Source organism: Buteo buteo, chromosome 3 (assembly GCF_964188355.1).
Source record: "Buteo buteo chromosome 3, bButBut1.hap1.1, whole genome shotgun sequence".
Lineage (NCBI taxonomy): Eukaryota > Metazoa > Chordata > Aves > Accipitriformes > Accipitridae > Buteo > Buteo buteo.
Genome location: NC_134173.1, coordinates 33186751 through 33258839, shown reverse-complemented (window position 1 = coordinate 33258839; position 72089 = coordinate 33186751). Strand labels below are relative to the sequence as shown.

General features: G+C 39.2%; 1 protein-coding gene and 2 long non-coding RNA genes across 4 annotated transcripts; 1 reads left to right on the top strand and 2 right to left on the bottom strand.

The window, feature by feature from the left end:
* Positions 1-31271: 31271 nt before the first annotated feature.
* On the bottom strand, positions 31272-41077 carry LOC142029464 (uncharacterized). The gene is made up of 3 exons (XR_012649931.1): positions 40954-41077; positions 40104-40176; positions 31272-34241 (listed from the first exon to the last, which is right to left on the bottom strand). It is a non-coding gene; the product is annotated as an uncharacterized LOC142029464 (long non-coding RNA).
* An 8240-nt stretch (positions 41078-49317) lies between these two features.
* On the bottom strand, positions 49318-53282 carry PPDPFL (pancreatic progenitor cell differentiation and proliferation factor like). 2 transcript variants are annotated; one of them, XM_075023271.1, is made up of 5 exons: positions 53146-53282; positions 52960-53056; positions 51965-52054; positions 51774-51873; positions 49318-49389 (listed from the first exon to the last, which is right to left on the bottom strand). In XM_075023271.1, exons 2-5 carry the CDS (start codon positions 53012-53014, stop codon positions 49329-49331), a joined length of 306 nt encoding a protein of 101 aa, XP_074879372.1. In that variant the 5' UTR covers positions 53015-53056; positions 53146-53282; the 3' UTR covers positions 49318-49328. The 2 variants fall into 2 exon arrangements, with proteins under 2 accessions (XP_074879372.1, XP_074879374.1); XM_075023273.1 differs by lacking the exon at positions 49318-49389 and adding an exon at positions 49899-51369.
* A 135-nt stretch (positions 53283-53417) lies between these two features.
* On the top strand, positions 53418-60609 carry LOC142029042 (uncharacterized). Its single transcript, XR_012649789.1, has 3 exons — positions 53418-53667; positions 53771-53869; positions 59923-60609. It is a non-coding gene; the product is annotated as an uncharacterized LOC142029042 (long non-coding RNA).
* Positions 60610-72089: the final 11480 nt, after the last annotated feature.

Genomic DNA, 72089 nt, shown 5'->3' with positions numbered 1-72089 from the left:
CATTGCGCATCCCATGGAAGGAACAGGGCAGCCTCAGTGTTGTACCCAAAAAGTGGGGTCATTTACCCAGTGTGCGAAATGCCAATATACACACAGAGCAGAGGTATTTTATTCCAATTCATGTTGGCGCAAAGATGGGGGCTAGGTGGTAATCCACAAAGCTAGCACACCTCATACCTAAACGGGCAAGCAATTTATACAGTTCAGTTATACCTATTTAATTTCCAAGGTTCTTCCCCAAAACTACTATTAGTAGTTGCTTATCTACCACAGTTTCTATTGGGCTAAAGTTTTTTCCACTTCGAATTAAAGGTACAGTGTTCTTTTATTGTACAGCACATGCTCAAGAAGAGTCGGGGGTTAAGTCTTTTTGGTCTTGAACTGAGTTGGTGGTCGTGATCTCCCTCTGCCACCTTTACCTTTGCTCCAGATATCGAAGATCTTTGCCGACTCCATGCCTATTAGCAATTATTCAACTTAGGGTATCTTGTTTCACAAGACCTTTGTGGCCTTTTTAAGGTGGCTTAAGTGCATCATTTCTTAATTACATCATCAGGGGGTGCCAGCTCCGTTGGCAGCATCTCTGCTGACAGGACTGGCAATGCCCTGGGCTTTTGGTAAACAGTTGCATCAAAAAAAAGAGGATCAGCTTTCTAGGTGCAGTCCACTTAGAAAAGCTACAGAGAAAAAAAAAAAGTGGATTTTTTTTTTAGAAAGCGATTTGTAGGTTTGCTCTTCACTGGCCTGGCTGGAGAATGCTTTTTGTGGGGTAGCTTAGAAAAAAGATCAGTGCAAGTATAAAACATCATGTCAGAATTACTGCAGCAAAATATAACCTACCAATTTCTTTTTTTAAAATCACTTTTCATATGAGGCTTTATTGATTTTTTTCTCCTTTTTTTGTTGTTTTAAAATGTTCAACAACTACTGGTATCTCTTTAGCCAGCCCTCCCTTTCAAAGTACCCAAGTTATTTTTAGAGATACTTCAGTCTTTTTCAGATATGACCTAAATAGATCTCCAGGGCCTAAATTCATAATGTGAGTAGCTTTGTTAAAGTCAGTGGAATTATTCTAACAAAGTCTTGTCACCTGTATTTTTATTCTATTTCCATCTAAAGGGAAGTACAGTTTTCATCTATTAGTGACATCTGTCTTTGGGACTCAATGGATCTAATTTTCCTAATGTCATACTGTGTGACGCAACTGTTTGATGCATATGACGGTTCTTTGATTGTCTTGATTTTAGCATTTTCTGTTCTACAATCTGCCCCATAACAATGCAAATGTTTAATTTGCCAAATAAGCTATTTCTCTAAGATATTTCTATCACCACTGCCATCTACCCTTCCATTTTTTTTCTCTTCATTCTTTTTTCTTCCTTTCATAAGGAGACAGCTAAAAATAAATTTAATTAGGTACCTTCTCTTATTTGACAACGGCGACTTGTAGATGAGATAAGAGATAGTAGGTTCCATTTGTCTTTTAATTTACATTACACTTATTCAAGAAGACTTTGCATCTTACCAGGCTGCTCTAAAGTGACTATACTTAAAATATTTCTGAATTCACACTTTATAAAACAAAAGATTAACATTTGAGCATTGGACCCCAGGTCTTGTGACACTGAAGGCAGAGGGTGATTTACGACTAGTTTAGGAAAAGAAAAACCTACCCCAAGAAATAAAGAACAGTGAATTCTTCAAGCATTAGGGAACCATTTAAAGGTGTCACACCTATATGAAGAAGAGGCAGGGAAAAGCCTCTAGATAATGGTCAATTATTACAAGCATACATTCACTTTATTGTTGCTAATATTTAATCATGGTCACTTTAAAGTGGCTTTATAAAAATTGCTCAAAAATAGGAACAGGATTTTTACCATGATCCTTCCTGAAAAGACAATGTTCTTTTTCCACTGCTAGATATGCTAGATATACTTCACTTCCTCCCCCCCGGCCCCAACATGGAACATTAGATTATCACTGCAAAAAACAAACAAATATCAATACAAACCTGTAGCAACCTTGCTCAGCAATGTTGTACTGCTGTGCACTAGTGACCCATTATGTCAAAGTCTGCCTTTTGCTTCACACACTACCCAGCTTCATGATCTGAATCTACAAATGGTTTTCCGTACAAGTATATGAAGATATGTACAGGTATACAATGTATGCAAGTGGCATATGCTTAATTAGCTTTGTCCATGTTTTCTGGATTTCTATGTACTGTGCCTTATCTGAGAGATAGGCATCTCAGTTTGTGATACTGATTGTTCTGACAACATCTAATTTTCTTCAGTGTTTTGCCAGAGACATGAACGTTTCTTTTGTAGCCACAGTTTGGACTAACACAAAAGAAGCCTATGGCAGACTGAGCTTGGGTGGTCTTCAGCCACACGTCAGGAGGAAACTGACCTATAAAGTTATTTAGCCTTTGAATTTCTATTCTTGGCACACTACATATTGAGATATTGAAATTATAATATCTGTATGGTGTTTAAAACTGCTTTGCAAGAAGAAGAAATCAGTCTGCTCAGATGGTAGTACATTATGATTTAAGCTAAATGTTTCTACAGAAGAATCAACAAGGATAGTGGACAAAAAGCAACTGTGCAAATCACACTTAATTGAAAAGTTTATAATTTATCAATTGGTTAGTAATCCTCCATTTTAGTTCTGAGAATTTAAGTAGGACACAGAATTTTTTGAAAATATTTTTGCCAGTTTTCTCCTTCTTACAATAGCTTCTAGAAGATTTTAAATACTGCCTTTGCAGCTTTCCTGGATATACTGTCTGAAAAATAGAAAGCTAAAGATATTGCACTGGGGAAATTAAAAGTGCATGAGGCTCAATACTACCCAAACCAGCAGCATTTTGAACAACATCTACTACTTAAGTAGTAAAATGATTCAAAAGTTTGTGCTGGTATTTTGTGTCAAGGGAGCATCCAGAGGTATAAAAACATAATAATCTGCCTTTGCAAAGCCAGATGTAACAATTATGTCTTCTGATTTTTGAAAATTCTTTGTATTTCATGGCAGACAGTGATGTTTATGTTGATGCATATATCAAACTCATTGCAATCAGAAAAGGAAATATAAACATATATGCCCCTTGTGTAGCTTGATCCCATTGTTACTATTTCTTACTATTTTTCATGGAACTCTGTATTGACAAAATTCCATTAATAGTATTATTATATACCTACATAATTATATAGAGAATAATGCACTAAGTAGATGACCTTGTAAAAGAAAGATAACCCCTCAGAACAGAATTGCTATTTTCAGTTGTGATGCCTTCATTTTAAGTGTAAATATTTAAATTCGTTGTTATTTATCAGAATCAGCATTAATGCCATACTGAATTATTTGATGTTACCATCTTAATTTTAAAACAAAGCTCAATTATTATAAACTTTACAAGGTGTTTCCCTTAAAAGGCAAGGGATTTGGATCTTGGATGGCCATTTATGTCCGTCCCTTTTTCTTTGCCATTCATGGAGTATTACGGAGGCACGCACAATCAAATCCAACAGGTGTTAAAAGTCAGATTTATTCTTCAGTAAAAAGTTAGTTAGAACTCTGATAACATTAGTGAACTACAGGCTCAATGATGTAAGGGGAATTAGTACTACACAGCCAACTTAAGAATCCTTAAGATTTAAAAGTGATGGCTCAAAATGCACATATCACTCACCTAAAAGCTGAGGGGTCTCTCCCTCGAGGAGTTACCTCGGGTGGTGCCCCGACCCAAAGGGGGAGTCCCCAACTGCAGACCCGCTGCTCCCAGGAGGACTGATTCCAACATGTCCTCTGGCGGGAATCCGTTTATACCCCTCTCAAATCTGACCTGTGGTCATTTAATTCTGTTGGCCAGGAGGGTCACCTCAGTGTACCTGGCACGTCTAGATTGGTCTGTTCAACTTTCAACCTGCAGCCTCCAGGGTTTGGGGTTTTTTTCTCTCTTCCCTGCCTGGAGAGGTTTCGTTTCCTCCTGGGGGAGGAAACTGCCACATGGAGTCTCTGTATTGGGAAACACAGCATATAGTAGCACCCTTTGCTTCATAGGTTACACCACATGCAGAAGTTTTCGTGTGTTACTTTGGCTAACACACATTAATTTGGCTAAACTCATGGGAATGTTCATCTGTGTATTTGTCTGGGATTGTTAGTGGAAGATTTTGATTGTAGAAATGGTGAAAAATATGTAAGTAATCTGCTGAAACATGGAACTAATTTCTTCAGGTCTATGAAACTGGATTTACTCTGTCTTTAGTAGACTGATGATATGTGGTATTTCGCCATTAAAGGGAATGTATTTCTGAACAGTACTTGAAATTCTGAGGTATCATTGAGGTGGAAAGGAGGATTCAGAGTTCAGAACAGAAGACAGAGTAGAAAGAGTCTCATTGCTGAGGAATTTTTGCTTCCTGAGCATTCAGTAAAAAGTCACTGTAGAGATGAGGCTCTGGTTAGAACATGACTAGCAATTGCCTTCAATATTTGTCTTTGATTTATGATCTCTTTCTGCTCTGGATAACCAAGGACAGATATTGGTGCTGGGAAGCTCCACTGCATCTCAGGCACACATTGGTATACTAGTGCCTGTGTAAAGAAGAGGAAATATCTGGGCAGCTTAGAAAGGACAAAGAAAACCTTGATGCATTAGATAACTGTTAAACTTGAAAATATTCCCCAGCCTCCAATCCTAGAAATAAACACCAGATGTATCTTGATTAAATGTTGGGATGAGACCCAGGAGTACACCATCCAGCCTTCGAGGTTTGCTCACCCTTCTCCTGCTTTTCTCCAGTGCCCTGGTTTCTTTTGGATGAAACCCAAAGTATACAGCAGAAAGTTCTCTCTGACAGGTCTCCTATTGTGAAAAAAGGTGTGGGACCAGAAGTGCACAGAACTCCATAGAACATTTTCCTGACCCACAGTTTGGATGTAGCACTCTTGTCAGCTACCAGTTTAAAAGCCAGGACCAGTCAAAAGAAAGTATATCCAGATTTCTTCTGCAACACAGCTATAGTTGTGAACTTTTACAAGTGGTAATTAATAGGCAATTGTTAAATAATGCTGATTTGAATCAGGAAAAACTCTTACGTGGAGTTCTTTCAGGCATCTGTTTATCACATGTATATCACCAAGCAATTCCTTGATTGTGGCTGAAGATCTGACTCGTGCTTTGTAAATGTCAGAAAATGGATGAGGGCAGGAAGGAGTCCATCTGGAGAGGTTTTGTTTATTCTTGCACACCCATGCATTGCTAATTCCTTCTGTACTATCAAGCTTACATATGAAATATATCAAATAAATCTTTGTTGCCCCTTGAATTTTTTTTTGCTCCTGCTGATACCAAAAAGCCGGTTGAAGAAACTCTCTAAGACTGATCTTGGAGTTTTAGAAAGCAGGCATTCTTTATTGCGGCGCTGGATGCACGGGGGATAGTTCCACCTAGTGTGCATGCCACAGCTTTGCACTAACAGGTTATATAGAATAACTAATTGCATATTAATCAGATTAGTATACATATACATAAAAATTATTGCAACTGATTATTTTAGTACTGCCTACATCCGATCATGCACAATGAAGGATCCATTTGAGTCGAAGGGCTGCTTTTGCGACCACCGACCCATTTGAAGTTCTTGTTGGCTGTCCTTGCAGTCTTTGTTCCTGTCCTTGTTCTTTGATCTTGAAGCTTAACGCAGCTTCAATCACATGTGATCAGTTTCAACATTGTTCTCATCTGGCGTACAGGAACATCTAGTCATAAGAGCAAAGAACTGCAAAACTTATGAGTAACTACCTCTACTAGTTAATTGCTTGGCTATACTTTTGTCTATTGTTTCAATCATAGTGTTAGTATAAGAGTTCTAATAATTATTTACCAAATCTCACTTTTACAGTCACTTAGCAGCAAACCAGTTTCCATGGCTGGTACAAAATATTATAACCATCAAAATATTTAGACGTACTGTACAGAATGTATGGAAATATGCTATCACTGCAAATAGCTCTACCTACCAACAGAGTTGGTTTAGCAAGAATTTTCTAATAAATTGAGCTGATGTTCAGAGCAGCTACAGAAGCTGCCTCAAAAAAATTGAAAAGCATCTCTAGAAAACATATAGCAAGACATTAGTGATACTCAGGCAGGACTACAGCAATGGAAATGAAACTTTTTAGGCTTTAAACACAGCCATATGGCCGTTCTCCAGTTCCAAAACCAATGTAATTTGTCCCTTTAGAGTGCAGTGGAGTGATCTGGGAATTACTCAGACGGTTAAACAGACAGTACTGAGGAACAACGTGTTCCTGTGTTTGTTTTACACTTCAGAAATGCCTAAAATTGACAACAGCAGTACCCAGGGGGTAGGGAAGCTGGTGAATTATAGCTCTCTGTAGGCATTATAAATGTAAAGTTTAGTTTTTCTTATGCTGGCAAGCTGTAAGTTTGGGGCCATTTCAATTAAAAGTATGGAATAATGTGCCCTTAACTGCTCATAGAAAGATTGCAATTCCATCAAGGAGTTATGTAAAAAGTGAAACATTGGAGTTAAACTTGGTTAATGACTCTGATTCCAAGACTGAATAACAACTTCAAGACATATTTTCATTACACACCATTTTTGTTTTGTCAGACAGATAAAGCAAAAGCAGAAATGTTAAACACCCTGCTGAAATTACTATGACTTTATGTAAATGTCCCTTTATTGAAGCTAATTCAGCAAATACATACTTCCCTGCCAGAAACATTACTCATCTCATAGGAGGTATTTTCCTCCTGATAAGAACGGTTAGTATTCTGCTGCTGCTTCTCATTGAGGCTTCGTAAATGGGAGGGAGTGGATTTATTTCTCATTATGTCCTTGGAAAACCTTGACTGAAAGACAGCCAGACTTATTTGACCAGGTTAGGCTTTCTTTTTCATTATTTTTGATGAATTTATTTACAGCCATGTGGTGGGTTGACCCTGGCTGGATGCCAGGTTGCTCACCAAAAGCCTCTATCACTCTCCTCCTCAGCTGGACAGGGGAGAGAAAAGATAACAAAAGGCTCATGGATCAAGATAAGGACTGGGAGAGATCACTCAACTGATTATGGGCAAAACGGACTTGGCTTGAGGAAAATCAATTTATTGCCACTCAGAGCAGAGTAGGGTAATGAGAAATAAAACCAAATCCTAAAACACCTTCCCCCCACCCCTCCCTTCTTCCCAGGCACAGCTTCACACCCGAATTCTCTACCTACACCCCCCCCCCCCCTTCCCCAGCAGCACAGGGGGACGGGGAATAGGGGTTACAGTCATCACATGTTGTCCTTGCCACTCCCTCCTCCTGAGGGGGAGGACTCCTCACACTCTTCCCCTGCTCCAGCGTGGGGTCCCTCCCACGGGAGACAGTCCTCCACAAACTTCTCCAGCATGGGTCCTTCCCACAGGCTGCACTTCTTCATGAACTACTCCAGCGTGGGTCCCCTGCAGGATCACAAGTCCTGCCAGAAAATCTGCTCCAGCATGGGCTCCTCTCTCCATGGGACCGCAGGTCCTGCCAGGAGCCTGCTCCAGTGTGGGCTTCCCACGGGGTCTGTCACTTCCCGATTTCTCAGGACAATGACTCAGGTTTGCTGATTCCCAGGTCAGGGCCAAGGTGAAACGACACCAGGGACCCTTTAACTCACAAAACTCAACTATTATTCACTCACAACAAGAACTGGCGTGAAACTACATCAGTAAACTGTGTAACGTGCTAACCATACATCACCAAACATATACTACAGGCCTTGCTTATTTGGGGATCAGTTCGGGGAAGACAATAAGGAGAGCCCTCCCATTGAGTCACAAGGTTCAGAGTGGACCCCCTTGCTTTCTAGACTCCTTCTCAGAGAGGAGCCTAGGGGAGGCTGGATCCACCCCTAGTCCCAGACTTGCTCAACGGTTAATGTCTAAAGGGATGAGGTGTGGGGATTATGGGGGGCGGGGGGGAGAAAGAGATAAAAGAAAGATTTCACTGGTCTGGGTCCAGTGTTGGTTCAGTCAGCCAAGGGGTCCAGTCAGCCAAGGGGTCCAGTTCTGGTAAGCCGTGGGGCTTCAGTTTGTGTCCTTTTATCATCCTTGCCCCTCCTTCAGGCGGGCACTTGAACTCATTAGGCTCATTAGGTGTCACGAGCAATTTGTGAGCCTTTGGGAAATGGGTCGTTGGGCTTGGGGGTCGTTTGGGGAATAACTTCCCCTTCCCTGCAGACGTGATCTTTCACCATACCTGGTGAGCTGCCCTGCTCAGCGCATCAGCACAGCACTTCAGAACAGGGAGCTGTGCACCCTCCGGCAAGCCCTCCCCCTCCTGCTGCTGATGGGTGCTGGTCTGCTGCTTTTCGCCTGCCCCTTGCTAGGCAGGGTTCCTTGTTATGCAGAGTTTGTCGTTAAGCAGATCTTGCCTCCTTTTCAGGGCATCACCCACTACAGTGTTCGAGGCATTAAGTCTTTCAGTCTCTCACAGGGTCACAGCCTCCTTCAGGCATTCACCTGCTCCAGTGTGGGGTCCTACCCAGGCTGCAGGTAGATTCTGCTCCACCACAGACCTCCATGGGACCACCATGGTCTTCACCATGGGCTTCTTCACCGGGGAATCTCTGCTCTGGCACCTGGAGCACATCCTCCCCCTCCTTCTTCACTGACCTGGGTGTCTGCAGGGCTGTTTCTCTCATATGTTCTCACTCCTCTCTCTGGCTGCAGTTGCTGTGCTGCAGCAACTTTTTTTCCTTTCTTAAATCTGTTATCACAGAGGCGTTAGCAACGTTGCTGATGGGCTCAGTCTTGGCCAGCGGCGGGTCCATCTTGGAGCCGGCTGGCATTGGCTCTGTTGGACATAGGGGAAGCTTCCAGCAGCTTCTCACAGAAGCCACCCCTGTAGCCCCTCCCCCACCAAAACCTTGCCACACAAACCCAATAGAAGCCATTGATTAAGAGTTGCATTTTACAGCCTGGACAACCTAATATTTGCTAATAGAGGTGTCCACCACCACTTACTGTTGTGCAAACAAAGGTGACCGATTGGTGAGTTTGACACATTGCTCGTTTTAGAAGACATTATGAAACCAAAAAGCCGGTTGAAGAAACTCTCTAAGACTCATCTTGGAGTTTTAGAAAGCAGGCATTCTTTATTGCAGCGCTGGATGCACAGGGGATAACTCCACCTAGCGTGCATGTCACAGCTTTAGCACTAACAGGTTATATAGAATAACTAACTGCATATTAATCAGATTAGTATACATATACATAAAAATTATTGCAACTGATTATTTTAGTACTGCCTACATCCAATCATGTGCAATGATGAATTCATTTGAGTCAAAGGGCTGCTTTTATGACCACCGACCCATTTGAAGTTCTTGTTGGCTGTCCTTGCAGTCTTTGTTCTTGTCCTTGTTCTTTGATCTTGAAGCTTAACGCAGCTTCAATCACATGTGATCAGTTTCAACATTGTTCTCATCTGGCGTACAGGAACATCTAGTCATAAGAGCAAAGAACTGCAAGACTTATGAGTAACTACCTCTACTAGTTAATTGCTTGGCTATACTTTTGTCTATTGTTTCAATCATAGTGTTAGTATAAGAGTTCTAATAATTATTTACCAAATCTCACTTTTACAGTCATTTAGCAGCAAACCAGTTTCCACGGCTGGTACAAAATATTATAACCATCAAAACATTTAGACGTACCATACAGAATGTATGGACATATGCTATCAGTTACAGCTATTCATGCCAGTTAGGTCAGACTCTCTAGGAAATAGCTCTCGCTTTATTATTATAACTTATAAATGATAAAAAATATTCAACAAGGACAATTTTTTAACTAATGTAATTTCAACCAATCGCATATACACACTTTTATCTGGAATCATGTCAGCACTTAAAACTGGTAAGAAAATGTAACTGCAATAAACCTGAATCAGTTGTATGTTATGATAATTTGGAGATAAGGATTTTATTTGTTTTCAGAGATCATTGGTTGAATTGGCATTCATATACCTAATGTCAGGATAACAGCAAAAGAGATTTAAATTGAAACGAGAATCATTCTGGAAGGAATTTTTGGTAGTGACACTTTTCAGAAATGTTTGAAAATTTCTACAGTTCTTCTACAGTTATGAAAAACAGCTTTATTTTTTCCTTTCAGAGGAAATTATGGGATTCTTACAGTTGGTGAGCACAGCTTAAGACTTACGCAATTTTCAGTGCATGAACTGTAGTACTTCCTGTAAAGAGGTCTGTTCTGATTTTATGCTGTCTGACTGTATTCAGTTTTGGGACCCTCACTACAGAAAAGACATTGAGTTGCTGGAGCGTGTCCAGAGAAGGTCAACCAAGTTGGTGAGGGGCCTGGAGCACAAGTCTCATGAGGAGCAGCTGAGGGAACTGGGGTTGTTTAGCCTGGAGAAGAGGAGGCTGAGGGGAGACCTTATTGCTTTCTACAACTACATGAAAGAGGGGGTGTGGTGAGGTGGGTGCTGGTCTCTTCTATCAAGTAACTAGTGTTAGGACGAGAGGAAATGGCCTCAAGTTGCACCAGGGGAGGTTTAGATTGGATATTAAAGAAAATTTCTTTACTGCAAGGGTTGTCAGGCATTTGAACAGGCTGCCCAGGGAAGTGGTGGAGTCACCATCTCTGGAGGTGTTAAAAAACCGCGTAGATGTGGCACTTCAGGACACGGTTTAGTGGGCATGGTGGTGTTGGGTTGACAGTTGGACCCGACCTTAAAGGTCTTTTCTAACCTAAACAATTCTATGATTCTATAAATTCGGGCAACGTTGAATTCAACTCTGAATCCTAAACCATAATCTCAGTCTCATCTGTATAAAACCAGGCTACTGACTTCATTGCTACTAGTCTTAACCAACAGCAAAGTGTGACTCTAAATCTTCACCAATAATGTCCCCTTCCCAGCTATTTGCTATCTACACTAATACACAAATTAATTATCTTCATTACTTTCTTCTTCCATGTCTTCCCCCTTCTCTGTTAGAACCTTAGGCTGATGTATTATGCTAATCAACTTACACGTAATTGTTTCCTTGGCCTGAAATCGCAAAAGCATATGATAGTAACAGAATACTAAGAGGTTTCATGGTAGATGGAGCTTCAGCCTGTCTTAAGCATGAATAAAATGCTAAATATCTGTAGAGTATCCAGGACAGTCGCTGAACTCAGTGAGGCATATCTCAGAAAGGCAGGTTTCTTAGTTTTATCTTTTTTACCTTTTACATTATACTGCCTTTTATTTCTCTAATACTAGATTTTACTTATTTTGGTATTTCACCTTTTTATGCAAACTCATGAGCAACTGTGTATTTTGCCATCATAGAGTATTCTGCTTCCCATAGTTCATTTTCCTTTATCAGCTGTCACTGTTACAGACATAATTTTACTTTTTCTGGTCTTGTTTCATTAAGAAACTAAAGCCTACAATGTCAGCTTCTTTTTCAATTTCTATTTTGTCTTACTGGTGTCTGAATAAACTACTCTTATATTGAAATATTTGCGTCCTGAGCCATCTTCTGTACTTCTCAGAAATATGACAAATTCAGTATGTAAGAAATTCAGTATATATGAAAATTCAGTTTGATTATTTTTTTCTTTTTTTCAGCCTGTTCGAGGGCCAACTCATACTGTGAGTGCTCATTAGGTCATTTTCTATGACTTAGGAATTACTTGCCAGATTTTCATGAAGCAATGTTTAACATGGGTCTTCAGTATTATCTCAGTATGTTATCTACACAGAGTAATTGCCAAAAAGAAATCCAAATCTTGTTTTCCTACATGTGTATTTTCCACTACCCTCTATAGAAACTATGGATATTGTTTTAGCCATGAAAAGAACTCCATCATGACTCATTTTTCATTCAGCCTTAGTGGAACTTGCCGACACACAAAAAAGGAATTTTCTGACTTTAGATATATGCAGTGTAGTCATCTTTATCTGAGCTAGTCATCTGAACTACTTTTATAGTCCATTTGGAAAAATTGCCAATCCTAAAGTAAAGTTCCTCTGACCTATGTCATCTGCGATAGCATGACATGAACTTCACATCTGAAGTATCTTTGTCCTTACAGTAACTGTTTAGGGAGATTCTTAGTCTACATTGTGGATGTCTACACTGTGTCAGCAAAATTTCTTCTTACTTCTCATGTCTGAAGTATTCCACTGCTACTCCTCTTCTCTAGTTGAGCCATGCAGTAGACTGCAGAGTCTCATTGTTTTATTTTGTTTCTTCTCCCAGTGTTGAAATTACTGCTAGTAACACATGGCACCCTTTTAGTGGCATCTGCCCCTCTGTGTGTGAGATAGTTCTAGTCTTCTCCAAACTGCTGCCTCCTGCAGAGTCCACGTGCTGCCTCCTGCAGAGTCCAGCATCTGCATACCTGTCTCTGGGGGACGAATACATGGAAGCAACATGGCCAACGTTTTGTACTTTTCCACTCTATTCTAGCCTCCAACAGCCTCTGTCCATACTGAGAAGTAATTAAGTCCATGATAACAGTGGTAACCTACTGAGGGATATGTGAAACCAGCCATTATACTTTTCTCATTTAAAACTAAGTGGACTTGCTAATCTAATTTCCATGTTGGCTTCATTTTGGACAGAAAAGCAAAGATGGGTGAGATGTTTTAATTAGCAGGCCCACTATGCAGGCTGTAGTATCAGATAACAAATGTACCTTCAGCTAATCAGTATGCTGCTCCGTAGCTTTCTCCACATGAGCATCCCAGCCTTCCCCCCCAATATCAAGAGACTGTCATCTTGTATGAACGGTTCAAATGATTCTTCAGAGACTCTTTTTAGAGGCACAATAGAATAGATAACAGCACAAAAAAAACCTGGCCTTTTAGGATGCTATACTCTCTCTTTACTTAGTGCATTCTGTGAGGTCCAATTGTTATCTTCCAGGACCATCTATCTATGAATATATTTCATAGCATTGATCTGAGGAGGATATATAGCTAGTGAGTTAATTATGCAGTTAGATCATGTACTAATTAAAGTGACTGTGAAGTGTTGGCCTACTCCTGAAGAAAAAAATAGAAGGCAGAGATTTAGTAACAGGCCTGCTAGAAGATTCTGATGTAATGAAGATCATAAAGAATTACTTCATTTGATATTTTATGATATAATATGGTGGGAAAAGTAAAGAGTCAAATGGAAGTGGCTTAGAGGAAGCCTCTAAGGCTGCAATAAAAGGAGAAATTATTAGCACTGGTATACTTGAAAAGAGAGGAAAACCGAAATCAATTGATAGACTTCATGGCTTTGAAAGCTAAGCAGAATAAAATACATTTTGAAAAGGAGCTGATATATACAACTGTAGGAGTAAGGGACAAAGTAAATGCCTTCAGTATGTAAGAAGATTGAAAATTCTTTGAAGCTTACACTGGATCTTTTATGAGGGAGGAATAAAGCTAACAGGCTGCTATCTTATAAACTTAGCCCAAATAGAAGTGCTGAATAAAGATCAAAATGATGAAAGGAACTTATCACATTCTTCTCCTATAGGAATTGTCATGGAATTCTGGAATTTAACTAAGACTGGTAAAGATTAATGCTCTATGCTGTCTCACAAATCTAGAAATTTGTTTTAGGAGGCTTTCAATTGAGAGCTTCTTCAACTTAACTAAAAGATTGACCTGTGATTCAAGATTGATTTATTACTTTCTAAGAATATTTCTTGGTTCTTGTAGGATCACAAGATGATACCCCATGTTCATACAAAAACCCTTTAAAATATACTGCTAAGATTTTTACAAGAAAGCTAAGTGTATAATAGGGTCTCCCAAAACCTTAAAAACCATCAAAATAAATAGACAGATAAATAAATAAATAAATAAATAAATAATTCCATTTCACTAAAACAAGTAAAAGGGTTAAAATACTTTGAGTTTCACTTTGTCTTCCTCGCCACTTCCTCTGAACACTAATCTTTTGTCATATAAGCTACTGGAAGATTGCAAAATTGTCTCAATTCTGTAAATAGAGCATACATGACAAAAAGGAATCCAGTCAACGCTGCACTTATCTCTGAATGAAATTTAATTTGCTGCAAGGTTGAAATGTGTGTAAATATGTGTGTGTACGTGTTTGAGGTGCCTCGTAGTTGCTCAGAGCTGGAGTGACCAGAGCTTCAGTTAAAGCACCAGCAATGTTTAGAAAGGAAGGGACTTCATCAGTCTCGGTCCTCAATAGATCAAAATAGGTGAATGAATGCACAGTTTCTCATGGGTTGTAGTTTATGCAGTGTGTTGAAGGCCTTCAGAAGTCTGCATCACAGCTGTGCCCCCACTTACTCAAACACACTTTACTGATACACTGTGGACTGAGCCTTCAAACCTTAAACTTCTCTGGGAAAGTGAGGTTTTTAGTATATTTTTGGTAGATCACTCTGAAGCAGGGATCACACTCATCTGTAGGGACAGGTGACTGTGTTTGTGTTGTCTTTCTTGGATGTGGAAGTTGTGGATAATAATTTTACTAAGCACTATTTTGATGGTATTTGAACCAGTCATAGACCTTTACAGCCTTATTGACAGTCGTTGCCATTTACAAGTAAATGCAAAATAATCTGTGATTTGCAATTAACCTTTTCTTACAAGTCATAGTACTGGTCTGAAAATTTTATATCTAGATGGTACATCTGCACAGCAGTAGAAGGCAAGACCAGAGCAGGTATATCTGTATTCCAGCCAGCTTTATCATACCCTGCTTTGGTATCAGGTAAATATAAACTGCAGAATTACCTATTTCAACCATCAACTCTGTCTGCAGCATGCTGGACAGGTTTCTACAGCCATATTGACTTCCATTCGCAAGACAAAAACTCTGGGTGGAGAAGGAGGATCATGAACATGGGCAGTGAAGCTCCCTTTAAGAAAGTGACAGCAGGGAGTACAGCTTGACATGTCGCATTTAAGAGCCAGTTTAATAGACAGGAACACAGTAAGATTTTTAATATCCTCTAAACCAGGCAGAACTGCCTCCAGCACAGTCCTGGAATAAACATCAGTTTAATTTTTCATACGCTGCAATCCTTTTTTCCTTCTAGCCATTCCTGTTGCAACCCGGTAAACCTGACCTGCAAAGGGACAGCATTTCTGAGCCTGGAGGTGTGTATAATGCATGCAGAATTTGTTCCATATTACCCAAGAAAGAAAAAATTATTTTAAAGTTAAACCACATTAGATTTCCCATTACTGTGTGGGCTGTTTTGCAATTCATGTTATATTAGTTTTTGTGAAATTATCGATAGTTTCATTTGTTAGACAATGGTCCAAAGCAGCCATTATGTTAATGGTAAAACTAGAGGAAGCATTTTTTGTCAAAACAGCAGTCACATGCTAGAGCATGTTTCAGTTCATGCTAGGTGAAAATGTTCTTCAAACTACCATGTCACCTGCTAGAAATGAGGATTTTGAAGAATGACCTCCTTATGTCTTTCCCTCTACCAAATGCAATTAACTGTTCAAAGCAGAAAGATTTTTTTAATTCCTTCAAGTTTTAGAGTGCCAGTTTTGTCCCCCAGGAATATAGGTAAGGAACCATCAGTCCAAGTCACACCTACCATGGATGTCAAATCATATAACGCCATTGCTTAAATAAGGAGTATTTCTTTGATACCCTTATAAATAAGAGGTGACTCACTTGAAAAACAATTCTAAAATAATTAAATTTATAGGTTTATTTTCTATTTTATCTGATTTCAGGTAACATCTGTAGGTATTGGTTTAAGGTGGTTAATGCCAAGAATTTATAGTCTTGAGAAAATTGATTTGTTCATTACCTGGAAGGTGTTATTCTCATTATTTTTTAAACTATATATCTCACATGTTTAACAATTATTTCAGATGCTTCCATGTTTTCTTTCACTGAACACATTTTATGTGCCTCTCAGTAAATTTATTGATCTTTCTGAACGATTTATTTGCAAAAAGTTGTTAATTACAAGTTTGACCATACAAATCTATCTTAACCTGAGTTCTAGAATTAGTCATCAGGTTCACAGCCATACAGCTGCTAGACAGAAATGGGCCTCATGAACTTCCTCATGAAGTTCAACAAAAGCAAGTGCAAGGTGCACCTGGGATGGATGTGGTGGGTTGACCCCAGCCAGTAGCCAAGAACCTACACAACTGCTTCCTTACTTCCAACATTCCACCCCACAGCGGGACAGGGGAGAAAATAGGAAGAATGGAAGATGGAAAACTCATGGGTCTAGATGGACAGCTTAATAGGTGAAGGAAAAAAAAAAACAACACAAAGCAAAGGAAATCTCTGAGCACCACCCACAGGCAGACCAATGCCCAGCCAGTCTCCAAACAACAGCCACTTTGGGGGGTCGGGGGGGAACCAATAAAAAAAAAACAAACACCTTCTTCCTCTACCCCAGTTTTTATTGCTGAACATGACATTATATAGTATAGAATATCTCTTTGGCCAATTCAGGTCCACTGTCCTGGCTGTGTCCCTTCCCAACTTCTTGCCCACCTCCAGCTGCCTCTTGAGGGGGTTGGGAGGGGCAGAGTAGGAAGAAGAGAGCCTTGATGCTGTGCAAGCACTGTTCAGCAACAGCTAAAACAGTTGGTGTGCTATCAATACTGTTTGAGCTGCAAATCAAAAACACAGCACGGTAGGGGCTGCTATGCAGAAAGTTAACTCCATCCCAGTTAGACCCAGTACGATGGAATAACCTCATGTAACAGTACGATTGGGAAAGCAGCTCCACAGGGAAGGATCTGGATGTCCCAGTGGGCAAGATGACCATGACTTAGCAATGCATCCTTCCTGTTTAGGCTGGAGAGTAAGGGTTAATTGAAGACCTATTGCTGTTTAAAATATTTGATCAGAGGATATGGAGAAGATGAAGCTAGACTCTTCTTGGAGGTGCATGGGAATAGGACAATTGACACAAGTTAGAGTATGGGAAATTCTAATCAAATACTAGGTGGTTTGTTTGTTTGTCTGTTTTTTATCATAAGTGTGGGATGGCCTTGAATTAATGACACCTGTTTTGAGCAGGGAATTAAACTAGATGATCTCTGGAGTACCAACCTAAATTATGATTCTGTGGTTCTAGCCCTGGTTCAGGAAATATTTAATCCTATACTTGCACGTGTCTCTTTCAGATAAATATCTTAAGATAATGGTTAGCTGTTAGTCAGGGTGGACTGAAATCAGTGGGAGGATGGGCATATATCTAAGTAGTTTTCTGAACAGGGATAGATTCCTCCATGAGGGCTCAGATACACAGGAAATTAAAATACATTCTGATAAATTTTGTTTATAAAGAATGAGCAGTCAGCATAAGTTCTGTCTCTCTCTGTCTCTTTTTGCACACTTGTGCAAAAAAACCACAAAGACAATTCCTTCATGAGGATCCTTGTGAAGTCTTACAGTTGGAACTGTAACAAGGGTACTTTATAAGCAAACTACAGCGTGCAGATTTCTACCACAACAAAAGTCTTCCACTATCAGCAGTCTACCTTAAACTGGTATTTTTTGGTTTGGAAGAACAGAGGAATGGCTTAAAGCCTGAACAGAAAATCTTATGGCTGAATTTTGTTCCCTAAGAGCAAACATTTGCAGTGTGGTAGATTTTTAGAGGACCACTGGAAGAAGGCATCCAGTTCTCACTGATTTTCAGTAAGAATTTAAGTATCTAACTGTCCCATGTGCCTCTGAAGAATATGCCTTTTTTTTAACTATCAGGTTCCCTCTGCAATATTTCTGTTACAGGTGGCAAATTAAGCCAAATATGAAACTGCCATTTATTATGGCAAATATATACATGTGGGCCTATTCTTACTTCTTTGTGTTCAAATTATATCAAAACAACTGAGGAAAAAACTTATACTCACAGAGAATCAGTACCAATCTCTGTGTTTACTGTATGCCCCCAAATGGGGAGCATGAGTGACCAGAAAGGGTATGGAAACATGCTGTGGGAGGGCAGGGTCTCCACCTCCCAGGACCAGAAACTTTGAGACCAAAGCAGATGTGAAAGAAGATAACATCATCTAGGAGACTGCAGGGTTGCAAAGAAACTATGAAAGCACAGCTACTGCTTCCTAGATCTGGCCAGATTCAGCATCAAAGCCGCAGCAGCACTGGGGCAGAAGGGTCATGCACAGATTCCTCCCATTTCCCTGGCAAAGCAGGTAACTAAGGCAGTCACACAGGTGGGCTAGTGGGGGAGGTGAGGGGTGGCAGTGGGGGAGACTCCACCTTGCTAGTACCAATGCTGAGCAATGCTGAGGTTAGTACTGTATAGTTACATACTTCTATTTGAAAGGAGCTTGCTCCTGCACTCATTTCCTATATGCTAGGTGTTTGCTACTGAGTCATAAATAAGTTTTCAGATATTTGCAAATGTGAAAATGATAAGTGGAATTTACAGTTGTTTAATGTTTTACACAATTTTATGTGTTTGTGGTTATTCAACAAAACAGATTAATTGCAAATTATAGTTCTTAGTGGCATAATGGAAAATCTTAAATTGTGATATGTTCTGCCAAAACAGCATTGCCTTTTAATGCATCTTTACCTCTGCAAAAATACTCTCAACTCTTAATCAAAATACCAATTATCAAAAGCAGTAGTTAATATTTCTGTGTGTTTTCTGTAATTTTGCATATGCAATTTAATTTCAAACTGCTAATCCAAAACAGGTAGCCATCAGACCTACCTCTTTTTTCCCCCATAATCGTATTACAGGAATAGCCAGACCATGATGGCCTGCCTATTTAGGTACCAGAGATTAAATCCTGGCCTAATTAAGATGCTGACAAAATGTTTTATTGTTTCTGAAGGGAGTGAGCAAAATACTCAGTGTCAGGAGATTAGTCTGTGTCCTGGGGGTGGAAGGAAAGAAACGTGGAACGAGTTGACACCACAAAGCTCAATTTCTAAAGTGGCCCAAGCAAGGGATCGGCTCTGTCAGGAAAAACGCACACACACGTGTGCGCACACACACACACACCATCAACCGAGGGCTTTCACATCCAGTTGTGAGCATCAGACACCAATGAGAGCAGCCCACAGCAATATCATAGTATATCTTTCCAGCAGTTTCCGCTATTGGTCTCCCATCCATTGCTGGTCCATGGCACAGCTCACCAGAGTCAGGCGGTTTGCGTTGTACCCAGCTCTTGGCCAAAGTGAGACCATGCACTGTTGTCTCTCGGGCACTTTACGTTGCAAAGATTTGAGAAACTGGGATTTCCCCTTTTGGAGTTGGTGTTTCTTCTCTTCCCAGCCACTCCGAGTTTCCAACAGGTTTAAGGTAAGAGACTAAAGACTGCTCTCTCAAGCCATCATTCTTCCAGTCCTCTGCAGGCTGAAACCTCCAGGCACCGAAGCCTCAGAACATTGTGTTGAATGAAGGTCTAATTTTCAGTCCATTTTAGGAAATCATTAATGTTATTTGCAGTGTTTATTCTTCCCTGACAGTACAACATGCTCTGTTTTATCCATTTTTAGTCCGTCTTTAATTTACATTGGATTATTTCTGTCTTTTAAAATGTTTCTTTTCAGTCTTTAATTTAAACACAAACTCTCCACCCATAAAGAATAATAAAAAAAATGTTGTCTGTAGTTTTTCTCCCCATTTCCTTAACAGAAAATGGTTATTGTGATTGTCTAAGCTCTGATGAGCACATTGTATCATTAAAATCAGCCTCCAAGTTATCTAGAGTTTTTCTGTAAGATCAATATATAATTTCTAGAGGTAAGTTAAATTAATTGTATTTGCCTAGTAAGATAAAAAATCAGAGTATGTGAGTAGGTGTTTGCATGTTTTATTTAAAGCTGTGTTCATCAGTCGCTAAATTTCAGCTTTGATATTCCATTTGATGCTGCAGAACTCTTGACTAGTGTATTATGTATTTGAAGCCTGTGTTTCATTCCAAATTCATCAAAATGTCAATCATTTGTTACAACAGTCTGCTCCTTTTTTATCAGTTCTCTGTATTATTAGGACACAGATGCAATCACACTTAGTGTTGGCGTGGGTGTGTACTTGATCTGCCTTCCTCCCTCATAGATCTGATCCTTTCCTGGGCATTGATGAAAAGCAACACACAGAGGTAAAATTAAATTCTAATCTGTTGGCCAATCTACACTGGCAAGTATTGACACTCCTGGCACTTGTCTGGCATTCTCATGCTGGAAAAAATAACAGCTGCTTATCAATGATGTATTAGAGATGGGCACAAACCAACTGGTGTACACATTCACATAAGAAAGGAGAAAACATTCATTGGTAAAGTGATCCCTTGCCTTCTACTACGTACATAGCGTACATCTGTATCTTCTGTGGTAACTGCTTGGTTTCAGACTCAAGGTCATAGAGGTAAGTGCCTGGAGTCAGTTGCAGCCGTACTGTCAGTAGAGACACTACTTGAATATGAGCAGTCCAGGTTTTTCTTACCTGGAGAGTCAGCTGGTTCCCTCAAAGCTAGAGCCTAGATGGTTCCCTCAAAGCTAGAGCTTAGATGCCAGCCAGCAGGTTGTTGGTGTGAGTGATCAGGAGGCTGGGCTCAGCTAGAGTGGCGATATCATCTGCATGGCTTATGCCTGTGCTATTTGGTATATGAGTCTCTTACTGATTTCCAGATTCTGTTAAATGTAGGAGCTGGAATTCGTATCAGATGTCAATCCTGGTTATGCCATTGCAACTCAGATGCTAAGGAATGAAAAGTCTGCTATGGAACTAAAACTTCCATAAACAAATACTGCCAAACACATACCAAATTGCTGTCATAGCAAAGGGAGTTTGAAATTCAGGACAAATGCTTGCTAATTCAACAGTGAGTGAAACAACCTCTACAAAATTAAAACTCAGGCCAGCTCAACATTACATGAAAAGGATACATTTGTTCATTCCAGCTAGTCAGATTTGAAGAAATTCTTATTTATTTGGGGTAAATATAGCCAGAGTAACTCCATTTTGCTTAAAGAACAGGTGACATGCTAACCTTTCTGTTTCATCCTTCCCTTATTAATACAAAGATACGTAAATTCAGACAGACCCTTGATTACCATGGTTAGGGTACCGCACACAAACAGATGTGAGAAAAATAAAGATATGCCACATTTGGAAATGATATGTGCATGGAGGGGTCCAGAGCACCTGGCAGGGCATGAGGCCATAGGGGAATAAACACTGCACAGTGCACTGCAGGGTGTGCACTGGCACACTCAGATATCCTCCAGACAGGGTGCCCCAGCCTGCCTCTGAGGATGCACGGAAGGTGAGGTGAAAGATCAGGTCTTCCACTTGGTTTTTCAGCTGAATCACAGAGCTGCATCCAAAATCTTGGGATTATACAGTGCAAATGTCAGGGAGTATAGCCTTGTAGGCAGAGTCATGGATGCTATAAGAGGACAATCTTTTAACACTGGCCCTATCTTAACAGACCTGAAATATTTTACCACTCTTGTCCTAGACAGACAATTTAGTATTATTTTCCATGCATAAACTATGAAGAGAGTGAGAGACTCCATAAAATAAGTAATGGACTACTTCAAGTAAAGTAATAGATAAGTTAAATGGATTATAAATGTCAGTGTTGCACTCATCACTTTCACTGGCCCTCGGTCTTACCTTGCAAACTTGAAGTGAATAAATTAGTTTATGCAGAACTGTAGATCACAGTGTAGCACACTTAATTATTCTTCAGACCATCTCTTTCAGATGAAACTGGAGAAGCTTCTGGTTGTGTTGCATATCTGGTAAGATTCTGAGATTTATTTCAGCATTTCTGTGGTGTCTTGCTTAGACTGTAGTAGTAATCCTGCAGCACACTAGACATTTTCCAAACTGAAGTCCATACTCCAGGGGCTTTTTAGTCACAATATACTGTTTGAAAATATGTCCATTACAAATAATGTTGCAATTACCCAGGCTGTTTAGGTTCTGTTTGTTTCCTGAGCATGCATATTTGCTCAATGTTTGAGGCAGTGCCATAGAGCACAAACAAAATGCTCAGTGCCACTGTTAGTGTAGAGGTGTACACCTCTCCAAAATTGGCAGATTGGAGGACATCCTCTTGAAGAAGTGCTCCTGAAGGACCCTAACTCACCAGAGATACATAGAGGTGCAAAAGGTGCTGAGAGCTTGCCAGGAAATAGAGATTTCCACTATTTACTTGTGAATTCCAGGTTAGAAAATAGCCTCCGAGTTTGCAGAAGCTTGTTTATAATTCTAACAGACTCGAGGTGGGGGGCCTGAGGGGAACAGAAAGTGCCAGGTATGCCCAGAAGGAGTAAAACAGTGAAAGGAACCATTTGAGAGTAGAAAAAAAATGTTACTGGTAAGAAATGCTATGCTCTGCTGCACATTTCAGATATGCCACAGATTCAAAAAGGTCATTGCCAAGAGCTGTTTCCTCTGTTGCAGAGACACAGTAAATGTGTGAAATGGCCCTGAGGGCAAGGCTGGTAAGACTTAGTACAAACATGTTTGATCTGCAGGGTTTTTCTCTCTCCTTTCAGATCTGTTTTTTGTTCTGTCCTGTAATAAAGATGTTAGTCACAGCCATTTGCAGGCAAAACTGTATTTTTAAAACAGAAAATATGAGATCTTAGAAATGGAAATAAGAGCAAGGGAGGAGAGTTGTTTAAGGAAATGAGTCTGTCAGCTGACACAGGGAAAAATAATTGAATGAGTTGAAGCTGAGCATTTTTGTTTTCTCAAGGAAAGGCAATGGCCAAGTTTTGAACATCTTCAGGCAAAGCTTTATGCTTAATCTTTCTGTCAGGTATTAGCACAAGCAAAGGAGGGCTGATTTTCAACAGGTACATATTATCTTTAATAAATAGGACATACAACATAAAACAACAGTGTTACAGCTTGATCACCACTTTAAACTTCCTTTATCTCCAGGTTCACTGCACATTAGTTCGTTTGTCTGGTTAGTTTACACAGTGGAGCAAACAATATTCCTGTGGTTCTGAGCACCAAATCTGCATTTCAAACATGAAAAACTGCACTTATGAGGGAAAACATAGCAAGTCTTTCTAGCTGAATGAGAAATAGATATTGTGACATGCTATGTCATATCCCTGTACCATCCAAAAGGTTGATCTTCTGTACCCCATCACAGTTCAGTTCCCAGTATGCAGATTTCCATTCATTTTTTTATCAATGGATGGGTGATACTGTTCCAAAGTCTTGAAACTGCCAGGTGGTCCTTTCATTTTGTTCCAGGGATTGCTTGATATTCTTTTCCATGTAACCTAGTTATGATTACCTAGAGAAAATAACTGACCTCACTGAAGGTCAGCGTGCTTCAGCTGCCCCCACAGTTTCAGCAAATAAAGTAGGTTTTTTTCTGTTTTGTTTTGTTTTCTGCGTTATTCCCATTCAAGGAACAACTTAATGCATATGCTATACCTCAAAGTCTTTAGAGAATGTCAATGATCTGATAGGCAGGAAGGTGATACTGGCTCACTAAATCCTATTTTCCAATCACTGGGTTCATATCTCTCAACCAATTGTCTGATTGCTTCTATCTAGTTTCTGCCCAGCTATTCTGTGGCTCCAGAAGCTACTTACTCTAGAAGCTGTTCAAGTAGTGGGCTAGTAGAGAGTTTCTTTCCTCCTGAGCTATGCACTTAACGTACCACCTTTCTGTTTTGTAACAGCTCTGTCACCTTAGTAGACATGGCTGAAATTTGTTTCAGGTACTGAGTTACACAGAAGAACTTGTTGGTCATCAGTGTTTTAAGCATCAGCAGTTTCGCTTTATTACAGTAGCAGTAAAAGACCACTGGACTAGCATGTTTGCACAGCTACTCTGACCAGTGAATGCAGGGGATATGGCTAAAGCTCCTGGGAGTCACATACCTAAACCCAAATTTGAGTAAGACTCCTTACAGGCATGAAGGGAGCTTTCATTTCTTATCGTCTGAGTCACCATCTAGCCCTCAGTGATCTCCAGCTTCCTAAAATGTGTTCTGCATGTCTCCTATGTTAGTTTTCAGAGAGTGAAGTGTTTTGGCTATTTAAACTGGAGCTAGGTTAAGGCCTCAAAGGGAAATTGCATGTAGGAGTGCCGTTCTTGTTAATGGCATTGTTGTGTATATATGCCTGCATGCAACACTTAACAATGTAGACAAGTATTTTAACAAACAATTCTCACACATTAGATCATGTTCAATCATATATGCAAAGGCAAATGTGATTCTGCCATGACGATTTTAAACAATGAATCCCTTTAAGCACTCAAACACACATTAATAGCATTTTGCTTTTACTCCACTTACACCTGCTTATAAGAAACATGCTATCATTCTTAGCAGAAGCTGTTCTATTAATGTACATTTAATGAAAGTTTACTGCTGACTATTCAATTAAAAATAGCACAGCAGTGTCTGAGACTTTGAATTTTAGTTCACATTGTTTCTAGTAAGTCTTTGAAATAAGTCTATACTATCAGGTAAGGCCTTGATCTGCAGACCTGCTCTTGAGAGGTATGGAGAAACCTTAGATGATGTTACAAACCTGCTAGGGTGAATCAAATATTAAAAAAATTATTTCTAGAGGACTTTTAAAATTAGTTTACAACAATATATGAGGCAGTGTCTTGTTTTAAAAATGTCCAAGGAAGGATTTTGCATAACTTTTTTGGGGGGGGAGGGGGGGGAGCAGCCTGTAGATGAGATACAGAACTTTCTTCTAAAAACCACAGTTGGAATTTTAGTTCCTTACAATCTGGAAAATACGCCACCTAGAGGAGAGTTTCTCTTCTAATAAATTTGCATCTGAGAGGTAATTAAAGGTATTTAACAAAAATATCCATGTTTCACTATAAATGGCATTACAAGTTGTAATAGAGAAGGCACATGTGAATAGAGAAGGCACACGTGAATAGACAGGTGTGGAAGGATTAATAGCAAATATCTTCCTATGACCTGCAACTCATCCCCACTTGACAAAAATCAGACCCAATATGGGGAAAAGATAGAGAGAAAGACTCAAGTGCACTTACAAAAGACTGTCTTGCCCATGCTAGAATACCATGTGGAGCCAGGCTGTTGCACGGTGTTACAGGGCATGTGCCCAAGCCTGCTCCTGGCATAATAAAACAAGATGGGAGGGGATAGAAGTGGAGACAAGAACAGAAAGGGACGGTAAGTCTACACGGATGGCACCAGGCAGAGGCACAGATAATAGCAGACACTTCTAGTGAGTTATGACAACCTCAACGTGGAGTTCTTTATGTCACTTGTGTAAAGGAAGTCCCAGTACTAATAAAGGTAGAGCCCACAGAGCAAATACTAATACAGACAGGGGAGCAGACACATATGCATATATATTGCTGACCTGCATTAGTAGCCAATGGTCTTGCACCTTGTTTTTCAGTGTAGAAATGGTGTACAAGAGGTTTATTATTCTGAGAGAAACTTAGAATTAAAAAATGGTTTACGAGATTTGTTTTGGCACTTTTTATTACTCTGATGTGACTTGACATTACTATTAGAGGACAGTGCCTTTAGTGAGCTGGTTTATGATCTCAGTATTTTAAAAGAGTTATTAAGCTGACATAATTATTTTTTCAAGTAAGGCAAGGTAAAAAATAGGTGGTAGGTATCTGCAGCTGAAAACAGTCACTTTTTATTTCAATAAAACTTTTTACTGTGTGTTTAGTTAACTTAAGCATTTGCAATTCTTTCATGGTCCTCTGAGAGGCTGATTGATTGTGACGTGGCTCCTGGATCAATACTGCTGTAGCATACCAAACAGTTGCCAGTGTGAGTTGTGCAATTGCTTTACAGAAAGCAATCTGTCACTTTTCCCTCTCTTGCAGATATGCTAATTCAGCTCTTTTTCTGGATGCAAAGTATTTCCTCCAAGAGTGATATCTGTGTATACGTAAAGTGCTTTCATTGGCATATTTTTTCTGAATACCTGAGTACTTAATGAATGAAGTACATTCAGTATCAAAATGGAAACTGCAAGTTTTAATAGCGCTATTTTGCTCTAGTCTCTAGCCGATATAAAAAGTTCTCCAGATTCAGGATACAGCATTGCATCTTCGCTTGTGCTTCAGCTGCGGAATATTTGTTTTGGCTACTGCTAATCAGGTTATTAATCATTGCTTGAAGAAGCAGCCTTACAGAGCAGTTCCTTGTGGTTTCTTGCTTTGTGTAAGAGGGGTTTTTGTCTTGATGCCTCATTATATACCATGCTTTTAAAAGCTTCAGTAAAGAATAGTGTTTTGCACTTGGAACAAGGAAAGAAAGGGCTGAAGTTTTCCTTATTATCTGTGGAAATCTATTAGTCCTTTAGAAGCTTTATGAGGCATTGTAAGATCAGCTAGTGAGCAGAGAAAAAGTCTGCAATCATCTTCTTAGCAGAGTAACTTATACATCCTGTTCTATTTCCATTTTTCTTAAGGCTATACCTTTCATATCCGCCTGGACTGTCTTATAATCAAACCAAGGAGGAGCAAAACTTTGTAAAAATTACTGAGGCTTGATCTGCATTGCATAGGGTAGAATGTATCTTCTGGCTAAGCCTAGAGAGACTGTGATGCTTTATTAAAGCTCAACATCCCAGGCAAGTTAAAAAAATATTTACTGTGGACCAGCTTTTCAATGGGACCTCACTGTACACAACAGAAGGTAAAGCTGAACAGGGCAGATGCACTACAACGGTATCTGTGCTATCAATTTTGTCTCAGCTTTTAACTACAATACAATGCAAGGTTGTTACGTTACTGGTATTTTGAAAGCATTTCTCTTTTGGGCCACTGTGCATTCTGAAATGAAAATCTGAAACACATTTTTAAATAAGAAGATATATGGCTATGGTAATTTATTGTTTTCTACCCATTCTTCTGCTGTGGTAAAATAAAAGTACCAGTTTCAGTTAGGACTAAAACTGCTCTTCTGAAATGATGCCTACATATTATAATTATGTGTATTCAAGACAAAAATCTTTATTTGGCTCATTCGAAGTATTACAGAAGCAAGTTATGACATTTTTTCTTGCAGGCTATAGTGTCAGATAAAAGCCTCTGCTTCTCTAATGGCTAACAAGTCTTTAAACTAGATATTGAAACATTCTACAGAGCATGGGAACATAAAATTTCCTTATGAAAGTAATACTGTCAGTATAAATCAAATTCTAAGTCTAAAGACACAGGAATAAAGACATTTATAGAGTGCCCACATACAAAATTAAAATTAACATATTAAAATATATTTGATTACAGCAACAATAAATTTAAATCATGCCTGTAGCAGCAGCAGCAGCAGATGCTTTCAATAAGAAGAGGAACAAATACTCTCAAATGATGTTCAAATAGTGAATACATGATCAAGCTAATTCTCAGGATTATACTGGTTTGAGCACCTGTAGAAACATGTGTAAAGCTCAATTAATTTATAGTTTATTGTGAAATCTTTTTGTGTGCCCGTATTGCTAGCTGTACTTTATAGTCATGCAAAATAAATTGAAAATTAGATTACTCAGAAAAAGTCTGTTCCAATAATTGGTTCAAAAAGGTGCCATACAAAATGAACACATGAAAAACCAGTAATTTGTTGCATTTGAATTTAGTGAGACTTATAAGAGCACCTGTATCTTAAATAATATAATATTTGTATCATTAGTTGTTATTGTTTAAACTGAAGAAAAAGTCAGTGCTTAAAATTAGAATATAAACCTTGGTGATAAGCAAAGCTTAGTTGGATATGTTTATTTCTTTAAACACCTTGATGCCTCAAAGAGTACAGTAGCCTTTCACCAGTCCAGATCGATATAGCCAAAGCTAAATTTAGACCCTTGGAATTTGATCATGAAATGGTTGTTTAGAGCTAACTTGTTACTGAATTCTTCCTGTGTCCTTTCTTTTCTTTAGCAAAAATTTCACTTTGAGAACTGTTTCTTTTATGACAGTATCTATCTTTCTAGCTCTCATAAGGGAAAAAAATGAAGTATTTTCCCTGCTTTGGGTGATGATAGATTTAAGAAGATTGTTGCTGCCAAGGACAGGTGTGGAATACAAAGCAAATAACTTAATGATTAAGAATGCTTTTTTTGAACAAGTAGTACAATGGAACATGAACATGTGAAAATATGTTTTAAAGCAGAAACCACTTCAACTTGCTGCATCCTGCATCACATCAACCCAATGGAAAATATGTATCATATGCCTATGCCTATGCCTGCTCTTAAACATTCTGTTTTAAACCACCCAGGACTTACTAGTAGCACAAGAAAGTTCTGAATAAACTTAATTTCCTTGATATTACACAGACTGAGCACAGTTTTGCCTGTGGGGTATGCAACTCCTGTTGAGGTCAGCCAAAATTCTGTAGTCTCACTACAGATCAAGACTGAATGTTCACGTGTCTAGTGCTAAGTTATGTCTTTTTCTGCATGGGTACAAAAGGAGAAAAGCACAGGAACACTTGCCAAGCAGCACCTATCCAGAACAGTTGTGTGGAGTCTCTATGATAAAAAGCCAAAAGAAGTTCAAATTTCTGACCATATGAAAATGCCCATACCTCAAATATACTCCTCTGAAGGGTAAGGAGTAACCACAGTTCCCTGTGATAGTCTAGCTTTAACGTGTTACTGCTTCCTACAACTCTGACAATTGTTGAGAGGAGGCGTAGCAGTCATCACCCTGAGTTAGACAGCAATGCCTGTCATCTAGCAGGTAAATGACAGGTGAGAGTTTTCAACTCTTTCTGCTTTATGCCCTGGCCCTCAGGAGTCTCACAACAGTTCTGTCTGCCTCTGAAGATAGAGATGCAGGCAGCTCATGAGAAAGATAAGTTTTCTGTGGGTTGGATGGGCCCATTGTTTACCTGAAGCTCTAGAGATTTTAGCTTTCATGATATGAATCTACATGGATGGGTGAAGACAAGTTTAAGGTAAATTCAGTTCCTAATGGCTAATACTCCAGTGCTCCCAAAGCTCATTTAAAGAGCTAAACATTTCTTCCCTACAGTTCATTATAGTGCCTGAGCACTCTGCAGAAACAATTTCTTACTCCTTTATAGGAGGAGATGTTATTGACATTACTTTTATTTAACCTTCAATAGTACCTTAATTGTGCTTTTCAGTTGCAAAGACAGACCACAAGAGAGATCTCTCTGAAGGAACAGACATTAGAATTCTTTTGGCAGACTTCTAATTTGGCAAATCAATGACCAGCATGTATTTTAAGATGTGTAGCTTTAAGTATTCAGGACTGAAAATGTGGACCTAAAATTTATGGCTATCTCACAACAGCTATGTCTGAAACTAGGGTAAATAATAACCTGGAAAAAAGTTAAATACTTTGTGACAGGACCTAAATTCAGCCAAAGCCTTGAGAGGAACTTGTCTGCTATTTTTCTTAAGAAGAACACATAAAAAGGAACACAAGATAGAAAAGCTTTCCAAGCACGGCAAGTTTCTGATCTATTGACAGATCAAAAATAAAATGCTCTGGGAACACATGCATCCTCCAAAGCCAGTGGGCCCTTGTGGGTTGTTCCAAATTTAATCTCAGTCCAGCAGCTTCCAGTGGCATTTAGGGTCGCAGGAAATAACATCCTGTACTGGGTTTGTGTGGCAAGGTTTTGGTAGCGGGGGTTACCGGAGTGGCTTCTGTGAGAAGCTGCTGGAAGCTTCCCCTGTGTCCAACAGAACCAATACCAGCCAGCTCCAAGATGGACCCACTGCTGGCCAAGACCGAGCCCATCAGCGATAGTGGTGGTGCCTCTGGGATAACAGATTTAAGAAGGAAAAAAAGTTGCAGGTCACACAGAAACTGCAGCCAGAGAGAGGAGTGAGAACATGTGAGAGAAACAACCCTGCAGACCCTAAGGTCAGTGAAGAAGGAGGGGCAGGAGATGCTCCAGGTGCCAGAGCAGAGATTCCCCTGCAGCCCGTGGGGAAGACCCTGGTGAGGCAGGCTGTCCCCCTGCAGCCCAGGGAGGTCCACGGGGCAGCAGATCTCCACCTGCAGCCCGGGGAGGACCCCACGCCGGAGCAGGCGGGTGCCCAAAGGAGGCTGTGACCCCGTGGGAAGCCCACGCTGGAGCAGGCTCCTGGCAGGACCTGCAGACCCGTGGAGAGAGGAGCCCACACTGGAGCAGGTTTTCTGGCAGGACTTGTGACCCCACGGGGGACCCACGCTGGAGCAGCCTGTGCCTGAAGCACTGCACCCTGTGGGAAGGGACCCCACGCTGGAGCGGGTGAAGAGTGTGATGAGTCCTGCCCCTGAAGAGGATGAAGTGGTAGAGACAACGTGTGATGAACTGACCCCAACCCCCATTCCCCATCCCCCTGCACCACTGTGGGGGTAGGTAGAGAGTCTGGGAGTGAAGTTGTGCCTGGGAAGAAGGGAGGGGTGGAGGGAAGGTGTTTTAAGATTTGGTTTTATTTCTCATTACCCTACCCTGGTTGATTGGTAATAAATTAAGTTAATTTTCCCCAAGTCAAGTCTGTTTTGCCCATGGTGGTAATTGGTTGAGTGATCTCTCCCTGTCCTTATCTCGACCCACAAGCCCTTTGTTATATTTTTTTCTCCCCTGTCCAGCTGAGGTGGGGAAATGATAGAGCGGCTTTAGTGGGCACCTGGCGTCCAGTCAGGGTCAACCTGCCACACATCCCCACAGGGTCCATAGGAAGCACCTGTCTATTCATTGCCTTCAAAGCCTGACTGTGTGTGTGCTCCCTGTTGCAGTTTCCTTTCCACATCCCCTCTGCTTTTCACACCCAACAGCCTTGGTGTTCACCCATACACACCCTGGCACGCACATGAGGTGTTTTTCCCATTGCTAATTCATCCACCTGTGGAAGAATTGTGACGTATATAAACTCAATAATAGTGATTGCTTCTTCTGTAAAGAAGATTCCCAATAATGACTCCTGATCATTATTCATATGATTGGCTATCTGAATAAAGACATTGTCACGTGAATGGGTAAAGTAATTTGGCAGAAAATAAACCCCCTTGCATTCCAGCTTATCCTCAGATATCAGAGGGGCTGGGGGTGGCCAGGTTTAGATTCTGAGTGATATCCAATTTGGCACTATTAGTCCAATCGTGTTCAACTTACTGAACTCTCACGATTATGGATGCACTAATAGCGCACTGCACTTTCAGCTTAGTTGCGCTCCATGGACTCACATGGCCAGACTTGGAGAGTTTGGTGGCCCCCAATGAGAAACTTTTATGGCTAGCTTAACGAATAATGCAGTTTATTAAAGCAACAGAAATACAGGTTCTTATGGATTGCTGGTGATAAATACACTGTCTGCAAAAGCATGTGCAAACACTGAGATTATGAATAATACAGTGCGCAAAATCAGAAAAGCAACTCTATATAGAGAGATTTCTAAGTTTTCTGACTAAGCACTTAGTATAGTCTGGATCTTACCCAAAGGCCTTCCTGGGGGGGGGAAGAGAGGCTTAGCCCATTGACTGATCCCAGGAATCAGAGGTAGTCTGCGATGCTATCTTCCCTGATTTGTTTTCGATGATGCCTTCCCTAACATTCCCCCTTTCTTAAGCCATTTTTATACAATTCTTTACCTTCAAGGTGGAGCTTGAGTGACTCCAGTCATACATACTTTTATTATGATTGGTATAAAATTCTCTCACTTTGCTTTTAAAGGTATAGATTAACAAAATTCAGAGCCCAGGCTCAGTGAGGGGTGGTCGCACTTTGGAGGTGGGTAGTCTTTGGGATGGAGGTGTGTCTTGGTATTATAATGACATTATAATGAGCAAAGTTCACACAAAGGACAGCATTTTGTCAAAATATGACAGACTGTTGGCCCAGGGTGGCAAACATGCAGCTTATCAGTACGATAGTGCCATGAAGTTCCCATCTCTGCAGTGATTCACAGAGCCTGGCCACGGAGTCTTCCCTCTGCTCCACCCTCCATGCTATTTTGCAGGCAGTGTCGTATAGGGAACCACTGTGGAATGGATCCCTTGCATACCAGTTGCATTCCACTCTGAAAGCTTCTTCGATATTATACCTTTCCTTAATGTGTGAACAATGCTGTACCTTTAATATAGGTTTAATTTCTAAGTCACCTCCAGTAATTATTCCACAGACATGGATAAACATCGCAGTGTATTTAAATTTCCTTTAATTCAGTAAATTTCTTAGCTCAGTAATGATCTCACTGAGATAAATTAAGTCAAAAGTTTCATTTTATTTAATCCTCACAAGCTCTTTCTTTATGTGCCAATGAGATGTTTCTTTTCAGAAAGCTTAATGATTATTGCACAGTGATTATGTATATACAAGGTATGATAGAGCAGAATTCTGTTTTAATTAAGTTATGATTATTGTATCAGAAGTTTCTGAAGGCCATAAATAGTATCAAGCTTGCACAGCTGATGACAAATAGTTTAAACTCTTGCCTGTTGCCTTAATTTATGAGTTCACTGTGGGGAGGAGGGACTTTAAAGCCAATATTATGGAACAGCCTCAAAATATTATAACCTGTCAGTTTTGAATGTTTCAAAGGAGGTGGCCTTCAAGACTTACAAAGAGTCAGTTAACTTCTATTAGGTATTTCTAATATATGTGTAGGTAATTTTAGGTTCTGCATGAATAACAAAGCTTTGGTTGGAATGTGATTTTTTGTTCAAATTTTTTTAATTCCTGTACAATGGTCTACAAGCAATGTTTCTGATGCTTCTAATAAATGTTGTAATATTAAAAGCTGTAGAAAATCTACTTGCTTCAGTTCATTCATGTATAATAATTGCTTTTAGCTTGAGCTGATGCTAGTAGTCTCTGACAAAGAACAGATGATGGAGACTTTCAGATTTAGAGATTTCACTCAGGGTTGTATACATTACTGAAGCCTGGAGTCTGGACTAGGAGTCTGAAACAAAATTTAAATGATGGTCAGAATTGTTTTAAATATACTTCATTAGCTCTAATCTGAGTACCCACTGCTTCTTACCTGAGATAGCAAGTCAAGGTGAGAAAAAAGCAGTCATTTAATTAAAAACCTAGTTTGAAGCTAGTTTAAAATAAATTAAAGAATCTTTTTCTTTTGCTATAAGGACTCTAATTCCAATTAACATTAGAAAAAAAAAACCAATAGCAACTTATAAATGAATCATAAGGTCTGATGCTGCATGTCTTGTTCTAGTAAAGGTGTCAGGATAAGTGATGTGAGTGCTAATAAATTGTGGGTGTGGGCTTCCTTACATACGGAGAAAAAAAAAAATCAAACCCTATTTCTAGAAGCAGAAGTATATCAGATCTTTTTTTCAGAAATAAAAGTTTAGTTTTACAGATCTTCATATTTTCAAATTCCCATAAAATTTTGAGCTATTCCTGGCTTCACATCCTGAACACAAGAAAGCCACAAATCAAAGATGGACCTATTTGCTTTCTTCTTAAACTAGATTTTTGTCAAGGAGGTGAGAGGAAGAGACATTGTAGAAATGCATCTGTTTCTCATTAGGAACAACACAAAACATTTGGAAAAGTTTTCAAAAAATGGAAAATCAAAGAAAGGGAGAGAAAGGAGGCTGGAAAAAAGTTAACTTCTCTTACTGAAGTGATCATAATTTTCAGAAATATTTGAGTAGTCATTTGAAAGGGAAATGGGAGAAAGGGTGAAAGAAAAGTCAAGTTATGTTTGTGAGGTCTAAAGTATCATTTCTAGTCAGAATGAGAGGCTAATTAAAGATAGGAAGTGTTAATATTAGACCTGAGAAGCCAAACAAATGAAAATTTGATGAGAATGGGTTTTCACAAAAAGAAAAAAAAAAGTTTCATCTGACATTTTTCTAAAATAAGTTTTATCGCCTTTTGGACATATAAAAATGACTTGAATTCCATGTTACTTCATGCAGTTTTTTAAAGGAAAACTCTCATACAGTTCTCAAGGAGTCCTAAACAATCTAGCTTAAAAAAAAATAATGGTATTATCAATAAGAGAAAAGGTCAGTTTTACAACAGGTATCATACTCTGGGCTTAACCAGAAGAATTGTTCTTTGCATCTACAGACAGTTTAAAAATACTCCAATCCCAAGTATTTGGTAGCAGATCTGATGTCTAATCCTCTTCAGTCTTGCATGAAAGCAAAGGATGAGAATGTTACTTTTCACAGGCACAGCAGAGGTCTACACATCTTTAGAGCTTTTGGGGTACAGCTTCACTCTCTTTTTCAGAAGAGAAAGTAGCTTCAGATCTAAAACAAGTTACCATGGAATTAGTCAGATTCATAATCACTGGAAGTTTGGTTAAGTAAAATTGGAAATTTTAAAGTAAATTATAATTTTGATGTAATCAGTCAAGAATTTCATCTCAGAAGGCACAATAGAACTACAAGTTCTGAAAATTACAGTATTCTAATAAAACACTACCATATTCAAAACCACTATAAATATTTCTAATAACAATACAGCTTTTCACAGCCTAAAGAAATGGCACCAGGAGGTAACAACAGTAGACTAGTCTAGATAAACAAATTAATGTGATTTGTACTTTGGACCTGGTTCAGGCACGGTCCTTGTCTACACTAACATCAAGCCTCATCCTGGAAGCCAGCTGTTCTATATCTGTCATATTTGTAACTCTAGTTCCTGAGTAAGTGCTGATGTAGCCCTGAGGAGCTGCTTCACAGTTTAAGAGCAGTTGATATGCTCTCATATTCACTGGGTACGAACAATTTAAGCTTTCTCATCTTAAAAAGAAAACTATGCAAATAACAATAGTTATTGTCATTGTCCACAGTTAATCTCCTTTTCCTGGAGAGAGCTGGTTTGCATAAACTAGAAATGTGGACATTGGTTGCCTTCTTGATTGCCTTCCTGCCAGGGCTGTTTTCCGCACTTTATTATAGTTGCCATCTCTAATTGTTTTATATGAAAGCAAGCTATTAATTTCCAGCAGCAATCTGTGAATTAGTATAAAGGCTTATGTTTCTTATGTCAGAAGATTCTCATTAAATGAATCTATTATTTTCTGTTGTTGCACATTTTTTATTGAGCTAACTTCTTTCTTTCTTTTCCTGATTTTGATATCTTCCATATACATCAATATTACCAGTTTTTATCTTTTTATGAGGGGAGGGGGGTCACTTATTTACCATTTATTGAAACAAGAACTATCAGCTCGTAAATATTTGTCTTTTCCAATTAAAAGTCTTTCCACCTATCAAGTCTTTAAAAAGACACTGTCCTTTCAGCTCCCTTTTCTTTGTCAAGCTTGTAGAAACTTGTCTAAAAAAAAATCAAAGAACAATTTCACCACAACTATATGCAGAATATTTATCTTTAATTTTGATAATATGGTTAAGCTTCAAGATCAAAGAACAAGGACAAGAACAAAGACTGCAAGGACAGCCAACAGAATCTCAAATGGTTCGGTGGTCATAAAAGCAGCCCTTTGACTCAAATGAATTCGTCATTGCACATGATCGGATGTACGCAGTACTATGATAATCAGTTACAATAATTTTTATGTATATGTATACTAATCTGATTAATATGTAATTGTTACTCCATATAACCTGTTTGTGCTGAAGCTGTGGCATGCACACTTGGTGGAATTATCCCCCGTGCATCCAGCACTGCAATAAAGAATGCCTGCTTTCTAAAACTCCAAAACGAGTCTTAGAGAGTTTCTTTGACCGACTTTTCGGTATCACCATCACTGCTGGACAGTCATTAGCCATCCTGCTTGGGAGATTTGATTCTCCATGCAAGTGTTACCCTACACCAAGGTTCCAGTAAATTATTATTTTTTTCCTTTTAACAAACACTTTGTCCAAATGCCTGTGCAACAAGGCCAGGTTTGGATATCAATACAGTATAGCAACAAATAAAATTGTATTTCCTGCTTTCCCCAGGTCTTTTTCAGTACTATTGCCTTAAGCTTCCTCATTCTAATGGCAGGAGGCATATTTCTCCAATTTTCCAGTAATTCCTTTTGAGTCAGGCACCTTGCAGGTAAGGTTTCATGAAAAAGAATATTTTCAGGTTGTGGCAGGACATGCATGTGTTATGGAATTAGTTCTGCAGCAATTGCATTACTTCTTAACTGTTTTATGAAGGATTTTTGCTTCAGAAGGTTCTATCATAAGACTCCTATGAAGACAGTTGATTCTCATGAAACGGCGTGAGTTGATTCTCATGAACAGTAGCAACACCAAGTGAATTCTTGGTTTCAGTGTGTCAGGACAGTACAGAATTGCTGCAAATTCAGTTGCTCGACACATAGCATTGCCCTGCAGAAGAGTAAAATCTTCCTTCATAAATTTAGCTAAGAGATGGACCTCAGAAACAGGCACGGATTTGTCATGGTGACTAGTTTTCTCCCTTGCATAGGCTGGTGAAGCATCTGCTCCCACGTCATGTCTTAATGTCACTGCTGCACAATTCCCCTTTCTCTCTTGAGCTCAGGCTGGACCATTGCCTCTTTAGAAAGTTAATGTGAACACTGTCTTTACTAACTCTTTTCAATCTGTCTCTGAGGCTTCCAAACTACTCTGGCGCTTGTTTCCCAAGGCTCAACATCAGCAGCACTTAGTTAGTACTTCTTAAATTTAAGTGCTGGAGCTTGTGGTAACCTGCCAGGGCTGATGCCCATTTCAGGCCTCCTTAGGTCAGCTGCTTCACTGGTTTAACTTTCTTCAGTGACTAGTAAGCCTCATATTTTTCTCTGGTAAGCAACATACATGGCAAGAAATCTACTTACTCCTCTTTCAACTGCTAATTAGAAAGGGGAAATGCCTCCAGGGAAAATGAATGAAAGTAACAGCCTTCACATATATATATATATATATGCTTTGTGTTGAGGGCTTCCTTATCCTTAGGAAATAGCCTCAAATGGTTTCTCAGAGGATTTGGTCCACTGTTGCTCTGAGTGCTCTCGATGATATGTCCCAATTTTTACCAAAAGATGGACATTTTCTTTCTTAGTATTATCAAACATTGTCCCTTTTATGTTTCTTATTTAATGATGGCTCACATGTATGTAATAGATTTTCAAAGTACTCTCCTCCGCTCTGGGTAGCTGTTAACACAAGAGCTTCAAAGTGTTTTCTGAAAAAGCTGCCTATGACTTTCTAATTTTTATGACAACTATTTCTTGCAAATACAAAATGAATAGAGATTGGTTAATCCTTCTCCATTTATTTTGTTACATTACCATAGCATTTCATCTTACTTGAAGCTGTTCTTCTACTACCTGCTTAGTGTCCTTCACTGTGTCATCTGGTATTCACTCACAACCACTGAGGTCCAGAGAAGTCTGTTTTATTCAATATCACTTAAAACATGCCTTCTTTGTTTAACATGAACATACGGCCTGACACAACTCCACTGATGGGAGTCTGGTAAAAATACAGTTTCCCACAAATGCTTTATGTTTAAAAGATTCATTTAAAAAACACTCCTGGTTTATCTCCACCACCAATACTCTCCTGTAAACCTTGAAAGAGAGACCTGTGTCCCACACTATCAAGAGCATAACTTTCAGCAAAACATATTAGAATCAATAGTATCCATCCCCTTTTCTCATCTATAAATACAATGGAAAACCAGTGAAATGGAAAAGAAAAAAAACAAACACAAAAGACAAACAAAACCACCCCATGGAACCACTTCTAAACAGTTTTACAATGCTGTTATGATATAAGAAGATATTTAACTGCTTAGAAGCAACTGCATTTTGAAGTTGGACATAAACTGGATAGAAAATGGTTATAAAGTTTATCTCCATTTTGAGAATCCTTCTGCTTGCATTGTTGCTGTTGTGCACAGATAGTCTGCTCCTACTCAGACCTTGGGCACCTACTTAGTGCCTTCAATTATAACTGATCTCCTTGGGTTCCCTATACAATCAACAGAGATAGATAGGGCATCTAAGCTTATTCATGTTTGGAGTCAATGTTTGGCAAAATGTAATTTTTTGAACAAAGTCCTTCAGTCTAAGCTTTAATGTATCTTTTCTTTTCTTATGTGGACTATGATTTAGTAAATTGATGGAGAAATTATGATGCAAACAAAACATCCCTCTGTGCTGAAAGAGGTTTCAGTCCTGTTGCACCTGATTTGGAAATGTCAAAAATTAAGAAAAATGGGAGTCACTTTGTGATTGTGTGTCACTGAACTGACTTTTTATTAAAAGGTGAATATTTTGATTTTCTTGTACTAATAATTCATGATCACAGCTTTCTCCTCCAGATGTGCCTTTACTAATGTTTTATTATTCACATTTTTTAGAAGCGTGTCTTTTTTATTGCTGTTCAATTTTCATTTTATCCCTTAATTAATGACTTTTGCAAAATTGACTCTTATACTCTTACAGACAACTCAGAGGTTGGATGTTAATTTTATGGAACTATGTGTGGTTACACGCATAAGTCTGGGAAAAAATTATCACCCATCAAAGGTAGAGGACTTTGCTGTCTCAAAAGCCATTTGATTTGCATTCCTGAAATAAAGAGTTCTCACCTAAACTGAGACTCACGGATGAGATTTCAGTGAGACTAGATTTCAATCCATGTCTTCACATAGCTTAAGAAAGTGGTAGATGCAAAAATTAACTGCCATAAATCCTGATAAAAAGTCGGCATGAAGCTCCCAGGAAACAAACCATAGAAGTTCTTGAAAAATAGATAATGCCTCAGACCAAAACCATGGACATCAGGTACATTGCTTAGTTAGCCTCATTAGTCTCATGCCTCTTCTCAGGGACTCTGAATTAAGGTGGTTTGCGGGGGAGCAGGGGAGAAAGTAACTTTTTATTGCAGTTTTCCTGACTGAGAGACTCTTACTTTATTATTGCAGACCATTTGAGTTGAACCAAACTGAGAATAGTCTGGCATACACCAGTTTGAATCCTAACATAGGCATGCTAAGAAAAGATAACTTTCTCCTAATTTTTTAATCTCTTTTTTTTTGCCTCCACCAACCTCAAGAGTCATGGACTCTTATGTCATGGACCATGAGTTCAATGCTTTTTTGGGCTGGATTTCAAGTTTGGCATGCAAATTGTGCTTATGTGCAAGCATGAGTACATAAATAATCAGGATATATGGACTAAATTAGATATTTGTGTATATATTTTGATCTGTGAAAGGGCAATCAGAAACTGTGATTTATAAACCATATACTGAGTGGAAACTTGAATAAATTGGACAGCTATCATCTCACCTGGACAAATTTAGATGGCTGTGTGAAAATCACATTATTCAGTTCATCAAGACAAATGAGGGCATGACATTATTAGAAGTGTCATCTTCCGAAAAGGTTATAAAACACTTTTAGTCATTAAAAGGTCATGTGGCATTTTCCACTGAAGCAATACAGAAATCTGTTATTAAAACAAAATAATTCCAAATATTTTTTTTCTCTAGGCTTTTCACAAATATCCTTCCTTCTTAGTACCTAAGCCGTCTGACTCCTAGCTTTAAGGAGTAGGCAGCAATTGCATTTTGCACAGCTCTGAGCACATTGTTGGTACCTAGTGTATAGTAAAGTATATGAATGAGTGACCATAATCAACCACTGACAGGCCACTTTGGTTTTTGTCTGTTTACCAGAATCCTGTTTGCATACCAATATTCCACATGTCTACTTTTCTCCCCTCTAATCTATGCTGAAGAAGGAATTTTTAATTTAACTTCATAGAAAAACAACAAACAACATCATTTATTCTAGGGCAAAATATGCTTTAGAATCCTTTTAGGGTGGGACATGGCTTCACAATGGGAAGTTATTTAAATTAGCTACTGTTCTCACTTCCATTTATAACACCTGCAGTATTTGAAATTGGCATGTTGGCTCCTTGGTGATGTATTTTCATAAAAACTAGTCATCCTTGAAGCATTTGTAAGCACATACACTCAGAAACCCATGTAAGGAATTACAAGGACTCAATGAACAAAATACCCACTTCCACACTGCATTAATTGTAAAAGGAAAAGGATAAGGCCTATATATAAAAAGACAAGAGTAATGACACATTACACCACTAAGAATAAATATACATCAACACACTATACTGAATAGCGTATCCCAGGGACTGCTATTCTACTTTTTACCTGTCATTTTACCTGTTGATCCTCTTCCTACTATGGAATAGCATTTAGACCCAGCAAGTGAAACTCTTGAGTCCTAGATCCACCAATAAGAAAAAGTCCCATTATAAAAGACTTCTAGAAATGTTCAGTGCTTTTGCAACCTCAGTGATTTTAATTTTTAGTGAATTTTCCTAAATATGACAACTCTATGAGAAGGAAGGGCATACTTGTCCATGGTAAATATAAGGGCAAATTATACATTCAAGAATGAATGTATCTTTAAGCCACAGAAAATTTAAAGTTTAAAACCTGCTTTAATGTATAATTGCACCAAGACAATTTGTCTTTCTTGAAATATGCTTCTTCATAGGGCTGACATCTTTGAGTAAGCTAGAAGTGAGGGCTTTATTATTGTTACTGTTACAACTATGACCAGAATCATTATTTTAGTGGAAAGAAAATTCAACCCTGAGCAAAGCACAAGACAAAGCTTTGATAACTGAGGCTTACTGTGTTGTAAGACACAGGCTATTACCAGCAGATGAGAAAACTAGAGAACATCCTGGGCCAGCAGAGTTGATGTTAGTTACTTTGACACTGATACCAGTTTTTCTAAATTATGATCCTATGACTTAAGATCATTATTACTTCTGCAGGTAGTACTGCAAATTTTACTACAGTGTTCAGTGCATGTTTTAGCAGAGTCATGCATAATATTGGGAACATATCTGGACTTGCTGATTCTACTGAGGGATCATTTAATTTGTTGATGGATCCCTCAGCCACAGAGGAATCTGAGGTAGATATGAAAGAATGACATAATGTATGCACAGGCCTGCTTAATCGATCATTAAAAACTAAAGCAACATACCTTTGGTAGAAGAACAGCCCAAACTGAGTTCAGATTCATGATTCTGAATCCAGTGGGTCTGTGAGGACATCTTCCATAACACACACCAGGAAACTTCACCCAGTAAATTAAGACAATTTTTTTAATATACCACCTGACGAGTAAAACAAAAGATATATTTTGTGTATTTTCAACTGGCTTAGTAGCAGCTGTTACCAAAACTGTGTCATTAACTATGGTGTCTAAAAGATAAACCACATGGAAAATTGTACAATGTAGAGGTTTATTTCAGTCTGAAGCTCAGCTCTAATTAAATAATATTTTAATGTTTGTGTACACATTATAATGAATATAAAATTACTATTTTTAATAGTATTACTGTTAGATATTAACAATAAAAGCAATTTTAAAATATACAATGTACAACCATTCCTAAATGTAAGTTTATATGTACACACAAAAACATGCACAAAAGTGCATCTTTTTACAAAAATGAAGCAATCTGCTAGGAAACAGAAAACTGCTTTTTAAGAATTCAGTATGTTCAGAAACAATTTTCCCTGCAGAAATGCAAGCACCATTACACAGCGTCCTTGATTATAAACTTATTCTAGTACAGGCCCCACTAATTAAGCAAAGGCATCATTAGTGGTGCTCTGGTGGTTTGATACAAGACTGAAGACAGGGAACTAGGAAATGAAATTGCTTTGTGAAATACATGCGGCATTACCCATTTTATATGAAAGAAAAGATGCTAATACAGTTTTAAGATTACCCAGCCAAAAAGTTAGGGTATGCAAGTAAGAGTTTCTATGGAAATGCTAAACACTGTGTTGCATACAATAATATAGTAATGCTAATTTGGGGGGAAGGGTCTGTAGTTCAATAAATATATAATATTCTGTTTAATGAGCATTATTTAGTATATATGTGTATAACATTTCTAAATCAGTTCCAGAAATATTATTTTTTGCATTTGTTAGGATATAACATTGTTGCTTTACCATTATGTTAATATATTTCTTGCAATACCGTTTTACCTGTTATAAGAAAAAGCTTGTACCTATTGACGTTAGGTTTTAATTCTGACTTTAAGGCCCCATATGTTACAAATCACTGATGTTTAAGTATTCCTATTCCTGTCCAGCCAAAGTCTTGACTGGCGAAAGTAGAATAGTCATAACGTGGAAAAAATCAATTTGATAACAAATGGTCACTTCAGAATTTTCGGGAAACTGCAGAAGGAAGAAGCAATCTAAAATCACAGTGTTTAGATTCCACCTTCTCTGCTCCTGTCTCTCCCCTCTCAAATATTTCTGGCTTTCTATATCTTTAAATACTGACTGTACATGTTGCAATCTGTTGATTTTTTAATGCACAACTCATGAAACAGCCCCACACAGCCCCACAAGTTGAGAACTCTGTGTCCTCATTTCATGCTGTGTCAGAAAGCAGGGCTAATTAGACAATGCTAAAGGAAATCTTAGTAAGTCTCAGAAGAACATTCTCAAAAGAGAGATTTTGCTTATGCTTTTACTGCTCAAATTGTGCCTACTCTTTGCAATGACCCAAAAACTGCACTGTTCAATAAACACTGAAAGTACAAAGAATTCTTTCTCTCCTTCTCTCCCATGTGCCTTTATGCACATTACTGTAGGAGGCTCATAAAAGTGAAGCATCAGGGATGAGGGCCTTTATTTAGCTGAGGCATAATAATTTTATACCAGTGTAATGCACATAATGTGTTGACTTGCAAACGGAATAATCTAAGATCTTCAAATGCACACTTTCAATAAAAGAGTATTTTAAGGACACTTTTTAAAACTAATGCATTCAGACAATGTATGCCCTCTCTATTACCTATTCATGAATCTGCTTCTCCTTCATACACTTGAAATAAATGTTGAATTGACTTGTCAACTAATTATAGAACAGTGCTAAGCAAGCCTCAGCACAGTAACTTCAACTCTAGTGTCCTGGGTGACTTACATAATACTAAAGGCACTTGAATTTCTTAGAAATTAGGAGCTACGTGAGCTGAACTCCTCATCCTGTATTTGTAGCACAGTATTGCAGCAGCCAAATATAATCAGTGGTCTTTCTAGGTCACTCCTCCACATGAGTGAAACGGAAGTGAGGTTTATTAACTGAAATTTACTTTCAGCTGAACAGTCTTTTCAATCCTGAAAAGATACCATAAAAATATCCTTTATTTGTTCATGCTGAAAGTGCATCCCTTTCATCAAGTAAATGGATACCAAAGTATCCTGAAATCCTACTAAAAATATGTCCTTACATATATTCTGCCATAAACTGCATAGTCATTCTTCATGTAAATGATGTAAATAAAAAGTTACTTCAGTTAATGAATTTGCATTATTTTAAACCAAATGCATATCAAAATCATAATATATGTAGCTAGGTTTCAGAGAGAAATTCTCAGGAGCTAAAAAAATATCACCACCACTCCCTTGGCATCCATTTGCTCAAGAATTTTCAGCTTATTAGAGATTTCAGTCCCTAAAGTGTTTGTCAGGTTAAAAAAAAAAAAAAAGCCTGACTTTTACTGTAAAATGGTGGACAACCTCCACTAGTTCTGTGACAAGAAATTTGTCATGTTAGGTCTGGACCCCGGATGAGCCTGCAGCTTTTCTTTCTGATAATCTGCAAGCAGCCAGTGAGAGTTTGCGTTATCCATCCTCCTTACCTCCTCTCAGCCTGCCCATTTGATGTCTCTGGTCTAAGTAGAGACATAACTGCTAGCGCTGTTTATTGAAAGGAAGGGAGAATCAAACCCCCATATGCAATTTACTACAGCAGTTAGTGTTGCTTTCTCAGAGATTAGTAAAATGCTTGCTCTCTCTGACATTGCAGGTTGATGTTAAAGTCAGCTTATTCCTCATACTACATCTCCTTGTAACAGTCATCATTATGGTCAGTCAAAATGTTTTGACATATATTTTTTCTGTTCTTTCACTAATATACTACAGATTTGTAAAAAAATATGTTTGCCCCCAAATTCACAACATTTTGAATTAAATACACATTTGGGGTAGGTCTCAAGGAGTTTTTGCTTGGCTGCAGCCCATCACCATGTTCCCCATAAAGTCTCAATCCACTTTTATGTAACATGTGCATAAAACTGGGGGAGGGGATATAAGAGAAGCAGTTTCTGAGAAGACTAGCCCATAAAAGAGGTTTTAAACAAAACTCCCATTAGCCCTCACAGGAACATATCCTGTCAACATATTTCAGGGATGTTATTTTTCAGCCAAAAAGTCAAGGTTTTATTGAGGTAAAAGATTGTGCTGCAATCCTACGCCCTGTTTTACAGCAAGGCTGTGGATTCTTTCAATTCATTTTCCTTACTCAAGGGTTGGCTCAATATAAATGATATCAGTGCCTGGTCTTTCTGAGCTTCTAATATGGTCTAGATTATTTCCTGGCCACAGCAAAATACTTTTGGTTTTGTTTTTTTTTAACCAGAGATGGAAAAAATTATGTCCTGGAGATAGGCTGACCCATTCTAGGAATAAAGGGCTACTGTTTGCCCTGGCTGCCCTTTCTATCTAATTTCTGTATTATTCCTGTGTAGGTGCTAAAAGGGTATTTGTTGTTGCTTGTTTGTTTGTTTTTAAATTACTTCAGAGAGAAACTGGGGGAGAGGAGAGTGAATGAGCTTTGACATAAACTTAACCTCTGTCTCTTTGAGCCATAGCAATCCCTACATGTACTTATAATTAGGATTTTAGGTAGGTGTGAATGACTATCACAACTGTTTTCTTTGTGACTTTTTTGATTTTTTACTTCAAATCCACCATCAATGAATTTACATTTGTTTATTATGAAAAGCACTTTTGATCTCAGCGGATTTCAGCATTAAGTGACATTGAAGAAGAATTGCCTTCAGTTTAAATAAATCTCAAATGACTTTCCTGTTTGGAGGCTGAACTAAATGCTGTAAGCGTGAGCAAGTTAAACATACGAAGGATATAGTACTTGACTGATACTGTACAGAAAGAGGCCTGTTCTCAGTTGAGGAATGTTTTGGCCAATAAATCATAGTTCTTACTCTTGGCAGGTCTTCCTTTAAAATATATAATAAATGCTGTGGATGCTTTAATGTCCAAAAAGAAGTGAAAGGACATCCATTTTCAGAATTAGTCATAAAGACCTCATACAATATTATAATGCCTAGCAGTTGATGCCTTTCAAGATTAATGTCCAATGCTATGCTGTAAAAATGCAGAAAAAAAATCAGTCCTTACATGAGAGAGTTACGGTTTATGCACATTTGTCTCAGAAGGTCTGAGCTGACCCGCTTAGTCACTGGAGCTCTGTTTTAATGGTGTGTAGGTGTTTAAAAAGCGTTTACACCACAAAGCTGCCCCCTCCAGATAACACTCCTGTTAGATTCACAGTATGGTGACAGATAAACAAACAACTCCTCCAGTAAATACTTTAAGCAATAATGGCATAAGGTTAATGTATGACAATAATTATGACAACCAGGAAAATGAGTAGTGAAAGTAACAATCTGTTTGCTTAATGCATTTCAGCATGTCATTCTTTTGCAATGAAATTAGAAAGAAATACAAAGCAACTAATGCTTTACCTAGAAAAATAAGTTTCTGGAAAGCACAGAATGAGAACAAGGAGGGTGTTTTGGTGGTGTGTTTTGGGTTTTGTCCCCAAATTGATTGTGTATTTTGCAGGCAGGCATTTTATTGGACAGAATGTGAAGGGATTACTACTTACAACGCGCATTTACCTTGCCTTTTACATTTAAGACTTCGCTTATCTGCTACTGCCATGGAGAAATTGTCTAGCCACTAACATATCCTGTCAGTGTGATTCAATAGGAATTCTAGATTTCACCTGAACTTAAACAGACGGTGGATCTGAGCCGGAGTCATGACAGCATTAAATTAACCTAGTTAAAATATGGGAAAATACCTATTCAAAGGAACTTATTTCATTGTGTATTTTACAGCTAGTACTATCCTTTCACTTCTGCACTATTATGAGACAGTGAAACCTGCAATTTAGAGGTTCTTAGAAAAATAGATTATATCTAAAACAGGTTTACTGTAAGAACCTATTATAGGTTCTAAAATTTTATTCAAAATTTAAAGTGTTTTTTCTGAGATGAAGAAGCTACTCTATATATAATGTGACAATGGAATTAAACACAAATAATTGCACAATACATGTCATCAGAGAGGATTGAAAATTATTTTAAAATGAAATTTTTTAAAAAATGTGAATTTGTGTGTTATTTCATACAAGTAGTTAGTTGCAATGGGTAGAACTCTTTCAACATGTTATGATTTGAGATATTAAGGAATCTATTCATTACATTCCATTTTCAAATGAATCGAGCTAAAGCACGTGGTTTAGGGACCAGAATTTCAAACTGGTCAACATTTTTATGCCATCCTGAAACTGCACTATCACCTTTTTTCTTCTCCTTTGGCTTACTTGGCAATAGTTTGTATGTCCTCACCCAATCAGGAATAAGTAAACTACAGAGTGGGAAACATACTCTAAGAGCCTGGCTTTTAGCTTTGACTCACAGAAGCAAAAAGCGTATCTCCAGCTGCTTCCACCTATTGATCCACTCCTATTGTGCTGAAATACTTCTTGAAGTCGGTGTAGCTGGAGATTAAACAAAATGATACAACCTCTTCAGAAATCACTGTCAAGATCCTTGAAGAGGAGTTGGAATAGGCACATTAAAACTTTTTGCTTGTTATTTGAGTCATGCATTCCTGACTAACGCCTGAACTGCTGTTCACAGAGAAATTCAAGCTGGCAGCGATGGGGAAGATCTTTAAAGGTCAGTGTGATCAACCATTGAAAATTTTACTAGAGTGTTTTACAGGCTTTCCGTTACTGACTACTTCAAAGTCAGGATGAGATGGTTTTTCACTTGTTGCAAAAAGAGCAACAGAAAAAAAACCCAAACAAAAAAAAAAAAACCAAAAACCAAAACCAAACCAAAACCTGAGTAATGTCTTTTTAAAAAGTTATTCCCAGTACTGATGCATTTCTCCTGGACATCCTGGCCTCAGCCTGTGCAGGAGGTGATCCCAGTAGGGTGACTGATGTCCAGCCAGTTCCTGTCAGTCCTCTTCTGTTATGGTAGAGGTTGTACCTCAGTGCACCTCACAAACTCACAATACATTTTTATCTTGCACCCAATACTTCTACCTCAACTAAACAAGTAAAGTGAGATTATGGGTTCTGCTTTACAGGTACAAGTGAGAATTAATTTTACTGAAGCCAAAGATGGCAAAGTTTTAAGGACATGTAGTAGCTGACACAGCTAAGAAAAGCAACAACTTTTTGAGTGTACAAGCCCCCTTTTTTTTCCTGTTATGAGCTGATCTAATATAAATATTGTATCTCTGTCTAGATCATGTCCTGTCATCATGACTACAAACACCTTTATAATTCTGTTTTTGAGAAAAAGTCAATAGAGTGTCTCTGAACGTACCATTGAGTATTGTAACTGGGAGCTGAATCTTCTCTTTTGGCCTAGGGTTGGGAAACAGTGATTTCTTTCTCCACAGTTTCTGAGAGAGATAGAAGTGGAAAAAAGGAAAAAAGATGCTTTTCCCCTGACTTCCTCCCAATATACTGATCTGATTCTCTTCCCTATTAGAGATAGCCTCTTTCTATTACAAACACCTATCTTCCAGTGATTATGTACAGTATATTTCACATCTGCTACTGCCAGAACAGCTTAAAATGGCATATGACAGAGTGCACAACAAGAGAAATCTGACAGAATCCCTCCATCGCTGAAGTGTCAGACAGGACACCGAACATGGTTATGGTCAAAATTTTCACAGTCACCAGCTGCAAGTGCAATAACCTGAGAAATGTTTTGCAAACAACATTAATCCTGGTAGAAATGGCTGAATAAACCCTGCTTGTGTTTCCTTTGCAGAAGAGTTGAGAATTGACAAGAAGAGAGAGTCTGCTTTCAAGAAGAAATAACACACGATTAGTTAAGATCATGGAAAAAAGAGGGATTTGCACATTTTTTAAAATATCAGAATGTTGTAATACCACAAACAGAAATGAGCCTTCCAGAGAAGTTACAAAGGAATGCTAAAGCACATTGTTTATGGGAGTCTTAATCACTGCACATATTAGAAAAAAAATACTTATTCCTAACAACTCAAATTGAGTTTGATTTGCTGTTTGATTTGCTGATCATTCTTATATTGAAAACCTGTTTCTTAAATGGGTTCTTTTATCATTTTTACTTCTGCAGAAAAGGCTAGTATACCAAAAAAAATCCCATTTCATAGCAATAGCTATAGTCTTTACAGGTAATGGTTACTACTGTCTATCCACAATACGTTGTATTGCTTACCTCACCTATGGGCAAGAAAATCCTTGGAAAGAAATGCAACTTTATGGTATTTCTTCCAAACCATGAAAAACAGGAAATAAATTACTTCACGGTAATGAATTTCTCTCTCTAAACGTGCTCAACAGCAAGATTTCACCCTTCTTGAACCAAAACAAATGACATAAGTTTTATCTTTTATTTTAACTCCTAAAACGGGGTATTACTAGGACCAGTAGATTTTGACTCAGGTTTTCTTTTTAGGAAAGAGATAGAAGACCATTACTGAACATCACCGCTATATGTGCATTTGAGAAAAAAAAAGTCTTTTTCAAGTCCATCTCTCCATTCCTAGATTGGCGATGATAGCTGGATCTAACTCACTACTTACATGCTGGTACAAGTCCTGTTTCTGATACTTCTTTTTTCCAGATGGATAACAGTATACATTTAACTTCGTCAAAATAGATCCCTACCTATAGTCCTTTTAAGAGGAAAACACAGGTTTTTCCTACTACAATCAATCTTTGATCAAACATTTGTACCTGTCTTACCCAGATAGGTATTAAAATCATATTATTTTCCTGTTTTTCTTATTCTAAGCTGCTTTTAAGCCATTCAATATAGTTTCCCCATCACATTTCTCTCAGCTTCTCTTTAAATCATTTAAATTTTCACTTTTCCCCCCACAAAGTCACATTATATTGACATTTAATTCAAGAAAATTGATGTTTCCTTATTACCATGATGTAACAAAATGTAGTCCTTTGACAGCAAGCATTTTAATGTCCCATTTACCCATATCCTCTCAGGAGTTTGTCATAGCAACACCGGATGTTATTTAATAGAGTTGATTCATTGCAGGGTAACTATACTTTGAAGAACTGGCACAAATAACTATGAGTTGGCGGTGCTGCTGCTCCAATGCTGAGCTGATCACAGTAAGAGATGATGGGGATGGTGTTGAGGGCACCTCTCCAGAACAGTTTTCCACCACCCTGATGCCATTACAAAAACAACTAGTTGACAGGGGCTAAGCAGATGAATGCAAACAATACGCAGTCCCCCTCCTCTTGTTCTTCCAGCCTTTCCCCCTTAAAAAAAAAAAAAAAAAAAAGTGGCTTTGGTGTGGGGTTTTTTTGTGGGTCTTAACAGCTTATCAGCTCTTTCAGCATGTTCTGCACCCCACTTTGACTATATAGGGACAGAAGCAGCTTAAGCTTAGCAAGCAATATGGAAGCTTGTCACTGTACTTTTCCACGGTGTTTCTGAATCCTGCATTTCTCACATACAATATGGGCTACAGCATTTCTTTCTTCTATGGCTTCAAGCATCTTCAAAAAGAGATACAATCACCTTCTTGCAACTACCAAGTCTTTCTTTTTCCCTTCCTTTACAACATGATGTTATAGAAAAAGGTGTTAAGGTCTTTTTCCTAGCTTACATGCTACCATTCCTTTTTCACCTCACATCAGACTTTAAGTGACTAAAGGAAGAATGTGACACACAACATACACATCCCCCCCAAAAAAACCAAAACCACCCACCAACAACACTGAACACCAGTTCAGTTTATTAGAAGCCAAAAATAAGTCAGACCAAATACTGATTAAATCTTTATTAATAAAAAAAATTTAGTATAAAAAAATAGTTCATTCTGTACACTTAGAGAAAGGACAAAGATGAAACTACACAACAGCAGTAAAGAAAGATGCATAACAAGTCAATTTAAAGATGCCCAAAACTATGTTTTCAGAATTGTATTCTTTTCTGTTGTCATGTGCCATGCGCTTACTGTCTCCACCAAAACTGTAAGCTTCCTGAAGCAGTCACTTGATACACGCTGGACTTATGCATAACTAACAACCATTAATGTAGCCAATGCTTTTCATCATAGATTAATGTTTGCCATTGTTAGTTCCTCCGGTAATGGACAAAGGCCAGGTAGCTTTACTGATAGTACATCAAAAAGTTGCATGGATAGTTTACAGAAATGATATAATCCAGCCAAACACTTGTTATTTTCTATGACCTCTGATGCATTTCAGTCATACCCAGTAGAATAAGCAATCTGATGTACTGCTTTGCAATGCTGAAGACCAAATGAAGCTATGTTACAGCATTATTCAAGAGCATGAATTATGGCAAAGGTAGACTTGGTTAATAACATTAATGCGATTACTTTGAGTTGAACACTTTGCCAGGTCTAGCATATAACTAAGCTGACAGACAGCAGTGAATATTGATAGGATTAGTCACTTGAGAACAAGTAGCTCTTAAAGTTACAGCAAAGCAGGTGAGAGTAATCTGAAACAGAGCTAGGAGTATCAACTCTGATTAAGGTTGCTCTTCTGCTTGGAAGTTGTCAGTGTCCATTAGGATTACTGGTTTCTTGTCTATCTCTTCTATTCTGTCCTCAAATACCAACATATGTAGATATGAATGGAAGTTGTACCTGGGTATTTAAGGTTCGGATCTATGCACCCTGCTTGAACAAAGAGACCAAACTAATTACTGTTTCTTTGTGTAATCAGGCTTTCTAAAAGCAAAGCTATTAACAAGCATTCTTGTAAACTTAATCCCTGTAACTGGTACACAAATACTTGATAGAAAACATGTACCATATAGCAGTCCTGCTCTGGACTATATATCCGAATCTTGCTTACATCAGTGTGACTCCCTATAGAGCTGATAAGAGTATCACCTACTGCAAAATCATTCAGTACATAAGCTTCTCCTAAACCTACAATATCTTACTTTTACTGTCATTTTTCTCTAACTGTCCAAGTAAGTCATCAGGATATTTAATCCTGGTAACTTCCATTAGAGAGACATCTCAAATTATAGCAAGTCTGTAATGAACAAGGTAGGCCATGGACATGTCCATTAAGCAATATCATTTAAGCTACTGACAAATATTTTGAAAACACACTTTTCCACTCTCCTAAAGGTTTTGTTTTCTTCTTGCAGCTGAACCCAGACATTAGGAAGATCCCAAGCCTCTTGGAAAAACAAGTCTGTCTGTAGTATTCCAGTTAGTAAAGCCAGCATGCTGTCCTATTCAACGGTTGGTACTGCAGAAATGTGTATAAAAAAAGATTATGAGTAGAATTATCATCATATTCTCCTCAGAGATATTTATCTGCCTAAGTATTTTTGAATGCACTCATATCAGTTTTTTAACATAAAGTAAAATGGGTAAACTGCATAAATGGGTGTGCAAGTGCTACAGGTAGAGGATTAAATAAATATCACTATAAATGTAGAACAGTAATAATCACTAGCACCTGCTTAATGTGAAGTAGCATATGAGTTCTTTTATTAAAATGAAAACATGGGAAGCTTCTATAGCTGTATACTTCCAGTATCTTTTATTTAAGTCATCAAAATAGCATTGCACCCACCAGATTTAGCTGATGACAACCTGTTCAGTAACACTTTTACCAAAAGGAAAATGGAATGTAAAAACAGGACTCACCTGCTTGCTGATAGTGTTTTTCTGCCAACAGTTGGTGGAGATGGTTCACTATGGAAAAAGCTTTTTATCCACCAACATTTGTCAATTAACTCAGGTAACCCTGCCAAACGAGAAAAAGCCCACACCATTAGACACCGGCTGAATTACAAACAGGCAAAACTAGAAGACTGTTTGAAGGAAGGGAACAATACCATGAAATGTTTTGTCCTGGTCTGTAATGTTCACAACATCCGAACAGCAGGAGGAGCTGGAAGAAACACTCGATTCTGAGTTCTGTCTTGCTGTTCATGGAAAACAGAGACACGTAATGAAAAAAATGCATTTAGAGAGTACACCATTCCTATACCAAGAATTTTCAGACCTGCTGCTGTCTTGGAGGAAACAATCTAAAACATAAGTTTACTTAGCTACAAAGTATAGCTTCTATATCATATACACCATTCTACTACAGTAGTTTATGTAAAAGCTTTTATATAAAAGTTGATCTCTCTGTCTATCTACTCTTCACTTAAAAGCCTAGAGATCTGTTTGCATAGCTTTCATTGAAATCAGTGACAAATCTTATGATCACGTACACACTGCTATCAAAACAAAGGAGTCTATTCTTGAACATTCAAACCCAAAACCACCTAATAGCTATACTTCCCACTGTGATGCAATTAAATGCTATCGTTGCACTACAGCGTCCATCCTGTACAGAGGGATCCTCATACACCAGAAACCAGTGACTATTTAGTGACATATTCAGAAACAAAAACGTGAGTTGATTTTGTGTTCTCCCTAAGCCTGCAAAGTAAATGCAAAGTACAGCTAGAAGCCAGGACTTGCTGGGCTAACGCTTTTTCTATGTCATGTTTTATAATTAAAAAAAAAAAAATTACATATCCCTAATGAATAATTCTAAATGGGAGGAAAAAAAGGTAGATGAATAACCAGAAGCAGGCGCTCATTAAAACTGAAGTTCCTTGATATAACAAAAAACTCTCCGAGCAATTAAAAACTACCAGGCAAAGACACCCTTTTGCCTCCAGCTCCTCCAGACATCACCAGAAACACTTTCTGACTTCTCCTGAGGGGCAGCAATCCGGCCACCTCCTCGGGAGAGGCTCGGGGGGCTCAGCCTCCCTCCTCCAGAGGAGCCCCCCCCGGCTGGGGGGGGCAGCTCCCGGCCCCCCCGAGCACTTACTTCTGTAGTACTGGTTCTTGGCCAGGAGGCAGCCGGCGGAGGGTACCGAGGCCATGGCAGCGGCACGACGGGGAAGCCGCCTCTCTCCGGCAGGAGCCTGCAGGGGGAAACGACGCGCTTTACCGGGGCAGGGGGGCCGCGCCCGGCGGAGGAGAGCGGACCCTCGCCCCCGGCCCACCGCCTCACCTGCGTCGCCCAGGGAAAGCAGCCGTCGGCAGGGAGCGAGGAAGGGAGGAACGAGGCCGCGCTCCCCTCCACGGCCAGTGCCGCCGGCACCCCGGGCCGCCCCTATATGGGCCGCGGCGGCGGGCGGCGGGGGGCCCGCCCCGGGGGCGGTGGGGCGGGACGCGACGGGACGGGACGGAGGCAGCCAGCCCCCGGGCAGCCTGCCGCTCAGCCCCGGCCCGGCCCGGGGGAGCCCGTCCTGGTCCCCTCGGTCGCTCTTCCCGCGTGTCCGTGAAGCGGGGACTAACGGCGGCTGCCTTGGTTGTTCCCTGCCCTGTGGGGAAGGGGAAGAGGGGGACTAAGCAGGGAGGGACCCGTTTCAGTAGAGGTTTTTATTTCGTTTATAAATACGCGCATTACTCTGCACATACACTAGAGAAGCTGAAGTCACAGGAACGTTCTCCACTCTCACTGCCGTAAGCGAAACCCGTGATCATCTGCAGTCTTGGTAAAGTTAGGACTAAGTCCCAGACAGATCACGGAGTAAGTTCTTTCTTCCCATAGATAAATGCACAACTCTCTTTAAATTGTTGTAATCCTAGCTCATGGCCAAACTTGTCCTACAGCGTGTTTCCTCGCCTTTCAGAATTGTCAACAGAAAAAGTAACAAACGGGCTTGGCTATTTGAATTGCTCCTGCTCCACGAGGAAATGTTTTATCACTGTTTTTCCTAGCAGCGGTTGGGGTAAGAACACAGCCGTGTGTGGTGTGTGATACCATGTTACTGCAACACATCTAACTGCTTGATAGCGTGCTCTATCTCAAATGCTAAGAACATAGTTCATAATAGCTCCTAGCATATTTGTAAGGATGTAAAGCATACTGCAGGGAAACTGCCTGTAAAATAATACTCATACAGCAGTTTTAACAGATCAGCATAGTGCATTTTCCCAGGCCTTTTTATCGACCTGATGTCAGAGTCTTGACAACCTGGTGGTCTTTCCTGAGCAAAACTTGAAGGCTCACCTTTGTGACATCTGCAAGATTGACACAGAAAATAGGTTACAGCTTGGTTGGTACCAAGCACTAGCACTAGTTACCCTGTATGTTTCTCTTGTTATGTAAAAAATCACTGTTGGAGTAGAAAATTTTACAGATTTTTTGATACCTCATTCACAGAGTATGTCCCTACCCACTGTTGCAGCTCCTTGTTTATGGATACATAAATGTAACTGAACTATAAGCTCATTTTATCCATCACCTCTTTTCCTGTCTTAATAATGAATTTCCATTTTGAGGCTTGTTCTCTTTGTGGGCAATAAACTTCTGCACTACCCCATTTGTTTTTGTCACCATAAATGCCCTCACACTGGGCACTCTGTTGAATTGTCATATCCATTCCTGAAAGATGGGAAGCTTCTCCCCAGAAAGCCGTCAGAAGCGCTCCTCTTGGGCCATGAGGGTGGGCATTTAGAGTGATAGCACTGTATCCTAGACAGAGCTAGTAACATTATGATTTCTTGTAACTGCCATTCTCTTTCAGCTTTAAGATCCTGTTTTAATCTACTCATAACTTTGTCAAGGACATGACTATGTCAGAAAAACTGTTTAGGCTCTAACATGCCCATGGTCTGGCCATTGTATTTAGCACGAAAGCAGACATAAGTGGTTCTCTTGCAATCCCCGTGAATATCCATCCATACTAGAGCCATACCAAAACACTCAGGAGCTGGGGAACACCAGGTCTGTGAAACTTTAAATTGCTTCACTGCTGCATGTGTATTATTTTACTATATCATTTAGGGCACATGGTCATTTACCAATTTTGTTCTGGAGCCCTGTTTCATGCATTGCACTGGAATAGAAAGTACTTATATAATGAGAAGTTTTCCACCACTTCTCCCACTCAACCTGGCATTATGTCCTACCTATTGTATTTTCTTCAAGTAATGCTCTGAATTCAGAACTACAGATTTCGCCGGTGTTTTTTCTTCCATGGTTATTTTGTCAGAGTGCTTCCAAAATACTAGCACATTTATTTTCAAGCATTGCTACAAAACCAAGGCATGCTATTATCTTCAGTTAAAAAGTGAGAATTCTGAGATCCAAAGGAGCTAAGATAAAAGAAGCCACAAAGCTTAGGTGTCTCATATGAGAGCAGTCTAGGACTTTATTTTTTTATAACTATTTAGCACTATGCCACACTTCATTTACCCACTTATAGCTCTCATTCACTTCAGATACAGATTTAAGTACTCAGCACGTTGATAAATCAGATTCTCATTAGACATTGAAAAAAAAATGGTTAGTAGCCACCTATGATAAATGCAAGTAACTCGCATAGCATCAATTACAAACTCAGGAGCAAGGTTATAATTTAGCTTTCAAGACAGTGGTCAATTGCCTTAACCACTGACCTGTTCTTTTCTGCCTGGAAGCCTTTGCTGCATTCACTACTCATCTCTGTCACAAACATGCAAGAAGTCCTACCAAATGCACTCTATAATCTCTTTAACTTCACAAGCTCAGTTCATATCCATGCTTCCTGCCAAAAGAGGCAGGAGGCCTATGAAATAAATAGTACATAAACCCCAATTTTATAAAAATGCATTTGCAGAAGGAACATTTTCAGCCTTTTGGCTGACTGATATTGTGACCTTAACAACAGTGTTCATTTTTCGTTTGTGTGTCTATAACTATAAAATGGGCAAAACACTGAATGATGTATCATCCCATGAATCATGGATACTTATCAAAAGTATAACTTAAATTTAAAAATGAAATCAATATGACCTGTTAAATGAATAAATCTCCCACCTAATCCTTCCGGGATTACCTGGTATAACCCTTTTTTAGACATTAAAAGTAAAACATGTCAGTCACAACAACAAAAACAAAAGAACAGTCTATATTGGGCTTCACCTTGAAGCTGACCTGTTAATTATTCACTAGACAAGGTTTATCTAATAAACTTAGCTACTCTTTCAGTTCTTGGAATAGCTGTGGGCACGATGCCAATCTTTCTGGGGACTTGTTTTGGGTGTTTTCTTCCATGCAATTTTGTGACCTTTTTTTTACTTTTCCATGTTACATAACCTTGTGGAAGTGTAGTGTACCATTGGAAATTGTACAGTGTTGTTTCATGTCTGTGTCCTTTGAATGATTGTATCAGTACTCTGACATTAATGCTTAGAGAGATGTGTACAATTTTAGTGAAAACATCTTTCCACATGCATATGCAGAAAGGTACATTTTTGGCACCTGAGGGTAGAGTATTCCCTCCTCCCAAGCATCTGGAAGAGCAGATTTTGCAATTTTCATTGTCCAGTCTTATTGTCCATCCACAATTAACATTTCAGTCAAATTTTGTACAGAAAGTATAAATCACTCATTTGAAGGGAATTTTGTCTTAATTTGACAGTATGACTCTCCATGAGAAGACTGAACTTCCCTGGGTAGTATTTTGTAATGGGTGTATTAACATTTTCACAAAACTTTCAGAAATGTTTCCTTCATGCATCTTTCAGTAACTAATTATTCGCTGTCTTAAGAATTTTTTTTGCATATTTGTTCTGTTAAATTTTGAAAGGAGTCTGTAGAAAGAGGCTTGCATTAAAGAAATTAGGTAGCTCCATGATGTAAAGTAACAAACATTTGCTATGCAAAAATTAATTATCAAAACTGTTTGGTTTGTTAGCTACTTCCAAGGACCAGTGTCATCACTTACCTTTTTCATTCATTTTACTCTTCAAATATTCCTCCAAGCCAGACAGCTTAACAGGAATGTGGGGCTCATCTATCAAAACCAAGAGGATCTGAGGAATTGATGAAGAATTAAATGGCAGTGTGCAAGGTGGCAGGAGAATGGAAATTTATATTGTATGTAGCCTGAAAAGAGACACAGGGCCATAGAGCTGCTGGGGAAAGCCTGAGCACAGAAGGGACAGAAAAAGACTTTCTCTTCATCGCTGCAGTGTGTGGCACCACTGCAAATCTTCAGCTTTGCAGTAATGACCACTCCCAGTAGTGAAGTGATTGCTTACTGACAGTTCTGGCACTTTTAAAATTATTATTATTATTATTATTAATCCTTACTACAAATGTGAATGGAATACTCTGAAAAAAAATTAATAAAGAGAAAAAGATTTTTTTTTTTAATTTTTATTCCTGACCATTTAAGATATCAGATGAGATGACACTGAAAGCAAAGGGTAACTACTGAAGTCTAGACTCCATGCAGCATGCCTCTGAATGATGCACATTGCCTGAAATGTCAGCAAAAGTAGGGAAAACACATATTTTGACCTATAAACTGCACTGCCAAAATACTGGAAAAGACTATATGCATTGCTAAATTGTTAGCACAACTTTGTGCACTTACAGTTAAGTATATCAAGTTTTCAAAAGCTAAGTTACAAGTTTCCCTTCATTCAGTTCCGTGTCCTGTGTAGCACTACACTATAAGAAAACAAAGACATTTTAATGTGTGTCATTTTAGCTGTATTTTAGCATTTAATTGAAACACATTTTTCTTTGGCTTCAGATACAAGCAGCTGCACAGGCTTGATAAATTTCTTCCAGCAAGCGACATCTTTTACATCTTTCTAAGGAGACATATGAATACTTGGGCTTTTTGTTACTTTTGTCTTTTAAGTATTCCAAAGAAGAAGCCTTAAGTTTCCAGCATGACCAAATATAGGGGTTATACATTGTATTGCTACAAAACAGAATATGTAATTGAATGGAATTTAACTGAATAAAGCAAAATTGAATCATAGGCATGTTTATATACCCTTTTAATATGTCCCTGGAGATTGACCGATCTATATAGATGAGAAGAGTTGTCTTGTTATCCAATTTCACATACAGTACAGAGATGCAGGGCCAAAACCATGCATATTTTACTAGCCTTGTCTATTTTGGTTCAAATAAACATTTTATTGTGCAGCATCCATTTTTTCAAATTGTTGTAAACAGTACTGTGCATCTTGATGCACACACACAGACTCTGCTCTGATTCACTTCTGTACCTACTCTCTCTCTGTCCTTGCAAGTAGCATGGACTCAGCCTCACCAGACTGAACAGAACCTGACACCTCTGCAGCTCTGCAAAGGCATCTTAGAAGGTGCTTATAGCCTAGCATGCCCCACAGTGTATAGACAGCATTCCTCAGCAGTGAGATATGACACCCTTGGCATCTTCATTTCTTGGCTAGTTGCTCTGTCACCAGGCCAGATGCTCAGAATGGAGCAGCATGAGGTGCAAAAGGAATCAAGGAGCTTGTGAACAAGAAGCACATATTCATAATTTTGCAACTGGAAAATTTCCCATTTAACTAGCAACAGAGCTGGCCCAGGCCAGCATCCACATCACAGAGCAGAACTGTTTCAAATTTAAGAAGCCAAAGATAGTATACTTGTGCAACTGGGTTAGAACCAACTGTCAGGACAGGTTATATCATGAAGGTGTGTAGGAGCCCTACACAGTGAGGTGGCTATGCCCTGAAGTCAAGAGATCTGTGGTGTCTTTGATGGTGGCGTCACTCTAATCTGCCTTGACCCTGCCCCATCTCCTGAACCCCAGTGCTAACATCATACTGTGTACAGTGAGGGTGGTTAGGATGCTGTCCACATGCCAGGTCACATCAAAAGAACCTACAGCCCAGCCCATACAACTGTCCTGCAGATGTTGAAGGACCTGTCCGAAATTGTTCATACACGAGCTTCTGGGAAGGAACCAAACTTTAAAGCGTATGCTGCTGCAGGAGTTTACTCTGCTGCAATGAGTGGGAGCTCACACCTAGGAAAAAGAAAAATTGCAGTTGCCTTAGCTCTACGTGAATCACAAATGTCCACTGATTTAGTGAAAGCCATGTTATCAGGAAAACCAAGTAGCCCCACATAGATGGCTCATTCTTCTGCCATCTTGTTCTCCTTCATAGCACTTGTGTCTCCTCCAAAGCCACTATATAGTAAACACACACAGCATGTCCTTGTATGTCGCGATCTATTCTATTGCAATAAACATATCCAGTATGTCATTATATGTCTCAGACACCTGCTCCGTTTTCTACAGGTACACCTGAAGCAACATGAAAGTCTTAATCCACTCACAAATCAGACCAGCCTGCAGAGAGGCACAGTGGAGGAACACTGACAGTGTAGGACTTCTCACGCAATGATGTCACACCAGATCCTCAGTTCATTATGATTGTTATTTCCTTCTTTTCCCACTCTTTAGCCAGTTGGCCTCAGAAGTGCAAACCTCATTAGCACTGACCAGGCACTCTGCCATTTTTTCTAGACTTGGACACACTTAGAGTTTGACTGTACTAGTAGTTTAAATATGTTTGGGACCATTCTTTGGCCCTGAAGACAATGGGTATGGAATGGCCTATATCCACACTGTTTTATACTGCAAAATAATATGGTTACATACAAAATGGTCTGTGAAGAACTGTCTCTTGCTTGTGTTAAATCCCAAGATGCCTGGGAATTTTTTGGGAGGGAGCCAGGGAAAACCCTAAGCCATTCCAGGACCTTTTTAATATTACAGATGATCTTGTTCAGTTCCCTGACAGGGTACCCTGGCATTAACTTAAGGATTAGCACATCACTGGTGCCTGGTATAAGAGGTCCAGAGTCCAATAAGCTCTCAAACAAGTGAGTCTCTCCTAGGCATCCATTTGCAAACTTACCAGGTTTAACATTAGGGTATAGGTGGCTAATTAGGGTCCAGTTATTGCATCTCTTTAGATCTTAATGAATCTAATGTGGTTACTGTTTCCATCTCCACAGATGCTGCTGGTGGGAAGTGTCTTTTGCTCAGGCTGCTGCAAAACTGCCTCTACACACCCAGTGCCAAGTCTTCTAGCACAGCAGGAGCTGGCGCACAGTTCCATTCAGACAACTAGGGAGGGCTTTCTGCCTGAAATATGCAACATGTCAGCAATGCAAAAATAGAGAATAGGCACTGCCAATCCCTGTTTCTGTGACAACTTAGGAGCAAAAAGGAGAGAAGAGCCAGACAAGCAACTTCTTTGGGAGACCATTAGTCCCAGTCTCAGTCTGACTTGACACTGTCGCTGAGCCTCTAGGCATGACATACAGACACTGCACTTTAAGTTGCCTCCATGAAAAACCAAAGGTAGCCAAGCTGGGCACCTCTCAAGGTAAAACTGCCCGGCATCCCAGCAGAATTGTCTCCAACCACAAACTCATCTCACTGACAGTGAAGGCAGAGTTGGCAGCATTTGCTGGAGCTGAGGGAAGAAAGTGAGGAGTTTCTTCAGGTCCCCTTGTCTATGCATCCTCATGTTTATGTCTGGGAACCCTTTGTGACATGATTTGTGTGTTATTTGCTATTACAGGTTGTGTTTGGCTACGTACTGTGCATCTTATCTGCATGCTTTTGCTTTCCTATCTTCTTTTGCTTTTCCAGGTTTGTTTTTGGTCTTTAACCTTGTTCTCCCTTTTCCTGTTTGAATAAACATGTTTTAACTGTTAAAGGTATGTTGATCTCTTTTGTTTTGCAAAGTAATTCTAGGGCTCCTAAGGCTTCACCTGCTTGCATGCCCAACTGCTGCAAGGCAGCACAGCCAGCTCCTGTGGAGTTCAGGGTCCAAAACTAGAAGACAGCATAAAGAGCAGAGAGAGGAACACTGAAAGGATGAGAGAAGCTTTTAGAAAAAGAGAAAGCAATGTAGTCCCTGATAGACACTGATTGTGAACTGGAAACTTTGCTTTAACAGTCAAAGGTATCCTGTTCAGATATGCCAGACCCCAAGATCTGAAGGTCACAGCTTTTGGTCAGACTAGAGGGAGAATGACCCTCTTTCTGTTCAAGACAGGAAAATGTTATGATTCATAGAATCATAGAATAGTTCGGGTTGGAAGGGACCTTTAAAGGTGATCTAGTCCAATGCCCATGCAATGAGCAGGGACATCTTCAACTAGATCAGGTTGCTCAAAGCCCTGTCCAGCCTGACCTTGAATGTCTCCAGGGATGGGGCATCTACCACATCTCTGGGCAACCTGTTCCAGTGTTTCACCATTCTCATCGTAAAAAAATTCTTCTTTATATCTAGTCTGAACCTACCTTCTTTAAGTTTAAAAACATTACCCCTTGTCCTTGGCTTTCCGGGCTGCAAGTGTACATTGCCAGCTCATGTCCAGCTTTTCATCCACGAGTACCCCCAAGTCCTTCTCCGCTGGGCTGCTCTCAATCCCTTCATCCCCAGCCTGTATTGATACTGGGGGTTGCCCTGATCCAGGTGTAGGACCTTGCCCTTGGCCTTGTTGAACCTCATGAAGTTCACATAGGCCCAATTCTTGAGCTTGTCCACATCCCTCTGGATGGCATCCCATCCCTCAGGCATGTCAACTGCATCACGCAGCTTGGTGTCACCTGCAGGCTCCTCCCTGGTGAAATGTATTAGTGGGAGAAGAAGGAATTTAGCCACTAGTCTTGGTTTGCCTAGTTCTTTCATGGGCACATAGATACCCATGAGGGAAGATTCCTAATGGCAGGTTTTAGCTTTCTTGCTGGCAAATCCAGAGTAACCATAAAGGACAGGGTGTCTTCTTTCCAATGTGCTTCATGGTCCCAGGGTTTGCATGAGGCAGATAAGTTAGTAAGCATATTACCAAAGTCTGCATTGAAAACCCACAAACACCCCACCAAAGTATATTGTGGATGCAATTGGTTGGTCTGTATCAGGATCCACTGTTTACAGGCCACAAGCCTTGGGAACCTGAGGTCATATTCACTGCTGCTAAAACTAAAGCAGTATAGTTACAGGTTTAAAACACTGTAAATACAGATTTACAATCCTAGAAACACAGAAGAGGAAATGAAAGAATGGCAAATGGTCCTTTAATCCAGAGTTTCTTAAACTGTAGGACATGCTTTACAAAGGCACTAACAAAAAAATTTCTTACCCTAGAGCTATGTTCTGTAATGAGTCTTAACGAGATGCTAATTAACTCTAAATAAGACCAATTCAGTTGAGATGTGTTGCTACAGTCCTCTGCCTCTTACCGCAGGATCAACACTGACAGGTGTTTGTCTACTTACTGTGACACTGAATCATGTCAAGTTTGATGTAGAATCATAGACATGGATGTTTAGACTGATGTGCTGCTGGTGGAGGGGATCTCCTTCAGGTAATTGGGAGGCTGACCACACTCTGCTGAATGCTACAGGTACCTCTCCTCAGAGTGACTAGATGGTGCTTCCAGAAGACTCGATTCTTCGTACAGCTGCTTGACACAAAACACCTGGGTCCTTGACCTTCATTCTATTCTTATAGTTTAAAATATTCTCAGCCTTGCAGAAGTTTAATCCATTTCTTTCTGACAAATAAGAACTGAGGTCTACTCGCAGCCTTGCGATTTCAAGAACACAAGTATACTTGTAGTATTTTATTGATCAGGTTCATAGTAGGTTTTCTTAGCAAATGCCAATATGGAAAACCCAAACTTAGGCAAGAGTCTAAAGAATAGGCTCAATAATGTAGTCAAAATTTTACACAGCTAAATTAAGTTTTCCTATTTTTTTTTCATTTGGTCAATGTTCTACCTACTTATCACGAAATCTGGTATAAAGGGTTGAGTTTAGTCACTTTCTGATTTACCAGTGGGAAGAATGATAGGCATTTTTTCATTTACCTTCATACCACTGAAGTACAATGTTTGTAAAATGGTTTTAAAAGGGCCAGTCTCAGCTATGAGGAGTCTGATCAGACAGAAAGTGCACAGCCTATTTCCCTCACCCTGCTTAAGTGCAAGTTGTTCCTCCATTTTGCTTGCAATGCAGTTAAGTTAACTGCAAGTTTCTGGAGTGAATTCAAGTCCAACAGATCTTTTATAAATTTGGAAATGGAAAGTATTTCACACTCTATGTGAAAGTTGACTTTTGGCAGAATACTGGGATTGGCAGCAATTGAAAAGGTACACTAAAATATTATGTATGAGATCACAGACTAGGATTACCAGTAATTTGTTCCCTCCATCCCTCCTCCTGTTTCCTATCCTCTCGTATCTGTGACAGTCCAATCTACTGTCTTTGAAGAATTTTTGAGAAAAACAGGAGTTACGGAAGACCACCAAATTATAGAAGACCACCAAAACTGCTTATATACCAAAGCTACCAAAGGTATTGTAGAACATGTCAGTCTTTATAGTGGAATGGAGACGCAAGGTGAAACAGTTACTCCAATAAATCCACAAACAACTAGCTGATTGTTAAACACTTGAAAATGTCCAGAGGATATGATACAGGACATATGTCTGTTTTGTGGTAATGTTTAGAGAATTAAAATATAATGACTGGCTCAAAGTCATAGAACTAGCAAATGCAGTGGAAATGGTATTGAAGGATGTACAGATTTGCATTCAGAGACAGTCAAACTGACCCAATCTATGAAATGCAGTTTTTTGAAAGCCTCTAAACATTATAGACTGTTCCTCCTATAGAGAAATTGATTGTGAAATCTCCCAATGTCATAGATGCCTCCATCTTGGACCCTTAGCCAGAAAATGAAAAGATGAGTATTGAATAAGCATTTAGGGTGAAAAACAGAGGCTTACTGCCTTCAGAGGAGGATGACACAAATAAGAACAAGATTATTGTTAAACCTATTTCAGTTTCCTGGCATCATCCAATTTTAAATGGCCTAACAGAGACTGAATCTTCAAAGACGACAAAGGAAATTATTAGAGCAAACTTGGAAAAATAATGACTCAACTGGCAAGATGAACAACCCCCCAAACTGTGATGGGCATGAGCCCAGCTGAGTGACAAAGAAAATAAGATTTTATGGATTAATCTGTCCCTTCATGTAGGGAGAATAAGAAAATAAAGAAAAAGAAGAAAAAAAAAAAAAGGTTACCATGCCAGAAAGCTAGATCAGAAGACGTCCTCAAACCAAATACTAACTTCCCTATACTCACTTGCCAAAATGATTGCCAGCCCTAGCCTGAAGCAAACTAGATAATTGTCTTTTAAAGTCCGCTTAGGTGATGACCTAATCATATAATGATACCAGATCATACCCACATGTAGAATGAAATTTCAGTTGGGCACTTTTTGCCTTTTGCTGATGGTCATCTGGAGGAATCATGACCAAAAACATAGTTTCACTAGAACTGAGCATATCTAGCTGAGTGTATCTACAGTTTCTGAAGAGACACTTCCCAGAAAGAGCTCTGGTTTTCGGCAGGATACATCAGAGTTATAAATTAAAAAGATGTAGTTAAATACTTGCTGTGGGAACAGCAGGATTATCACAAATATGTGCTGTCCAAAAAACAAAACTACAAGGGATGGACTAAGACTCTCCTTTTCCATAGTTTGGCTTAGTAAGCAGGAGTTTTATTCTTTCAGTTGGCATACAGTGCTACAAAATGAAGGCATGTGTCCCTTCCTGGACCGTAATGAAAGTTTGATAAATGATTTGTTTTTTTACAGGAGCCACTGTGGCATGCGAACCCTGACAAATACATAGAAATCTAGATACTTCTGAGGAAATGGGAATTATCTTATCTGCACAATAGGTGTGATGACACCATTGTTCTACAAGTTTATATGAAGTTGAAAATCAAATCAAATAAAAAAACTAATTGAAGAAGCAGTTTAAGAATAACTAATCACTTAGTATTCATCAGAAAAATTATACATGATTTCAAACTTGTAATCTGTTTTTTCTGTTTCAGTTTCTATTGCACACCAACCATTTGCAGTAACATTTCTGTAATAGAACCAGGGTGTTAACCAAACACCTTATTTTCTGAAATCTCCCTTGTGATAAAGAAAAATTATTTTACAGTCTGCCAAGATAAAACCTACTTTAAAAAATGCTTTTAAAACTTTAGACATATCTGTACAAGCCTATGAGGTTTTCTTCACATAGGCTTTCTCTAAAACTTAACATAGACTGTACATGACCAAAAACATATGATGCTGCAATTGAAACTGTGGTCTTTTCATAATCCTGTGCAATGTTCAGCACTAACAATTCACAAATCTTGTGACCCAGATTTCTCAGAGGCGTTGCTGTAGAAGTGTATCCTCTGCAACACAGGCAGTAGGCATGATGAAATCAGGGATAATGGTGGGTCTTAGCTCTGATTTTTTACACATACATTTCATTCTTTCAGTCAGTGAAAACAAAACTCTGACTGTCTATTTAATAAGACAGTACCGCTACTGTGGTTGATAATGGAACGAAAAGTGTTATCTGCAAATTGTCAGCTCCAGAGGAGCGATAGATTTGTTGCTGTTGATTAAAAGTTACCATTAACAATGATGATAATGGTTATGATCGAATGATTACTTGTTGACATAGAAAATGAGTAACTGTCATCAGTTCTTTCCATGTGAAATAGATGTTCATGTGGTACTATAAATAAAATTCACCTGTGCAACTGATAATAACTGGATCCTTTTTGACAGCCTGAGCAAATGACTAAAGAAATGAGAAGATGCTATCATTTCACATCTAGTCCTAATCGTTCCAGAAAAAAAAAAAACCACATAAGACAGGAAATTTGCACTGCCAGCAACCGTGTTACACTTACTCTGACTACAAAAAGAAGGCCATCTGACACTTTTATGTGGCAATAGAAATACACTTTTCAAACACTTGCCTTTGTTTGGTACCTGCAATTATCTACAAGTCCTATTAAATGCTTAAAGATCTCATTATGATCCATAAATGAGCCATATAGAGTCTTGACCTACCCTGTGCTTGCAGAAGTGAAGCTCTGTTCAAGACAGAAGAAACAGTGATCAAATCCTGCATTATCTATCTCCATCTCTGACAAATTCTGTAAATCCTCAGTAAATAAAAGTGTCAAGCTGTAACAAATGATTGAGGCTTTATTTCTGCATCATTGCTGGTTATGTTTTGCTTCTGTTTCTGTAACCAACTTTGCTTCTGTTTTTGTAATGCTCTGATTGCTTGTGTGACCAAAGAAAAGTGGGAGTAAAAGAAGCTGGGAGAAGTGCTGGAATAATTTCTTGTATCTTTGTCAGCACAAATGCAGAGAATAGAGTATTTGAACTCAGCAAGAAAATCTAGAAATATCTAGTACTGGGTTATGCAACCTTGAAAATGGGACCTCCACTTGGTTCATCTCACTTCCTTCAGTTAGACTTTCCAGCAGCTTAGCGCCTCCATATCAGCCAAGAGAGAAGAGCTTATAATTGGCTACAAGTGCTCATATTCACTCCTTCACCTTGGAGAAAATGAACTGCTGTCAGCAATTTAAGGTGGTTATCAATTCCCTGGGTACAGTAAAATCCTGCAGCCACTAATCATAGACTGTGCTCACTTGTTAATGCAACAGCTGCTGCCAACCTGAGAGAGAGAACTGCTGCCACATGATATTTGACCAACACACTTTAAGCCCATTCAGGATCACCAGAAAGGTACTGGCCTGCAGTTTGAGAAATAATTGTTAAAAAGAACAGCTTGTCATTATACCTACAATTTTCTTATAAGCCACCTTTGGGAAAAGGTAGTTCTGCATGTCTGAAAGAGCTTTGGTATTGGTGCTGGGACATGCACAGAGAAGTTAGTTAGACAAGCTGCCAGATCAAAGTAGCTCTGCTCAGCATTGTCTTCAGTTCTCACACATCTGCTCTATAACTCACCAGCTTGGTACTATTAGCCTTCAGAAGGACCAGTGCCTGGACAGAAATCAAGAGGAGTATTTCTAAATAGTTCTGAGGATCTGGGTAGAGGTACTTTTTGGTTTATCAACAGACCTCTATCTCTGTAGTCTCATCTGGGAGACCCAAGGACACCAAACACCTGATGTTAAAGCTTTTTTTATGAATACTGTTGGATAGAGTCATTCTCAAAACCCCATCTGTTTTTATTTTAACTCTTAAAACCTGTAACTTTATAATAAAGTGCTGTTTTCTAATTAGCTTATTAAAGAAAGTATTCACAAATAAGAGCAATTCAAATTAAATTGTTTAAATCTTTAAGCATATTCTTTTATGTATAATTTGCAATATGCAGAACTTCAGGCAAACGTAGACAAGATGGTTGTGCATTAATCACAACAGCACATAGAGCAGGGTTGGCTAGTCAGAGATAAATTAAAAGCCAACAAGTAAGAACAAATCCTATGCTCAGACACTCAACTTTATGCACATAATTACTGTGATTTTGTCTGGATATCACAGATACAGTTTTAGATTTTTTGATTTGTCTGAAAGTGTAGTACTTACAATAGAGACGTAAAATATCATTTGAACCAAACAGTATTTCTGAGTATGAAAGCAGTGATTCAGATACAGTTCATTGACCTCATTCATTTTAATTATAGCCCAGACCAAAATTATATCCTTTTTATTACACCATAATGACTTCTTTAATTTGCCACAAGTACAAAAAATGAGCAAAAGTAAGATCAGAAAAACTTACTGCAGAACTTTGCAATTTTCTTACAAAATATGGTTGCAAAATAATGTTCTAATAGTAATTTGTATCAAAGTGTAAGTTATTTTATGGTTTTGAAGTTGATAGGAACTTTGAAAGTTCTGAAATGGATGGTCTCTGGTAATTTTTAAAGCACTGTTTCCTTTCCCTTGATTCATTTATTTAGGGTTTCCCTAGTGAGTTGTTAAAACTCAAGTACTTAGTCTGTGTCAAACATTTAATTTGTGTCATAGTTAAGTAAGCTTAGAAATTAGGAGCTAATGGTGTAATTTGGTCCTGCCACCCCTCACTGGAGGCTGAAGAATGCCTACAAACACTGGAGCTCAAAAACAGGAGATCAAACTATTGCAGGCATCTGCCCAAGGAGCAGAGCTCACAAGGACCACCAGGGTGGTCCTGGCAGCACCTCAGAAGCACAAGAGGGTCTGTGAAGCAGCTGTGTTCCCATCGAGTGAACTCCTCTCCCTGTGGTTTCCCTGCTGTACTATTCCAGGTACTAAATGAAATCTGGCTCATGCTGTTCTCTGCACTGGCAGTAGGCTCAGCTTGGAAAGGAGCATCGCTTGGCTGCCTTATGGCTCCAAATTCCATCTTCTGCAAATTTGCAGCATCTTGCCAAAGGATCATTAGAGTCATTTTTGTCATTTTGGGCTTGTATGAAGAAAAAGGCACAATCTTAACAACCACCTAAAAAATCTCACATTTTTTTACAGAAGTGAAGATCTGAAAGCAAGTATTCAGACCTTAAGAAATCTGTAATAAAGCTTGGAAATGCATCATTAGCACTGGCCTTTTATATGTACACGTATTTGAGACACATGGAAAACTTACACGTAAATATTTGCATGTTCAGCTGTTTCTTCCATGGATCTGCAGTGCCACAAGGCAAGCAGACAGAATTAAGCCATGTCTACGTTGTTCCCATGACCACAATAAGGAGGCCACAGGCTGCAGTGCCTTGTCTGTGTCTGCAGTTCCCTTAGTTTGCCGCAAGCACGTTCCTGCTTTGCCGAGGATAAAGTTCTCAAGGCTGTGACTACAATCATGCAAGCTCTTATATCTCCTTTGAAAGATGTCTCTTACTCCTGCACAGACTACAGAGCCTGTAGGGCCACCGCCTGCTGCCATCTTACAGCATCTGTACTGTTCTGAATGCATTACAGCAAGCTGCAGCTTGTGAGGTTGACAAAGCACAACAGAGGCACCAAAAAGCTCCAGGTATCTCCAGATTCAAGGACAGAAAAAAACATCATCCTGGATGGTTGCTGGAGGCCATTTGGCTACTGGATCTCCTAGACGGCACGCTTCAAAAGTTGTGCCAGCACCAGCTGAATCTCTGCTGTTTTCTGATGCACTAAAAGCATGGCAGATGCCATAATCAAACTCAGTTTTGCCAAGTCTTAATAATTCTGGGTATGCATCATGAGCCCCTCCTGGTGATTTACATTTGTGTGTTGCTAATTTCTGGATACAAAAGATTACCTTCATGGGTCTATCTCAGAAACTGCTCAGTGCTGGAGTTGCATCACACCTCTTTCTCTTCCCCTTTTCCCAGTCTAAAAAGGTACGGGCTTTTCTCCTTGGAAGCTCCTTTCTGCCAGACTCCTACAGATCCATGGCACAGCAATTTGGTGTTGGTAAATCTGTTGTGGCTGTGGATGTAATGAAAGTCTGCAGGCCACTACCATCTGCTCCCTTCCTGTCTGGTCAAAGTCTACACTATCCTAGACATCTTTGCTGTATTCACGGGGAATAGCACACTCAGCTGTGCTAGGTAGGATGTAATCATGACATTTTTCCCTAGCCAGTGTTCCCTGGGCAAGGACAGCACTTAATACAATCACATGGCCTGAGATCCCACAGGCAATTGATGCACATAAGAGTGAACCACGTGCACATCTGCTACAGGTTTTTAGAATTACTGCATTTTCTTCTCAAAAAGAGAGAACACACTCATCCCAATCAAATTGATATCTGTGGTGTGTAGGTGCCCACTCGCACAGTGCAGATAGTCGTATCCTCTTCTGCCAGCTGACTCCACTGTCCATGGGGATTTCAGCTATACGACTAAATCTGAATGGTGTTTGAGGTGCTAGGGAGCCTGATATGCACTTTCTGTGAAATGTCCTTTCTATGAAAATACTGTCACATTCATGGCGATTTGATGAGTATTTCAGAGTCTGTGCAATTAGGATAGGGAGCTCTTTTCTAGTCTAAGTGGCTGCAGAAGTAGAAATATTCAGCTAGTTCTTTTGCAAATCCTCAGTGCATACATAGGTTCATCCAACCTCATTGTGCAGCCTTATCCGGGAGCAGTTTCTAGTTCTTCTGGAACTCAGTTGGGCCTTCTTGTCGGCAGTCTTCAAAAATCTTTCTAATTCAGGAGCCCTAGGCACTTAAATGGGTGTCATGGTTTAACCCCAGCCGACAACTAAGCCCCACACAGCCACTCACTCACCACCCTCACAGTGGGATGGGGGAGAGAATCAGAAGGCAAAAAGTGACAAAACTCGTGGGCTGAGATAAAGACAGTTTAGTAAGTAAAGCAAAAGCCACGCACACAAGCACAGCAAAGCAAGGAATTCATTCACCACTTCCCATGGGCAGGCAGGTGTTCAGCCATCTCCAGAAAGCAGGGCTCCATCACGCATAACGGTGACTTGGGAAGACAAACGCCATCACTCCGAATGTCCCCCCCTTCCTTCTTCTTCCCCCAGCTTTGTATGCTGAGCATGACGTCCTATGGTCTGGAATACCCCTTGGGTCAGTTGGGGTCAGCTGTCCCGGCTGTGTCCCCTCCCAACTCCTTGTGCCCCCCCAGCCTCCTCGCTGGTGGGGTGAGGGGAGAAGCAGAAAAGGCCTTGACGCTGTGTCAGCACTGCTCAGCATGAACGAAAACACCCCTGAGTGATCAACAGTGTTTCCAGCACAAATCCAAAACACAGCCCCACACCAGCTACTGTGAAGAAAATTAACTACATCCCAGCCAAAACCAGCACAGTGAGGAAGGTCCAGCTGGTGTGTTATTCACATTTTGTGTGGGAGAGCCTCCAGAGTTTTCTCCTCCAGTGGGTGTTTTCAGTCCACCTTCAGGAGCATTTCACAGACTGTGCGACATGGAAAATTAGGCTTTGTACTCTAGAGTGCAGCAAGGAATAGGGCTGTGTAAATATAAGCAGATGTCTGCGCAGTGGTGTAGACCTCCTCCTGTTGTGAAGCTCAATGCTGATAATGCTGTAATTCAAATAGAATGAGGTAGAAGTCCTTCAGACCAGTGGCTGAGAAGCTGTTGCTGTTCAAGGGCCCATCTTATCGTGCTGGGGCATAGCCCGCAGGGCTGTACCAACTTATACAGAGACATGCAGGGAAGGAGTCCCTTTCTCATTCCTAATACTTAGCTCAGCACTTAGCATGTCCACTTTGGGCACATATTTGCTTTGCAACTTGCACATTTTGCGAGACAAAGAAAAACATAAAGCTCTCAGTACAACAAATTGCTTTTTTAAGGTTTTATTTTTGGATATTTTTCAGGCTTCCATCTGTTGATCTGCATTACCTCCAATTACCTTGATCCTCCATCTGGTGGCCAGACTTTCTGCTCAAACTTTCTTCACACTCTCCAGCTAATGCTTGGAGAACAATTGTAATTCCACACAGATTTTCATCTGAATTTTCAAATCATTTTTACCTGATTTTTTGCATAGGGACTAAACCATAGCTCTGGGGAATCTTTCAGGTTTTCTAGTAAAGCTTTCAAATTTGAAGATCACCAAAAGGTTTCATAAGATTTTAGTCTGAATCCAAAAACAAAAATCAAGAAGGAAATCATAGTTTAAAAATTAGCATTGCATACTCCATTATCTTTCTTTCTCTTGCTTTCAGGTCTGCATAGATAAAAATAGCAGGTGTACTTATTTCAGTACAATCTATTTAATTGCTTGACCAAATCTTCAGCTCTAACAAGCAACAATAACATTTTTTCAAGTTTTTTAATAGAGTTTGACAGGTAAGACCCTGAAAGCAGTAGTTCATTATTTTTTATTTATGAACCAAGCTAAGATTCTATAATATCCTGTCCTGATGTGATCTATTGTTGTACTCTTATTTCCTGCCCCTGTTATCTGACTGCTGCTGGAAATTTTATCCATAGGTGCTGATGCGTTGCCTTTGAATACAATCATGTATTGTTGCCTGTTCTCTCAGTTTGATTTATTTTGGGTGATAAATGGACATCTTGAGGCAGTCATCAGACTTTAATTTGACTGAACAGATTGTATCTGAAAATCACAATTTTCCTAGAGCGCTGTTGAAGAGCAGCCAGTAATTTCACATTTAGCCATACGTTGTTGGCTGTTTATTGGTTCTCTGCAATATGCACTACAATGCCAGTTTTAGTACTTATGGCTCTACTAGTGTATATTACTATCAATGCTTCATAAGCTACCAGCAAGAGGAAGAAAATATATTTACCCACAGAGCATGTGATACTGGGGAAAACATAGAAATGCAACA

Bases quoted from the DNA above. Each gene is read 5' to 3' on its own strand.
- PPDPFL (XM_075023271.1), bottom strand. From the start codon at position 53,014: ATGGCCTCGGTACCCTCCGCCGGCTGCCTCCTGGCCAAGAACCAGTAC. The intron at 52,055-52,959 runs GTAAGTGCTCGG...TTCCATGAACAG, and splicing joins CAAGAACCAGTACTACAGAA to CAAGACAGAACTCAGAATCG. The intron at 49,390-51,773 runs GTGAGTCCTGTT...TTTTTTTTTAAG, and splicing joins AAAACACTATCAGCAAGCAG to GGGGAAAGGCTGGAAGAACA.